The 72089-nt window shown below is 45.4% G+C and overlaps 3 protein-coding genes and 2 gene segments (V, D, J or C); 2 read left to right on the forward strand and 3 right to left on the reverse strand.

Annotated features, from left to right (window-relative positions):
- The window catches only part of LOC129693364 (probable G-protein coupled receptor 139), an 8089-nt gene extending 1194 nt beyond the window's left edge, over nt 1-6895 (reverse strand). The window contains exons 1-3 of the mRNA XM_055630207.1: nt 6826-6895; nt 4147-5047; nt 417-639 (exon numbers count right to left, since the gene is read on the reverse strand). Of these exons, the coding sequence (XP_055486182.1) occupies nt 417-639; nt 4147-5047; nt 6826-6895 (1194 nt within the window). The remainder of the gene's footprint in view (nt 1-416; nt 640-4146; nt 5048-6825) is intronic.
- A 5191-nt stretch (nt 6896-12086) lies between these two features.
- LOC129693369 (T cell receptor alpha variable 38-1-like) lies at nt 12087-15487 on the forward strand. The segment is given in 2 exon segments: nt 12087-13386; nt 13522-15487. Coding segments are annotated over 2 exon segments (492 nt in total).
- A 1011-nt stretch (nt 15488-16498) lies between these two features.
- Nucleotides 16499-20312, reverse strand: LOC129693365 (probable G-protein coupled receptor 139). Its single transcript, XM_055630208.1, has 3 exons — nt 20231-20312; nt 18510-18611; nt 16499-17406 (listed from the first exon to the last, which is right to left on the reverse strand). The coding sequence occupies exons 1-3, from the start codon at nt 20310-20312 to the stop codon at nt 16499-16501; spliced, it is 1092 nt and encodes a 363-aa protein (XP_055486183.1).
- Nucleotides 20313-42720: 22408 nt separating this feature from the next.
- On the forward strand, nt 42721-46769 carry LOC129693366 (probable G-protein coupled receptor 139). Its single transcript, XM_055630209.1, has 3 exons — nt 42721-43518; nt 44586-44637; nt 46663-46769. The coding sequence occupies exons 1-3, from the start codon at nt 42721-42723 to the stop codon at nt 46767-46769; spliced, it is 957 nt and encodes a 318-aa protein (XP_055486184.1).
- A 1902-nt stretch (nt 46770-48671) lies between these two features.
- LOC129693367 (T cell receptor alpha variable 38-1-like) lies at nt 48672-49164 on the reverse strand. The segment is given in 2 exon segments: nt 48672-49000; nt 49119-49164. Coding segments are annotated over 2 exon segments (375 nt in total).
- Nucleotides 49165-72089: the final 22925 nt, after the last annotated feature.

Raw genomic sequence — 72089 nt, forward strand, 5'->3', positions numbered from 1 at the left:
GCACGCAATACCCCAACATAGACACAACAAGCGGCACAAGCAGCAACTCTGGAGAGAAGGAATGGGTGACGTTTCAAGACCCTTCTTCAGACATGACTTGCAATTTTTTATACTCAATGCCCAGACCGTTGAAGGAATTCATGCTCTGCTTGTAACAGTCATAAATTAACCTGCTGGTTATATCTGATTTTCTGTTTGATTTTGTTATTTTCTGAATCTGTGGTTATTCGCTTTATAACGCGAAAAATGATTGTGTAGAGAGCGTGAGCAATATGTATTGTGTGAGACATTACCCAGTGTAATATGCACTCTGTCAACGTCTACTACTGCAGAAAGTGAGATCGACCCGTCCGCATTTACCTCAGCATTCAAACCTGATAAATTTCCTCCAAGTCATAATTTAATGTGCAACTTACACTGGAAGTGTACAACATAACATACGTCGAGACGTAGCCCACAGGGCTGGGCCTGGGACTGGGGACATGTAACCACACGTTTGACATAACATTGTAAGTGATGAAATCGTTCATTTTAATAATAATCTGACCTGCTCCGCCTGGGTCGACGGAACCCGCGGCTGGGGCCTGGGCCGGTGGCAACAGTCGAGAGGTCGGTGCGACGTTCGATGAGGGCGCCGGCCTGTGCACGAGGATGGACCACGTGGGAATGTGGACGATGCTGCTTGGGGGATGACGAAGGAGGACCCGGCGTGGCAGGACCGCCGTGAAGCGGGGGGGGGGGGGGGGCGGAGAAGAATGGAGGACCCGGCGTGTGTGTGTGTGTGTGTGTGTGTGTGTGTGTGTGGGGGGGGGGGGTTGTAAGAGAACAAAGGGGGACCTGGCGTGGATGTAACTTTGGCGGCGTCTCTTTATGTGGCGACTATTGCATACCTTTTCACAGTGACTTGTCACATGACAACAAAGTATTCATTGATTGATCGATCGTCGATTGATGGATTGATTGATTGGTCCATTGATCGATTGATGATTCAATCATTCAAATAAAAGGAACGGAAATGTAAATAGCATGATCTACGATCCCAGGAGAAACGTCAGAGAGCTTTGTTGAATATCTATCCGCGCATCGTTTGGAAAACATTGCAAACATCCGTAAAATTCAGGCTGCATTTAAAATGATTTGATGTGTAGGAAAGAACTGCAGATGCTGGTTTAAATCGAAGGTAGAAACAAAATGCCGGAGTACCTCACCAGGACATGCAGCATCTCTGCAGAGAAAAAAATATATTTTTGATTTGAGAATATTACCAGTGTAGTACAGGGGAAAGAGCAGCTTGAATGTGTCCCAATGGAAAGAGAGTGGAATAGATTTACGAGGATGTTGCAAGGACTCGAGGGCATGAGCTACATGGAGAGATTGGGGAGACTGCGACTTTACACGATGCAGTGCAGGCGGCTGAGTGTTGATCCAAACGTGATGTACAAAATCACGAGTGGAAGGGACAGGGCGAATCGACAAAGCTTTACGGGGTAGGGGAATCGAAACAAGGAGGGATAGTTTTAGGGTGAGATTTAATAGGAAGTTGGGCGGCATTTTTGCTCCCAGATTGTGGTGGGCTTATGGACCGACCTGCCAGGGGAGGAGGTCGTGGAGGCAACGACTACAACATTTCAAACGGATTTGGACAATGGGGTGCACAGGAAAGGATATGGGGGAAAACAGGCAAATGCGACTATCTTATAAGGGGTATCTTTGTCGACTTGGGCTAACTGGGCCGAAGGGATTATACCGGCTGGTGTGGCTCTGATGCATTTGCGCCTACAACATGGTTTAACCATGCTACTCGCGGGATATTATTGTGCAAGGGTAAACACATGAGATCGACAATAATGCACATAATGGCAGTTTTACGACATTCTCAAACATCGATAGCCATTACTCCTCGGCAATGGTTGGGAGGTATACTTTACGCACTCACGACACATTTAAGATAGTAAAAACGAATCTTCCAAACGTTGTTTCTTGATTAATTAGACTTTCATTGAAGTAGTGCATAACAAATAAACAATCCGTCACTTCCCGTTCTTAATCGCTGTTCCATTCATGTCACATAAATCATATGAAATGTCTTCCTATAAAAATATGTAGTCTCATCCACTTGTACGTGTCGTGAGCATGTCATGTGTGTGTGGTAAAACAACTGTATTCTCACCATCCTTCCGAGACCCAACTGACACCTAATCAATGAGTCTGCTCTAGTGTCTTCTAGAAATAGACACACCCCTACAACGTATCAAATCCCACCTACAAAAGTACAGCCAAATAAAAACTGAAATATTAAAATTGTTAGACATCGCTATAATATCCTGACTTAGGCGTAATTACACCTACAATGTAGTTATGTGCAGAGGGGAAACAAAGAGAAACAAAGAGGAGGATTACGACTATTTTACTGAGTGATGGCGAATGACTATTTGTAGGATGTTACAACATTTTCAGTTCTCAAACACCAAGCCTATAATTTATCCCATCAGATAAAGCTTAAAAATAACTTTAATTTGATACCCAATCCACTTTCATATCTCCAGTATTAAAAAAGTCGAGGTCACTTTCATACTAGGAAATTAGCATCTTGTTCCCTATTGCTTTTCCATTGACTTAACACAGAATCTGTGATCGAGGACAGTCAATTGACATAAAAGCCAATGACTTTCTTAAAAATTAAGAGAACTGATTGAAATTTTCAGTTATTATAGACTGAAGCTTTCGAAAACAAATATGATACATCTTACTTGGATGGCCTGAAATTAAAGTATATAATTAGTTATTTACCTAATTTCGCAGCTAAATACAAAATTAACCGTTGTGCCGGGAATTAATTGTCTTATTACCCATTTCGCCTCGAGGTTGTTTAGGTATTTAAAATCCCGCGGACCAAATCAGTTTCCTGTCCTGTTTGTCATGCCTACGGGGATTGAGGGGCAGGGGATGTTAGGACACCTGCATTGGTACCGCTACCTGCCCAGGATTCGAGTCTCGGTCGCGTTTATCATTGAGTTTCAGTCTGAGTTCAGTTTATTTTTGGATATACGATTCTATCAACGTCCTGACAGTGTACCGTATTTACAAATATTTTCGGTATTAACACCATACACTTGTCAACAGGGCGACGTGATGAAAATTAGTTACTTTGATGTTCATTATTTCACAACACCGTTGGACATTATTTTATAAAGAGGCTGTTAAACATTTTAGTGTCGCCGAGCATAAATCTGCATAACCCAGTCACGCTGGTGAAGAGGATATGGAATGCATCCAGCCCGTTCTACAAACCAAATTGTCAATGCCTTATATTTAATGCTGGGTTTCTGCCTGAAGCGAGCCTTTGCGGTGGCGCGGATGTCAATGTTCAGCGCTGGCTCTATGCTGTTCATCGGATCAACGCCAGCATAGCTTGGACGAATAAAGTTCCCAACGGGGAAATCTACTGGCTTGCTACGTTTATCTTAATACGCAACTCAAGCGCGAGCAATTCGGCGGAACTTTAGTTTCCCCCTGAGTCAGTGAACCTGTCAATTCAGGGAACTTATCAATGGACAACAGATGGTTTCTTACGAATAATACTCAAATAACACACAGACAAATCTGAAATCGAGGACGACTCTATTTTGGAATTGTGTACTGTCAGCGTCTAACGCTTATTTCGTACCCGGCATTATTGCCACAAGGCTATATCATCATTAGGCTTACTGCAGATAGCACACATTAACCTAAAGCGGACAATCATATATGAAGTCCAGAACAAGGGGTCACAGTTTAAGGATAAGGGGGAAATCTTTTAGGACCGAGATGAGAAAAATATTTTTCACACAGAGAGTGTTGAATCTCTGGAATTCTCTGCCACAGTAGGTAGTTGAGGTTCATTGGCTATATTTAAGAGGGAGTTGTGGCTAAAGGGATCAGGGGGTATGGGGAGAAGGCAGGTAGAGGATACTGAGTTGGATGATCAGCCATGGTCATATTGAATGGTGGTGCAGACTGGAAGGGCTGAATGGCCGACTGCACGTATTTTCTATGTTTCTATGAATGAACAGCCTGCATACGGTTACAAGGAAGTAAACTCTTTATTTTTTATGTTTACAATTACCATGTAATGTAGGGGCGGGCATTGATTTTCTTGCCACTTACTTGATTTTCTTAATCAAGTTGAAAGGGTATGTGACCGCATTTTTCAACTGCTCTCTGAATTTGGTCTGCGTCCCCGCATAAATGCACGAATTGGTGCAGGAACTGAGAAGCTCTAGCATATATCCGCTTTCTTGAAGAATAAACCTCGGGTCAGTGGAATTGGAACTGTTGGCATAGTTGTTGCTCGAAAACTGCACAAACAGAAAGTTGACAACGAACGTCAGGCGCAGCAACAGGAAACTACCCGAGATGGCGAAGAGTAAAATGATGGACTTCCTCCTGCTCTCCATCTCTGGATCTCTCTGGTTGTCTCCATTGCTCTGGGCCCGGAGCCTCTTGCGGGCTCCACTGGCCGCCAAGATGTGTCTCACTGTCAGAGCGTTAAGTAACAAAATCAGAAGGAAAGGGAGACATGGGTTTAATATACGATGCAGCCAGTCATAAACTCGCCAGGAAGTTGAAGTATAATAGATTTCTTTTATGCTGCAATACCAGGGCACCTTATCGATAATATACACGGGCTCATAAACAAAGTAGAGCGGTATGTTTTTGAAACAGACAAGGGCGCAGATTACTCCAATAACTGCAGCCGCCGTTTTCTCCGTACAATAACCGTGTTTCAGTCGCTGGCAGCAAATGGCGATGAACCGATCGAAGGTGAACGCGACAGTTAGCCAGACGGACGTGTCTTTGCAAGCCCAGCTGACTGCAATAACGACACTGCAGGCGGGATTTGTTGCCAAGAAACTAAGCGGGAAATAAATTGGTCGCAGCCGGGTCAATATCACGGCTGCGAGAATGACCAGGAGATCCGTCACCGCCATGAACACCAGGTAGCGAGTAATGCATTTGGAAAGGCCGCATCTTCCCTGGGAGAGAATCACGATCGTCACCATATTGGCTGTGAAACAAACAAAAATACGATGGAGTTATTCATCATAATTCCGGCCGCGTCCCCAGTTTTTATCGGAACGTAGAAACGAAATGCGATCCTGGTGAAATTTGCTGTGGTTGAAAAATAATACTCGCGAGGCTTTTTGCGCCGCCCCCCCCCCCCCCACATCTCTTTTTCAGCTTCCTCTTCCCCCGACAATCAGATGAAAGAAGAGTCCTGACACGAGACTTTCGCCCCTCCACGTCCTTCATAGACGCTGCCTGACCCGTTTATCAGTTAAAATGACCACACCGAATGGAAACGTTGCCACATAGCTTAACTTAGTAGTATTTGGTTTTAAATGTTTATGGTTTAGAACGGAAGAAATGGAGAAAACATGTAATTAATATTAAATTAGGAAAATGCATACATTCCAAAGCAAACAGTGGAACCTGACTCAGGTAACCAATGACAAACATGAATAACATTCTCTGGTGATAATAGACCAACCTAATAGTTGCCTACATTTGCCATGACCTATCGAGGCACAAGATAAAAACCTATGCCCCTGTCCCACTTAGGAAACATCTGGAGACTTTGCGCCCCACCCAATGTTTCCGTGCGGTTCCCGGAGGTTTCCGGAGGTTTTTTGTCAGTCTACCTGCTTCCACTACTTGCAACCTCCGGCAACCACCTGCAACCTCCGGGATCTTGCAAACAGCCCCGAACATTGAAGCGTTCTCCATTGTCATCCTGACACTTTTCTATTTGCACTTTCTCTGTCTATGCAACACTATATTCTGCACTCTGCTATTTTGTTTTCCTGAGCACTAACTATTTATTGTACACTTGAACGATATGAGTTGCCTGCATATCATTGCATCACAAATTATTCCACTGTATCTCCATACACGGCAATAATATACATATACCTATAATATATCAATACCAGTAAATGTTTCCCTGCATCTCGGTAAACGCGACAATGCACTAAACTCAAATACTGATACCGATTAAGTTACTTTCCTTTCGATGTGGGGAGAGGTTGGCTTTGCCGGAGAGAATTATCCCGTTTGGTTTGTAATGACCTCATCGGATTCTGGACGTAAATAAGTGGACCGGCTTCAGTTTAACGTCATACAGGAAAAGGAACATATGGAAGCTGCTTTGTCAAAAACAAATACAAACTGTTATTTTAAAAATGAGAAGAAGGGTCTCGACCGGAAAAGTCACATATTCCCTTTCTCCAGAGATGTTGCCTGACCGGCTAACTTACTCCAGCCTTTTGTACCAGTCTTTGGTTTAAACTAGCATCTGCAGTTCCTCCCTTCATGGACATGCGAAGTCTGATACAGAAAATTCGTTTAAAGCACGAAGACCGCATACGATGGCGGTACACAAAAAGGCTGGAGAAACTCAGCGGGTGCAGCAGCATCTCTGAAGCGAAGGGAATAGGCAATGTTTTGCCACTCAAATAAGTGCATATTCCAATGCCTGCATTTGTTACCTGCAGAAATATTCGAACGAATGTCAATCTGAAAACGGAATAGTATAAGTGAATGCATTCTCCGTGTTGAGGCACTAGATTGTACCCATTAAAATGTTAACGCGAGCAAAGATTGGGGAATCTGGGCGTCGATTACAAAATAAGGCAGGTGAAAGGAAAATACAATTTCAAATTAACAAAGCTTTTCACTGTACGTGACAATATATAAACGTATCTAACCGTTCTAACGAGGGACCTGCAACTGGATGTAACACTGTTTAACTTCGGTTTCCGCTATGCGTTTACTGGGAAGATTTACCTGGCAAGCCAAACGCCGCAAGAGTCGTGTAATACACGGCAAAGATTGGTGCATTTCCAGGCGCGTGCATTTTCTTTGGAAAGACCTGCTGATAACGTGCCAATAGCTACTGAAAATACTTATGATGTACTATTTATACCCGGCACCAATCTCAACGTCTGTAGGTAACTTGCATCATCAGAATTGTTAATTGACATTTTCTGAATAAACAAGTTAAGTCGTTTCACGCACGTGTGACTTAATCCAGCAGCATGATTAAACACGTGACACGGCTCTCATTTGCGATGGAAATCTCTTTTCGGACAAGGTAGAAATATTGTCCCTTGTGAGATAATAGATTAAGGTTCGTGTCTCTTAACTGATTACGAAATAGAACATCGTCGAAGGAGATTGACAAATATATATTTCATGAGGAGCAAAACTGAAGAAATTGAGATTCGGAATTGAGATTTGGAAACCGGGTTGTATGACATTTTGGCAAAGGGACATAATAGTTGTTGTGTTCAAGAAGGAACCGCAGATGCTGGAAGATCGAAGGTACACACAAATTCTGGAGAAACTCAGCGGGTGCAGCAGCATCTATGGAGCGAAGGAAATAGGTGACGTTTCGGGCCGAAACCCTTCTTCAGACTGCGGATATACGGACATCCATGCAGAAATGACCGGTTTTGTTAGACTTAGGGGACGGAAACACAATTTATAGACTTACAGAAAACGTGGCGGATGTGTGGTTTTGCCAAGGATAGACGTAGGCCTGATAAAATGATTGACAACATGTTGGAGTGGTTAGGCAGAACGCGGTTGAAAAGGGATTTTCAGGGATTGGTTATTTTGCATTATGTTATGTGGAAAGAAAACATTGATAAATAACCCAGAGGGCTGCGCCGCTGAAAGCATCTTATCGAGGTGTATCGCAGCCTGGTTTGCGAGCAGCTCTAACCAAGCAGGCCATCATTTAAATCAGCCTCTCTTCCATTGACCCCATCTACACTTCGGGATGCGCCGGCAAGGACCAAGGACACAATCAAGGACCAATCTCACCCCTTTCTCCCCAATTTGATCACGCACGAAGTACAGCAGTTTGAAAACGCATACCTCCAGATTCAGGGACAGATTCATCCCAGCTGTTATTAGGCAACTGAACAATTCTATCAGCTCGACTACGGTTATGACCTCCCACCTGCTTAGTAGGAGACCATTGCACTTTAATCGGAATTTATCGGGGCGTGTTGACTAGGCTGGAACTATTTCCTTGGGGTGCAGCAGGACGAGGGTGATCTTTTAGAGGTGCATCAAACCATGAGACGAATAGATCGGGTAGATGCATAGAGTCTCTTTCCCAGATTAGGTGAATCTAGGAACAGAGTTATGTTTAAAGACTCGCGCGCTAAGCTGACAGCGCTCTGTTTAAAACGTTGCACGCCAAGTCTGTAGCGCAGTGTGTATTACCTTGGCGCGCCAAGTCTGCGGCTGATAGCGATTTGTTTCCAAAGGGGGAGCTTGCTCGGATGTAGTCCCCTGTCATTGGTTGTAATTTAAATTTTAGAGCAGCGCTATCGGCCAGGACCTACCGGCGGTTACGTCAACGTCTGGTTCGCTCTGGAATTCTCTGCCACAGAAGGTAGTTGAAGCCAGTTCATTGTATATATTTAAGAGAGGGTTAGATGTGGCCCTTGTGGCTAAAGGGATCAGGGGGTATGGAGAGAAGGCAGGTACAGGATACTGAGTTGGATGATCAGCCGTGATCATATTGAATGGCGGTGCAGGCTCGAAGGGCCGAATGGCCTACTCCTGCACCTATTTTCTATATTTCTATGTGTCTATGATCTCGGCCTGTATAAAGTCAGGCGCCGGTAAGCTATAAGGTAGTTCTTGACGAAAAGGGTTCACCGACGGGCTTGGTTGCAACCAGCGCCGCAGACGGAAGCAGATAGAGAGAGAGGTGCGCTGCTGTGCTGTTAGACGGTTTTTGTTCTCTCTTGCGAATAAAACGGATTTATAACTTAACGGACGAATTTGCCTTTTTTCAGTTCTACTACACAGATCCTTGAAAATTCCAATGTCACAGGAGGTAGTTGAGGTTGGGACAATGCGAATGTTTAAGAAACAGTTAGACTGGTATACGGACAGGACAGATTTGGATTGGAATATAAACCAAATGCGGGCAGGTGGCACTCGTGTAGCTGGGACATGTTGGGACATGCTGGTCTTTGTGGGCAAGAAGGCCCGAAGGGCCTCTTTCCTCGCTGTTTCATTCTGTGACTCAATAACTCTACCGCAATACTTGTTTTGCTTCCGCGCTTGTTTTGTGGCCCGCTGAGTTCTTCGCACGCCCTGATTGTGAGCTATTATAGAAAGTTAGGCATTATCGTGACTTGCAGGATCGTATAACGGACGTATTCTCACCCCGAATGTTTAAAAAAATGCCATTTACGCGTTATAATGGATCCTGTTTGAGTGACTGTTGAACAATATCCCTGATCTATTCACCTGATCTTAGCCCTAATCAACGCACATTTTATTGCTGATCATTACCATTTACGACAACACTCCGCGTACCAGTTAACAATAACTTATATATCATCAATTGATATTGCCACGTTCGCTCTTCGGTATCATTAAGCGTATGTCTATAAATTATCGAATCAGACTGAGGATTCAGTGCGATTGATTGATTGGAAGATACAGCAAGGAAACGGGCACTTCGGTCCACCGAGTCCATGCCGATCCCCGAACGCACGTTCACACTGGTTCCATGCCCCTCTACTTTGGTGTCCACTCTAGCGCACATTGAGCAATTTACAGATGCCAATTAACGTACAAACCGGTACGTCTTTGGGATGTGGGAAGAAACCGGAGAACCCGAAGGAAACCCACGTGGTTACAGGTATAATGTACAAACTCCACACAGCCAGCGCCTGATATCAGGCTGGAACATGGGTCTCTCGTGTTGCGAGACAGCAAATCTCATTCCTTCTCTCCAGAGATGCTGCCTGTCCCGCTGAGCTATTCCATTATGTGTCTACCTTCGATTTAAACTAGTATCTGCAGTTTTTTTCCGACACAACTCAATGGCCATGTCATTATTACGAGTCATAGGCCCACGCAGCTGAGTAGCGTGGCCCTTCTCCAACCCGTTTCATGTTGTGACCGCCCCGCCCACTTCGCGTTTGGTTCATTCGCATTGGCAGCATTGCTTCCATTCATCTTTGCGAGCTGGCTGCAGCCGGTCGGAGCTGGTTAAGTTAGCTGGTTCTACAGTTAGCATATTTGGTCCGACCGTGCGTTTCAAAGATTGTTTACTTACAGAATCGTGCCCATAATGTGCGAGCACCGCCTCCCGATCTTTGTTCTCATGTCTCTTCTCAGTAAGGATTTTCACCCAGTAAAAATCCTGTCTTCCCACGAATGCTGTCGCCTGATTTCTGCCGATGTAAAGATAATGCTGATGCCTTGTCAATCATGGTGATTCTGACAATTTCTATTTTCACTCAGACTGGAGCCATCAAAATGCGGTGGAACAGACCGAAGCAGAAACCACGTTTGCAGAGGGAACGGATGTAACACTCAAGTGCCTGCTGAAAACCAGCGATTCCCTCCCATTTGTTTACTGGTACAAGCAGTGCCTTGGACATTCTCCGCAGTACCTGATTCAGGTTATAGGATATAACGTATACAGGGCGAAGGGCATCACAGATCGATACTCTGCTACATTCAATACAACTACAAAGACGGGCGAGTTCGTGATACGTGACGGCTTGTTCTCCGATTCCGCCCTGTACATATGTGCTATGCGATACACACTGGTGCAAATGTGCCGCGGGCTCGAACAAAATCCCACCTTCGGTGTTTGTCATAATCGATCGCTAGAGGGCGCACTTAGTCATAAAACAGAAAGGGCTGCCTCAATAAAAGATAGCTTTAGACATTAGATTTTAGACCTTAGAGATACTACGCGGAAATGGATCCTTAAGAACACCGATTACCCGCGGATCATCCCACACAGTAGCACTATTCTACACACCAGGGACAATTACAACTACTGGGACTGAACAATGGCGCTGCTTGTACGACTGGTTTACACTTGGACTATATCTGAGATGGTTCTCTGATATGTATCTAAGTGCTCATGTATATTGATACGTGTATTGAACGGCATATGAACATGAATTTCAGTTTACCTCGGCACAGAACAGGGGGTCATAGTTTAAGGATAAGGGGGAAATCTTTTAGGACCGAGATGAGGAAAACATTTTTTCACACAGAGAGTGGTGAATCTCTGGAATTCTCTGCCGCAGAAGGTAGTTGAGGCCAGTTCATTGGCTATATTTAAGAGGGAGTTAGATGTGGCCCTTGTGGCTAAAGGGATCAGAGGGTATGGAGAGAAGGCAGGAACAGGATACTGAGTTGGATGATCAGCCATGATCATATTGAATGGCGGTGCAGGCTCGAAGGGCCGAATGGCCTACTCCTGCACCTATTTTCTATGTTTCTATGTTTCTAAGTAAATACCATACCATACCAATTTACAATGTTTAACGAAGCCAATTAATCTCCAACCCGGTGGTACACAAAAATGCCGGAGAAACTCAGCGGATGCAGCAGCATCTATGGAGCGAAGTAAATAGGCAACGTTATGGGCCGAAACGTTGCCTATTTCCTTCGCTCCATAGATGCTGCTGCACCCGCTAAGTTTCTCCAGCATTTTTGTGTACCTTTGATTTTCCAGCATCTGCAGTTCCTTCTTAAACAATCTACCTTGAGTGTGGGAGGTAAGCAGAGCACCCGGTGAAAACCCACGCAATCACAGGCATATAGTACAAACCCCGTGCAGACGGTACCCGTGGTCAGGATCGAACCTGGAGCTCCAAGGCATCAGCTCTACCGCTGCGCTATTGTGCTGCCCCTTTATTCGCCTGGAGGTAAACTGCAACAAACAATCGGGAAAGTCGGGTTGTTTTCGGATGTGAATAAGTCCGAACAGTTTAGTCTGTTGACCAACACAGAGATATTCAGATTTTTTCAAAAATCTAACCGTCTCATTATTCCCTTCGCATCGACCTGGTATCGCTTAGTCATATTTATTAAATTTATTTACTGAAAAGCACGGACTCCTGTATTTAAAAACCCCGTCTGCCTGAAGCACTGAAAGGATATCTATAGAGGGATATTGTACTGTGTGCTCCACGAATAAATTTGGAAGATACGATCAATTGTGACCACACAAAAACTGTGATTGACAGTCGTTGGGCGCGTGCCTGCGCAGCGGTTGAGTTGCTGCTATACACCCGGGTTCTATCCTGGCCATGTACAAGCTGTTGCACGACGTTTGTACGTTCTCCGTGACCTGTGTGTGTTTTCTCTGGGAGCTATAGTTTCCTCCCACACCCTAAAGATGTATAGATTTGTAGTTTAATTGCTTTGGCATGATTGTAAAATTGTCCCTAATATGTGTGGATATCTGCCCCCTGCTGGATCGAAGGGCCTGTATCTCCAAGTTAAAGTATCTCTAAACGCTGTATCTCTAAACTAAACTACACTAAACTAAACTAAACTAAATTAAACTAAACATATAACCATATAACCATATAACAATTACAGCACGGAAACAGGCCATCTCGGCCCTACAAGTCCGTGCCGAACAACTTTTGTTTCCCTTAGTCCTACCTGCCTGCACTCATACCATAACCCTCCATTCCCTTCTCATCCATATGCCTATCCAATTTATTTTTAAATGATACAAATGAACCTGCCTCCACCACTTCCACTGCAAGCTCATTCCACACCGCTACCACTCTCTGAGTAAAGAAGCCCCCCTCATATTACCCCTAAACTTCTGTCCCTTAATTCTGAAGTCATGTCCTCTTGTTTGAATCTTCCCTATTCTCAAAGGGAAAAGCTTGTCCACATCAACTCTGTCTATCCCTCTCATCATTTTAAAGACCTCTAGCAAGTCCTCCTTTAACCCTCTGCGCTCCAGAGAATAAAGACCTAACTTATTCAACCTATCTCTGTAACTCTGTAACATGGTTCTCCCTCGATCATAGGAACTGACGCTGTTTGCCGGCGCATTCGAGAGTATCAGTATGACCACAAATCAAATTGGTGAAATTACCGATTATAAATTCGGTATGGTAACGAATTTCAGATGTCTTTTCTCAGAAATCCCCATTGAAACGACTTACATCGGGTCATTTCCTTCAGCTGTGTGCGGATGAAAGGCAAGTGTGGATTATAAGGCATGCTCGCCCTCTGTTGGCCCGCCATGGGAATTTCGCTCCACCCATCTCCGCCCTGCAACCGCACGTTCCGCCTCTCACGCAGTATCCAATCGATGTCATCTTATGATGCCCCGCCCATTTCTCGCCTTTGGTTCTGTCGCTCTGTGAACATGTCGTGCCTTTGTCTTTGGGAGCCAGCTGCAGCCGGTCGCTGGTTGGTCTTGGTTGGTTTTACAGAGTGTTAGTTTGGACAGAGTGTGTCAAATGATGAGCAGTTACAGATTTATACCTAGTATTGTCGGACACCTCCTCCCGCTGTTCATTACCATGTCACTTCTCAGTAAGATATGTCTTGCCCGTAAAAAATGCTATATTGCAATGAATGTCGTAACCTAACTGTTGACAGTGGAAGGTTAATACCTATGCTGCTTCACGCAAAGACGCTAATTGTGCCATTGTCACTATTTTCTCTTAGATTCGACACATCAAAATACAGTGGAACAATCCGAAGCAGAAATTACGTTCGAAGAGGGAAGGAATGTCACACTAAGCTGTGCTCTGAAAACCAGTGATACAACGCCTTATGTTTACTGGTACAAACAGCGCCCAGCTCACTCTCCACACTACCTGCTTCAGGTTCTGGGAAATATTGTATTAAGGAACCAGGGCGTGACCGATCGCTTCTCTGCTACGTTCAATAAAACTGCGAAGATGACCGAGTTCATGATACGCGACCCCGTGATGTCTGATTCCGCCCTGTACATCTGCGCCATGAGACGCACACTGTTGCAGAAATGCTGCAGGCTCGAACAAAAACCAACCCTCTGTGATCCCCATGAGCGTTCGCCAGCGAGCGCTCTTAAACAAAACGGAGACATTTTGGAGAAATAGGAAGGAAAATGTAGATTGGTTATTTCCTACTAGCCAGTTACAATTCTTCTTAGTAGTTACTCCGCGTATTGTGTACTTTCGGTGTCAAAATTGCAACTATTTCCATTCTACGGGTCGTCAGTTCTGTGTTGCTTATGACAACGCCTGCAAATTCTGCAAGAAGTTAAACCACTTTGCTCGGTGCTGTCGTTCCCGTGTGAATCCAGCAGCTTCAAGGACGAGCCTGCACCTGCTACAACATTGTTGATAATGACTTCCAAGAGCACCACATCGCACCACGCCCAGATCGAAAAAGAATTGTTCGCAGTGGTTTTCGCCTGCACGAAATTCGATGACTTTAGGTGATTAGTGGGGAAAATGAGGGCACATGGTATTGGGGTAGAGTGTTGACATGGATAGAGATTTGGTCGGCAGACAGGTAACACAGAGTAGGGATTAACGGGTCCCTTTCAAAATGGCAGGCAGTGACTAGTGGGATAGCGCAAGGCTCGGTGCTGGGACCGCAACTATTTACAACATACATCAATGATTTGGATGAATGGATTCAAAGTAGCATTAGCAAGTTTGCAGATGACAAGATCGCTGGGTGGCAGTGAGAACTGTGAGGAGGATGCTATGAGAATGCAGGGTGACTTGGACAGGTTGGAGGAGTGGGCAGATGCATGGCAGATGAAGTATAATGCGGATAAAGGTGAGGTTATCCACTTTGGCAACAAAAACAGGAAGGCAGATTACTATCTAAATGGCGTCAAGTTGGGAAAAGGGGAAGTACAACCGGATGTGTTATTAATAGTCCACCTATATTGCTTAGCCACTGGTGCTTCTTTTGTTTCTAAAGGAAAGATGTAGATTGGTTATTTCCTACTAGCCATTTATAGTGCTTGTTAGTAGCGACTCCGCCTAGTATGTGCTTGATATTATCAAGTGCTTGCCTAGGCTAGTTGGTATGAGTAGTTCCTTGGAAATGTAATGTCCGACAGATCTATGCTGTAAGTAGATTTAATAAACACGTGTGGTATCTTGATATGTGTTCGACTCGGCTCATTATAGAAAGGGTACGTATTCGCTTGGAATAAAGTGTGCCAAAAAGCAGGAAGACTGGGATTGTTTTCAATATGTGAATTCGTGCGAACGCTGTTGTTCCCAATGTTCAACATCTTGATATTTTGATGGGGAACTATACCTTGTACGACTCGGAAATGTTTTTGCATTGACACGGACTCCGTTGCTGATCTATGTAAATATCTCTACAGTCTCCCACGGACTCTTGTATATTTCGAAACCCGCCTGCATGGAGAGTGGAAGTAAGTACGACAGTAAGCAGGGAGATCGTGAGATGGATAATGTATTTTGATCAACACATTGTGTCAGGAATAAAGTTGAAGGACAAGACCAAACGCGATCTCAGGACGGCAGCAAACGCACTTGACTAGAGTTCTATCTCAATTACACGGCTGACGGCTTCTGCTGACGTCAGCAAGACAATCCAGAAAATAACATCATCAACGGGACCACTGGGCACCGCGGGGGGTAGAATGTTGGGGATATGGCTATTTAATATTTAGGAATATTTGTTTACTTTGTATTATAGTTGTGGGTTTATTTGTATTTTTGTATGTATTTTTTGTAAATAGATGATTACAATTATTTTTGGTTAATAAATAAAGAGACGACGATCGCGGGCAAAGTACGGTTTTGTCGATTTTCACACACAAACACACACACAGACGCGCACTCACACACTCACACACACACACACACACACACACACACACACACACACACACACACCCACACACACACACACATACACACACACTCACTCTCATATACACACACACACACGCACACCTCACTCTCTCACACACACACACACACACACACTACACATACACACACACACACATACATACATACACACACACGCACACACACACACACGCACACATATACACACAGCCAAACACACACACTCACATACACATTCGCACACACACATACACACTCTCAAATACTCACACACACACTCAAACACTCAAACACTCAAACACACACACACACACACACACACACACACACACACACACACACACACACACACACACACACACACACACACACACACACACACACACACACACACACACACACACACACACACACACACACACACACACACACACACACACACACACACACACACACACACACGCTCACACACCAGTTTTCACTCTGCCTTATACTTTGAAATGTATCAGAAACTCGTTGCGTCAAAGCCAAATAAAGGTGTTGAGTAAATGCTCCTCTGACCAACCACGCTCATATTTGTCAAAACTATAAACATAGAAAGTCGAGTTGACGGAATTTTATTTTGCAATTTCCTTCCGCTAAGATATACACTTTTATCTGTGTCCACAAAGTTTCAACAATTACTTCCAATAATGTGACAATAATATTACAAACCCTGAAGCGCAATTGACCCGACCATTTTTAATTCTAATGTAGACTGAAAATATTATTTCCTTTATGAACCCTTCGTACAATTTTATTTGGCTTGACTATTATTTGAACCGTTGTCTAATTATGTTGAAAGGGTATTGGATAGTTGTCTTCAGCTGCTGTCTGAATTTAGTCTGAGTCCCCGCATAGATAAATGTGTTGGCGCAGGAACTGAGAAACTGCAACATATATCCGCCTTCTTGAAAGATGAACTTCGGGTCATTGGAATTAGAGGCGCTGACATAGTTATTCGCTGAGATTTGCACAAATAGAAAATTTGCAACGTCCGTGGCCCAGAGCAGAATAAAACAGCCCGAGATGGCGAATAGCAAAATGATGGACTTTCTCCTGCTCTGCATCTCTGGGTCCCTCTGTTTCTCTCCGTTGTTCTGGGCCCGAAGTCTACCGCGTGCTCTGTTGGCGGCCAGGATATATCTGACCGTCAGCACATTGAGCATCAAAATCAGTAGGAAAGGAACGCATGGGTTTAACATCCGGTGCGACCATTCATACACTCTCCAAGCGACGGAAATATAAAATATTTCTTTTATGCTGCAGAACCAGGGCACTGTATCGATAATGTACATCGGTTCAAATTCAAAATAAAACGGGACGTTTCTCAAACAGGCGAGGAAGCAAACGGTTCCAATAACAACGGCCGCGGTTTTCTCGGTGCAATACCTCAGTTTCAGTTGTTGGCAGCAGATCGCCACACACCGATCGAAGGTGAAAGCCACCGTTAACCAAACGGAAGCATCTTTAGCAGCGGAGCTGAGCGCAATGATTAGACTGCAACCCGGCGTGGTGGACAAGATACTAACTGGAAAATAAATCGCCCGAAGGCGGCTGAATATCACAGCCGTGACGATGACCAGGAAATCCGTCACCGCCATGAATACCAGGTACCGAGTGATGCATTTCGAGAGGCCGCACTTTCCCTGGGACAGAATGGCAATCGTCAGGACGTTAGCTGCAAGGAAAAGAGTGGGATTATGTAAATAATATCTATCGGTGATCTCTTCATAACTGGCTTTTGGGAGCAGACGTGCAATCCCATATCGTTGCAATGAATGCAGAGCGTGAAGCGGTTATTGGTTTGATGGTTACTTGTTTCTGATATCAAATGGCCACGCGAAACCGAGCTCTACGGCCTATCGCGTGCACTACGATGGACATAATCGCGCAGTCTTATGAATTTCACTGCCTGGTATAATTTACGTGGTATGTATATTTGTGCGTGTTGCCTGTCATGCTGTTGCAAGCACGATTTTTATGGTAACCATATAAACCATATAACAATTACAGCACGGAAACAGGCCATCTCGGCACTACAAGACCGTGCCGAACAACTTTTTTCCCCTTAGTCCCACCTGCCTGCACTCATACCATAACCCTCCATTCCCTTCTCATCCATATGCCTATCCAATTTATTTTTAAATGATACCAAGGAACCTGCCTCCACCACTTCCACTGGAAGCTCATTCCACACCGCTATCACTCTCTGAGGAAAGAAGTTCCCCCTCATATTACCCCCAAACTTCTGTCCCTTAATTCTGAAGTCATGTCCTCTCGTTTGAATCTTCCCTATTCTCAAAGGGAAAAGCGTGTCCACATATGCTTGGTACATGTGCCTCGTCACACTTGACTTGTCTATCTTCAAACAGGACAAGGTTAATTAATAACTGAAATGACTTACAGATTAACACGGACAGGACAATTTTAAGCAAGGCATGGTAGACATATTGGAACAGGATATGTGGAGTTTTATGGACGAATCTGAAAGCGCCAGTAAAGTATATTTGCAACAAAACTAAGACATAAGGGGAACTTCGAATCAACTATGAAAATAGGTTATGCCATAAAATAAATTATTGTAATAATGTAAAGACTGGATATAATAAGTAACGCCCTTACCAAAGCTGCCCCGTGTAAAATTCGCAGTTTTAAGAGCAACGATAAGGGACAAATTGTGGAAAATTGTGGTGTAGAACCAAAGAGTAAGGCGGCCCGAGCGGAACATATCAGCTCATCATGGACACGGTTACGTATTTATCAACTCTGGCGAAGCTTCACCTGGAACACCGACGACTGCAAGGATTGTGTAATAAGTGGCGAAGATTGGTCCGTTTCCAGGCGCGTGCATCTTCCCTGATTTCGATTGCGGAGCTGCATCAGCTAAAATAAACACGAGCACACGAATATTTATGTCTTATATCATCCTCTGGGGAGCAATTAGATTGCAACATCGTCATTACTTCTTTTGATATTCCGGTTGAAGACGAAACAATCGTGTTTACAGACTTCTTCGTATCGAGTCCACATCACAAGATTAGAAAGTGTAAGCCAGGGCTGCACACGCTTCTCGGAATCTGCACACAATGGTGTCTGTCTTGCGTTTCTTGCGCGTCTTGTGCGTGGTGGTGGAAAGGTTGGTGGAAACAGGGGCGCGACGTGAACGCCCTTTCATTGACTCCATTTTTACGATAATGAATGCAATTAAATGCACCTAATTCGACGAGCATTCTAGCCCCGGGTTGAATGGACGTCGCCGCTTCGATGCAATGTAAATAAAATGTAAGGTATATAAGGTATAAATAGTAATTAAGGCGAGTTACACGGAAACGGGACCGCCGGCGCAACGCATCAATTCCGATCAAGTCACAGTCAGACCGTCATAAAGTGATACAGCGTGGAAACAGGCCCTTCGTCACAGCTTGCCCACACAGAGCAAGAAATCCCCAGCTAAACTAGTCCCACTTGCCACCGCTTGGTCCGTATCCCTTCAAACCTGTCCTAGGCATGTAACTGTCCGACTATTTCTTAAACGACGGGGTAGTCCAAGCCTCAACTGTCTCCTCTGGCAGCTTGTTGCATACATCCAACACCCACTGCTTGAAAAAGTTACCGCTCGGATTCCTACTAAATCTTTTCCCGTTCACCTTGGTCCAATGTCCTCTAGTCCTCGATTCCCCCAGTCTGGACAAGGGACTCTGTACATCTACCCGATCTATTCATCTCATGATTTTGTACACCTCAATAAGATCATCCTCACCCTCCTACTCTCCATGGAATAGGGACCTAGTCTACTCAACCTCTCTCTATAACTCGCACCCTCGCATCTTGGCAACATCCTCGTAAATCTTTTCTGAACCGTTTCAAGCTTGAAAATATCTTTGCTATAACATGGTGCCCAGAACTGAACACAATATTCTAAATGCGGTTTCATCAACGTCTTATAGAACTGCAACATGACCGCCCAACTTCCATATTCATTACTCTGACTGATGTAGGCTAAAGTGCCACAAATCTTCTTGCCCACCTTATCAACCTGCCACTTGACCTTCAAGGAACCATGCACCTGTACTCCTTGATCCCACTGCTGTAACACACTACCCAGAGGCCTACCATTTACTGTATAGGCCCTGTCCCTGTTGGACGTCCCAAAACACTTCACACTTATCTGTATTAAATTCCATCAACCTTTCCTCCGCCCACCTTGCCAATCGATCCAGATCCTGCTACAATACTTCACAGTCATCTTCACCATCTGCAAAACCACTCACTTTTGTATCATCAGCAAACTTGCTAATATTTCCCCGTATGGTCTCATCCAAATCATTGATGTTGATGACAAACAGTAACGGGCCCAGCACCGAACCCTGAGGCACACACTAGTCACAGGCCTCCAGTCTGAGAAGCAATCTTCCACCTTCACCCTCTGCTTCTGTCCATTGAGCCAATTCATTGTCCATTCAGCTAGCTCTCCGTGGATCTAACCTTTCAGAGCAGCTGACCATGCGGACCCTGGTTCAATTCTTTACTGAAATCCATGTACACAACCTCGACAGCACTACCCTCGTCGACCTTTTTGGTCATGTCTTCAAAACATCACTCAGATTTGTGAGACACGATCTCCCACGTACAAACCATGTTGACTATCCCTACTCAACCCTTGCCCATCCAAATGTTTTTATAACATATCCATCAGAATACTCTCTCGTAACATTCCAACTACAGATGTTCAGCTCACTGGTCTAGAGTTCGCAGCATTTCCCCTGCAGCCCTTCTTGAAAAGAGCCACAACATTTGCCACCCTCCAGTCCTCCGGCACCTCTCTTGCATTTAAAGATGACTCATCAATTTCAACCAGGGCTCCCGAAAAGGAGGATGCTCACCGTCGGGGTTCGGCGTCGGCGTTCCACCAGCCCGGCCTGAGGGCCTGAACATCGGGCCAACCGGGGCGGCGACTGCGGGTGCTCGGAAGGCCCCGACCACGGATGAACACGGAGGGGAGGCTGGCTGGACTATGGTGCCATCCTCACCTTGGTGCCATTTATGTTATGTTGTGTCGTGGACTTTCCGTGTTTGTGCTTTTTATAAATTCAATTTCAATTTTATTTTTAATATGTTTTATTATTTTTTTTTTATTTTTTTATTTTTTGTTATGATACTGCCTGTAAGGGAAATTCATTTCGTTGTCTCAAATTGAGACAATGACAATAAATTTGAATACAATACAATACAATTTGCTCTCTAGTTTCCTGCAATTTCCACGGATATATCTGATAAGGCCCTGGATGGTTGGCTACCTTCATACACAACAGTGTATTCAATACTGCTTCCACGGTGACACTGACTGCTCTCTAGACCCTCCCATTGACTGCCCCCAAGTACCTCGGCCTATTGTATTTCTCCTCGGTCAATACAGAGGAGAAATATTCATTGAGGACTTTGTCCATCTCATATGGCTCCACACAGAGGTGACCGCTTTGATTTCTGAGAGGTCCCAGTCTCTCTCTAGTTACCCTTTCCCCCGTATACGTTTATAACATATTTTGGGAATGTCCTTCATGCTTCCCGCCAGAGCTATCTCCTGGCCCATTTCTGCCCTTCTGATCTCCTTTTTTCAGTTTACTCCTTAGTTCCCGAAAGTCCTCCAAGGTTCCACTTGATCCCTGCTGTCTATACATGTGCCATGCATCCTCCTTGTTCTTGAACAACGCCTAAATTTCCATCGTCAGCCAAGCTTCCTTACATTTTCCTGATTTTCCCTTCACTCTAACGGGGACGTACAGATCCTGAGCTTTTAAATCCGCACAGATCCGCACACTTTTAAAAACATCCCACTTGGCCGATGTTCCTTTCCCTCAAATAACATGCTCCAGTCAACTACAAGTATTCTTTGTTCAAGTTTTTTTAAAGGCTGTAGTTGCTCTAGTTCGCCCAGCAACACGTGTGAGCTGGTTCCATGAACCAATAGCCCGCTGTTTGCAACGGTTGCCCTCCGATGCATTTTACATATTTCCCTTCCCACCGTTATCTCTCACCTCTTGTCTTCGGCACTCGACTCTTGTACAAATTATATCATCATCCGCCTTAACTGAGTTTGGAAATGGCCATCTATTCAAGAGGGATCAGCAATCGTGTAGCAAAGATGACAGCCCAAGGAGGCTGTTCGCAAATATATATAATTTGTTCTCCATAGCTCTGTTTAAATAAAAACATACAAACTTCATTATGAATGAATGAATGTATAAATAGGTTTATTGGCCAAGTATTCACATACAAGGAATTTGTCTTGGTGCTCCGCCCGCAAGTGACAACGACATACAATGACAGTTAGGAATGACACATAAAACATTAAACATTAATAAAAACAACACATTATTGATTAAATATGTTAATTAAATAAAACACCAGAGCAAAAGGAGGCTACAGGTTTTTGATTATTGAGTAGAGCTACTACTCGTGGAAAAAAAAGTTGTTTTTATGTCTGGCTGTGGCAGCTTTGACAGTCCGGAGTCGCCTTCCAGAGAGAAGTGATTCGCAGAGGTTGTGGTAAGGGTGAGAGGGGTCAGAAATGATCTTACCCGCTCGCTCCCCTGCCCTTGCAGTGTACAGTTCATCAATGGAGGGAAGGTTGCTGCCAATAGCCTTCTCAGCTGATCGGACGATTCGCTGCGGCCTCCAGATGTCGCGCCAAACCAGACCATGATGGTTAAGGTGGGAACATACACTACGATGGTCGTATAGAATTGGACCATCATTACCGGTGGCAGAGTGTGCTTCATCAGTGCCGCAGGAAGTACATACTGTGTTGTGCATTTTTGACCGTGGAGTCGATGGTAGCCCCCCATTTAGAGTCCTTGGAGATGATGGTTCACAGGAACTTAAAATACTCCACATATGTGACTGTGCTGTTGTTGATGGTGAGTGGGGTGAGGGGAGGGGGACCTCTCCAAAAGTCTAAATAGGCGTGAGGTATTTCGAAAGCTGCGCCGCTCTGTTGAATCAACAACTGCGTACAACGTTGCTTTTTGCTATTAAGTCGTGAACTTTCGTGGTACACATGTTAAAGTTTGCTGTTAGTGCAATATTTTGACGGAATGGAGATATCATGTGGAGCGAGTGGCGTTTCCGCTTACAGCAAATGATTTCCGGCGCCACTGCCTGCGCCACAATAAGCTACATAGCTGAACATCTGCAGCTGATGTGCCTCAGAAACCTGCAGCAGTTATTGTACGAGTCTGCACGCCGTTCCCAACACTGTGCGACTGCACAGTAATACATCGCCGTGTCAGACAGCCGTAGTACCGAAATAGTCATCTGATATGTTTTCGTTGACTGCTGAATTTCGTCAGAAAACCGCTCACGAGCGAAATCCGCCTTCTGGTCATACCGTCCGTCAGTGTATCTCCGGAGCAGAAACTCCGGGTGACCGTTGGGGTACTGGCGGTACCAGAACAAGTTGTAACCATCCTTGGCAAAGGTGCATGTTAAAATGGCGTTTTCCCCCTCTGTATGTGTCAGAGAAGTCTTCTCTTGGGTCACGGAATCAGCATCACCCCGACCTGCAACGCGTTAAACGGAGCGATTATTTGACTTAAATCATCAATAACTGACCTCAAAAGACCGTGAACGAATATGTGACAACAACAATTGTATTTACGGCAGATAGTCAGTCCTTGCATATCTCACAGACGGGCAAGTTTATCCCGACGCACACTTCCTCTTTCGTCCCAGTGCACCGCCATCGATCACACACCACTCTCCCCTCGAGTTCTATTCTGGAATCTGTTTGATTTATTTCTAATATTTAGCTCTATAATCCCGTGGTGTGGAGCCGTTACATATTTCCTTGAGAAAGAACATTCTGTCCGTTCCTGCATGATTTACCGGCGTCCATAGAATCAAATAGACATAAAAGAGACCATGAAAGAGGTTGCCATTAAAGAGACCTTTCGACCCAACTCGTCCTTGACAACTATGGTGCCCCATCTACGTTGGCCCCAGTTACCGCGATAGGCGGACGTCTCTTTATATCTTCCCCCCTCGATGTACCTGTCCAAGTGTTTTTCAGATGCCCATTATATAACCATATAACCATATAATAATCACAGCACGGAAACAGGCCATCTCGGCGCTACAAGACCGTGCCGAACAATTATTGTCCTGCCAATTCCTGCAATTATAGAACCTGCCTCAACTACCCGGCAGCTCAAGTTCAATCTAGTGACCACCCTTTGAATAATAAAATGCCCCTCAGATTACTCTAAAATGACTCCGCTTAGATCTGTATCTAGATCTAAATCATATTGAACCTCTTTCTCTTGGTGAAGGAAAACGGTGCATTCATCCTATCTATTTTCCTTATAATTTAATGCACCTCCATAAGTTCAGCTCTGCGCTTCAAGGAATAAAGTCTCACACTGTCCAACCGCTCCATATATCTCAAGCGATCAAATTCGGGCAATGTCGTTGTAATCCATCTATACACGCTTTCAGGGAATGGGTAAACCATCTATAGACGCAGTCCAGCAGAATGACACTCTTCCCGTAGCATTCTTCCCAAACAGAACACAATGCACGGAATGCGGCTTAGTCACCCATGATACATTTTGAACACGGAATTTCAATGCCACGGAGCTGCAACTCTCCCAATGTCGATTGCATTGCTCGTTCAACCATTAAACTCTTAAACATATTTTTCTTACTGGAGACGCAGAATACGTGTTGGATTGTAGGTCTGGTCCAACAAATGAGCCACAGCAGTTGACCGAAGCCATCTTTCTGCAAAAACGCCGCTGTTTAATACAATGAATATTCTTACTGATAATGAATGTCGCCCACATAACAGTTTGTACCATGAGGCGCATCTTTGATCCCCGTGGCGGCACCAACATTGCTGTCTCTCCTGAATACCTTCAGTGCGTCCTTCAGGCAGAATTGAGAGCGCTGGTGGGAGCTAGCCTCACGTCACTTTGTGCAGGCCACCCATAAAACGGTGGTTATATTGTCATCCCCATCTCACGCAAACGAAATGTGTGCGGAAGTGCTCTGATAAAGGAAAATCTACAAGAAGGCATCAGCAGCAGGAGAGCACCTGACACAATCAAAGCTCTCGTCAAACGTTAGATCTTTTCTCCCCTCCCTCCTCCTCTCCGACAGAAGAGGCAAATGATTAAAACTACTAGATTCAAGGACAGCTTCTTCCCTGCAATTGTAAGACTCTTGAGTGGACCTCGCGTAAGCCAAGGATTTATTTCCGATTTCCCAGTCTACCTTGCTGCGACTCTTGCACTTTTAGTTAACCTGCACTTTCTCTGCAGGCGTCATATTTATTTAAGAGATCGTTTGTGCCCATAATGTAGGGCCCGTGCGAACCAGGTGTTGGACGTTCCACTGCATTTGAAGGATGTTAGTGGACAGTTATTTATTCTGTGGGCAAATGTGCATTCATAGCAAAAGGATTTGAGTATAGGAGCAGGAAGGTTCTACTGCAGTTGTACAGGGTCTTGGTGAGACCACACCTGGAGTATTGCGTACAGTTTTGGTCTCCTAATCTGAGGAAATACATTCTTGCCATAGAGGGCGTACAGAGAAGGTTCACTAGACTGATTCCTGGGATGTCAAGACTTTCATATGAAGAAAGACTGGATACACTCGGTTTGTACTCGCTAGAATTTAGAAGATTGTGGGCGGATCTTATAGAAACTTACAAAATTCTTAATGGATTGGGCAGGCTAGATGCAGAAAGGTTGTTCCCGATGTTGGGGAAGTCCAGAACAAGGGGTCACAGTTTAAGGATAAGATGGAAATATTTTAGGACCGAGACGAGGAAAGCTTTTTTCACACAGGGAGTGGTGAATGTCTGGAATTCTCTGCCGCAGAAGGTAGGTGAGTCCAGTTCATTGGCTACATTTAAGAGGGAGTTAGATATGGCCCTTGTGGCTAAAGGGATCAATGGGTATGGAGAGAAGGCAGGTACAGGATACTGAGTTGGATGATCAGCCATGATCATATTGAATGGCGGTGCAGGCTCGAAGGGCCGAATGGCCTTCTCCTGCACCTATTTTCTCTGTTTCTATGTGTGAGTCGCCATCGTCAGTTGGACTCTATTATGCCATGAAGTCGGAACATGATAGAAACATAGGGAATAGGTGCAGGAGGAGGCCATTCGGCCCTTCGAGCCAGTACCGCTATTCATTGTGGTCATGGGTGATCGTCCCCTATCAATAACCCGTACCTGCCTTCTCCCCATATCCCTTGACCCCACTAGCCCCTAGAGCTATATCTAACTCTCTCTTAAATTCATCCAGTGACTTGGACACCATCTGTGGCAGGGAATTCCATAAATTCACAACTCTCTGGATGAAAAGTCTATTCCCACCTCAGTCTTAAATGGCCTCCCTTTGATTCTAAAACCGTGGCCCCTGGTTCTAGACTCGCCCCACATTTGGGAATATTTTTCCTGCATCTAGCTTGATAAGATATCCCCTCATCCTTCTAAACTCCAGTGAATACAAGCCTAGTATTTTCAATCGTTCCTCATATGACCGTCCCGCCATCCCAGGGATCAATCTCGTGAACCTGGGCTGCATTGCCTGAATCACAAGGATGTCCTTCCTCAAATTAGGAGACCAAAACTGTACACAATACTCCAGATGTGGTCTCGCTCGATCCCTATACAACTGCAGTTTCTCTACCAAAACACTGCGTTGCTGGCCGAGCAGTAACACAGACAACGTCTGTCTGCGTTGTATGTAATCGTGTGGATATACATTTCATGTAGAGAGGAGCGACACCTGGCGCTATTCCTGCTATTGGGCCGAATGGCCTGCTCCTGCATCTATTTTCTATGTTTTCTATGTTTATTAGCTGAGGATAGTTTTTAGTTTGCAGATACACCGCGGAAAAGTGATGTTTTGTCCCACCCTGTCCGCGGCGACCTTGAACCCCTGCATACTAACATTATCCTACACATACTAGGGACACATTTAAATTTATACCAAGCCTATTATCATACAAACCAATACGTCCTATATATGGAGTGTGGAAGGAAGCCGACGATCTTGGAGAAGACCCACGCTGTCACGGGGACGACGTACAAACTCCCCACAGACAACACCCGTCGTCGGAATCGAACCCGGGTCTCTGGAGGATTGAGCGCTCGCGGGCAGAAACTCGACCGCCGCCCCAATGTGCTGCAGGTTATTTAACTTTCCCCTCCCCCGTCTCCTATTTGTCAGTCGCCCGGTGGCAACAATTGGGTCACAACCACTCTTGCAAATCAACAACTTCCGTCTCCAACCCCCCGCGCACAATCACCAGCTGCAGCTAACAGTTTCTGACAGTTGGCACCAGCGCCAATCCGCCCCGCCCTCACTTCCTTCCTCTGCTTTGGCTGTGAACCGCCTTACCTACTGCAGCAGTTTGCTGCCACGGATACGTGTTGGAACTGTAGGCAAGGGGTTTTGTGAAATTTGTGTTTCTAACCGGCCAGCAGTTGTTTTGGACTGCAGAGTGACCAATGCAGCAAACGGCAAGGGGACTCTCTGATCCAACCGTTAAACATATCTTGAATTAAAGATCAGCGGGTTCAAGTTGAGACGAGTCTGATAGCGCCTGAATAACGGACGCCAGGAGACTGTCGATAATCAACTCCACAACAGTCGATCGCTTAACATGTCCCCATCAACGTCTGGAATTACTCAATATCTGTGTGCACGTATACACAATCATTTGTCCATGCACGGATGATAGCAGAAAGCCACTTGGCCTCCGCAAGCCATTGCCATCCGTGGAATGAATCATAATTTAATCTTACTTTAATGAACTTATGTTTTCCCCATCTCTACGGTACCCTATTCACGAATGGCAATGGCCTGTGGAGGCAAAGTGGCTTTCTGCTATCACCCGTGCATGGACAGGCTAAATGCAGGAAGATGATTCCCGATTGGGGAAGTCCCAACTAGGGGTCACAGTTTCAGGATACGTGGGAAGTATTTTAGGACCGGGATGAGAAAATCATTGTTTACACAGAGAGTGGTGAATCTGTGGAATTCTCTGCCACAGAAGGTAGTTGAGGCCAGTTCATTGGCTATATTTAAGAGGGATTTGGATGTGGCCCTGGTGGCTAAAGGGATCAGGGGATATGGAGAGAAGGCAGGGAAGGGATGCTGAGTTGGATGATCATCCACTATCATATTGAATGGCGGTACAGGCTCGAATGGCCAACTCCTGCACCTAATTTCTATGTTTCATAATAAAACAGAAAACGATGGAAATACTTAGCAGGTCAGGCCGCATCCGTGTGCTGATAGACACATTTAAACTTTTACGTCAAACCGGAAAGGAGAGAAGGCACGCGCCTTGAGCTGCGTACTCCGCTGGGAGGTGGCTGATTTGGAGGCCGGGCCGCTGAGGTTGTTCTTCGTCGGGGTTCGACATCGGGGTTCCATCATTCCCGGCGAGATGGCCTAAGCATCGGGCCGCCCGAGGCGGCGACTACGGGGTGCGCGGGAGGCCCCGACCACGGGTGAACATCTGGGAAGATCAGCCAGGAGGCTGACTGGAGTTTTGTTCCTCCCTAACGTTGGTGCCGCTGTGGGAATGGTGTGTCGTGGACTTCTGTGTTTATGCTTAAAAAAAAAAATTATGACTGTAAGGAAAATCCATTTCGTTGTCTCTAATGAGACAATGACAATAAATTGAATCCAATCCAAAGATGGCCAGAAGAGTAAATACACAAGAAACTGCAGATTCTGGAATCTTGAGCAAAACTGAATGTGCTGGAGGAACTCAGCAGACTAAACATCATCTGGGGTGCGAAACGATAGGGTCTGAAGAACGGTCCTGGGCAGGAAAGTAGTCTGTCCATGGCTTCCACAGATGCTGCCTGACCAACGAAGTCCCTCTTTGTGATTTAGTTCAAAGAAAGTTCTACGGGCGGTGATGACGGCAGCCTTCGCCAATAACCACACCGACACTTGCAGTAGAGTGAAATTACGTGATATGTTTTACTTACATAATTATCAACCGCATGGGGGCACTGTCCCTCGCCATCAAGGCGCATGTGCGACGACGCTGGGATTAATACGGAGAATTGGTTCAAGTGATTGAAATGATTCAAGTGCTCAACGAATATCAACTAATTGGACCCAGCTGTGATCAATCTCAGATCGATCAGTCAGTGACAGGGATCAAGCAGCAGATAAGGCAGGGGGCGCCGTTACAAACGGCGTGTCACTTATTGGGTAATACCCAAGGCACAGCCACCATCCCTCTCCTCCAAAGTTTCCTCCAACCGTCCCCCCCCTCCACCCCCACGCCCCATCCACGCACCCCCCCCCCCCCACATAAAACAGGCTAAAGAACACTAAAAACGTACATTTAACACATACTATCAAACACAAAGGAAAGAAAGGACAAACAGACTGTAGGCGAGGCAGCCATTGCTGGCGCCACCCGGTGGAGCAATAAAGCAATCCATCGAACCAAGGTGCATGTATGATTATTTTCCAATAGTTTACAGCGGAAGTTGTATTCCCACCTTTCCTTCCCCACCATATCTATTTTTCGACACCATCGTTTTTAGCTGTTTGCAATCTACCGATGTACTGATTCCGCTGTCTTGTGCAGAAATAACACAGCCAGTCATTTCATTTTCAGCAGCCGCTTTCCTTATCCGGCATTTGGCCGCCATTAAATGCGGATAATACAAATCCACATGTCCATGCTGGAAGCCTTCTTAATAGCGACAAATACGCTATTTGGCCGTTTCCGTTATTCCACTTATCAAGTACAATATTGTAATGTTCCTGCGTGAGTGTCTCGGCCTCTGTTGTAAGCAGCGCACATGCTGCATGTATTGGAAATCTCCGGCAGTTATTGTACGAGGCCCCAGCCCACTCCCATCATTGTGAGCCTCAGTGCACAAAGATATACCGCCGTGTCAGACAGCTGCAAATCCGAGATTGCCAAATAATACGTTTTGCTTGAACGCTGAACGTAATCAGAAATGCGGGTCCGAGCGAATTCTGCCCTGAAATCTAAATTGCCTTCGATGAAACGCCCGACCGCAACTTCCGGTCGCTTGCTTGGGTGCTGGCGGTACCAGAATAAGGAAGAAATATCGCTGGTGTATGTGCAGACTAAAGTTGCAGTTTCTCCTTCTGCCCTTGTCAGCGTGGGATCCCTCTGAGACACAACGTTTCCATTGCTCTGACCTGGAACACAGTTGAAAAACGCGTGACATGGATCATTAGATTGGATTTAAATAATGCTTGCAGGATTTGGGTGTGTCAGATTGCAACCTTCACGTGGTCCGCCCTGTTTCAACGAGTGCAATGAACCTGGCGTGCCACAATCAAATAAGATCAAATAGAACACGTTGGCCTACAACTTTAGGCTGTGCACGCCATACGCAAGAATAAGAAGTAGCAGGATTCGGAGCGGGCAACAGCTGTGGAATAAATATAGGGCGGCACAGTGGTGCAGCGGAAGAGTTGCTGCCTTACAGCACTTACCTGGGTTCGATCCTGGCTACGGGTGCTTGTCTGTACGGAGTTGGTACGATTTTTTCCCGTGACCTGGGTGGGGTCTCTCCGAGCACTTCCGTTTCCACCCACAGTCTAAGACGTACAGGTTTGTAGGTTAATTGGCTTGGTATAAACGAAAATTAAATGGCCCTCGTGCAGGATGGTATTAATGTGCGGGGATGGTTAGTCTGTGAGACCTCGGTGGGCCGAATGGCCTGTATCTGCGCTGTGTCTATAAACTAAATTAAACTAAACTTACGGAGGAGAATTGTGATTCATGGGTAAATAGGAATGCGCGAGCATCAATCCCAGGACATACCTCCACAACTCCCTTTGGCATACTCAACTTACATCCCCACATTTCACTCGCAGTGACCACCTATTTATACTGTGCCTGATACACTATTTGCATGAGTTTGTAACACTACAAAAAGCCACCCAAGCATTCCACATAATATTGTTCTCCTCTATATCCCGCTGGGTTTATCAGTTATGAGATATATAAGACCATAAGTTGAAATTACAACACAGAACAGAGAATAGTGTAGCACATGAATAGATCCTTCAGCGCACAATATCCGTTTCGAGGATGACGTAGATAAACGGATCTAATTTGCCGCTTGTACCGTTCCCTGCCTAGCCACGTGCCGCTCCGTAAATCCTTAAATGCCACTATCTTACACGGCTCGACCACCGTACCTGTTTCATGTACACAGCACACTCTGTGTAAAAACAATACCTACACTACACCACTGCTTGAAATTTCGTCCCTCTCACCTTAACGCAACCCCCTCTTATTCTCGGGATTTCCACCCTGGGAAAAAAAATGTTCCCACAGGCTATGTGCCTCGTAATTTGATGTACTCCTATAAGGTCTCCAGCTTTCGACATTCCCGAGAAAACATTGCAAAGTTGTTTTTAAGTTCTCCTTATTGCTAATCCATGCAGCATGTTGGTAAATTTATACTGAGCTGGACCCTTTTCCTCTATGCAACACCTTGGTTAGCTGTTTGCTTACTGGACAATAATACCCCATTCATTCTGGTGGTAATAATCTAATGACGATTATAGAGACGTAGAGTGATACAGTGTGGAAACAACCCTTCGGCCCAATTTGCCCACATCGGCCTACAAGTCCCAGCTACATTCGTTCCACTTTTAAGTTGCAGAAATGGTGGTGGAAGGCGGTGGAAGGACGAACAGTTCTATAAATGTTTAACGGGGCATCTGATTTTTTTTAATGTCTTCTTTTTGACGATAAACCAAACTTCATAAAAAAAGATTTAATTTTCTTACCGATAATCAGTGCAACCAATGTAACGGGTGCAAATAGTTGCATTTTAACTGCTCGCGGATACTATGATCGTTTGAGCGTCAAATTCGCATAGATAATCTCGCAACTGTTATAGCAATAAGAAGTACAAATAGCTGAGTACATTGGCTGAAGCTGGACTGATGTCATTTCCGTGCAGAACACCAATCAAAAGGATTCCACTGCGGTGAACAATTAATCCAATACATTTATATTTATTTAGAACAACTCCCACAGTTATTAATGACAGAGAATAGTTAAACCTGCGTCATTAAACACATGGCTTCCACTGTGTTCTTTTCCACCAGATACAGTTAGGTAAAAACGTGAGACACAATTCGCAAGTTGACAAAGCCAACTGGACGCAAGTAGTTTGCGGGGCGAAGAACGCTGCAGTATAGGAGAGTCAGAGGGGACATTCGGTATGTGATGGCGCTCTCCAAATAACAACTCATGAGAGTATATTTCGTTGATTGTTTCAGTTGTATATCATGGCAGAATGGTAGGAATGCTTCAAAAAAAGACAGAGTAATCTCGAAACAAGGTTGTAATGAGATGACGGTTGTATTAATGTAGTGAGAGAGAATGGGGGAGTGAACCATTATTTATGAAAAAGGTGTGGCTCGTTTTAAAGATTTTGGCTAGCTCCATCTGCTGGCGACTTAGTATCAATTATACTGCGCTGCATCGCGGAGTTCGTGGCACGGCAGTGCACGGCGGAGTCGGATGTTGGTCTTTTACCTGTTGTTCCCTTGGTTGGCTTGTTAGTTTCGTGCAGCGAACGGGCGAATCGTTTAAATCGTTTGACTACAGATAATACAGCTACCAAAGAAGCTCACGTCGCCTGTTCCCGTCGCCCTTTCCTCACCTGTTTCCTAAAATACATCTCCCTCAAGAAAACAAATATACAGCTATTTCTGGAATTGAGTTTTCGATAGTAAACTACTTGGACATCATTTACTCCCTGCCCTCGATTCGATCACTCTTTATATTTGTGATTTCTCGGACACTGGTATTTATGTCAGTGGTGATTAGTAGTAAATAATCCCATCAGAATCTATGATCCTAGGTGATGTTTGCCGCAGTGACGGCAAAAATACTTCGCGGGCTATTCGCATCCGTGAAACGCTTCATAATTCCTACCGTTCACGGTATGTCGTTCGACACATAGGCGGGAGTCTGCGACATTTTAAATAATTGACTTAGGGGAAGGACAACGGGGATCAGGGTGGTCCTTGTACATCGATCTATAAAAGTAAGCATGCCGTTACAGCAGGCAGTGAAGAAAGCGAATGGCATGTTGGCCTTTATAACAAGAGGAATCGATGTAGGAGCAAATAGGCCGTTCTGCACTATTACGGAGCCCTAGTGAGACCACACCTAGAGTATTGTGTGTAGTTTTGGTCCCCTAATTTGAGGAAGGACCTTCTTGGTATTGAGGGAGCCCAGCGCAGGTTTACAAGGTTAATTCCCGGGATGGCGGGACTGTCATATGCTGAGAGAATGGAGCAGCTGGGTTTGTACACTCTGGAGTTTGGAAGGATGAGAGGGTATCTCTTTGAAACATATACGATTGTTAAGGGTTTAGACACGCTGGAGGCAGGAAACATGGGAGAGTCCAGAACCAGGTGCCACAGTTTAAGAATGAGGAATAAACCATTTAGAACGGAGACGACAAAACACTTTTTCGCATTGAGAGTGGTGAGTCTGTGGAACTTTCTGCCTCAGAGGGTGGTGGAGACCGGTGCTCTGGATGCTTTTAAGAGAGAACTAGATAGGGCTCTTAAAAATAACGGAGTCAGGGGATATGGGGAGAAAGCAGGAACGGGGTAGTGATTGGGGGTGATCAGCCATGATCACATTGAAAGGCGGTGCTGGCACGAAGGGCCGAATGGACTACTCCTGCACCTAGTGTATTGGCTATTGTCTATTGTCTATTGACTTTGTTTGCGTTCCATGAAAATACCGTCGACGATATCCAACCGGGAAGGTATGTATGAGAAGCGCTACTATCTTGCTCAAGATTTGCACGTGGATTATCAAGTGAAATTGGCTTTTGAGTCGATTTCGTGGAAAAGAAAACTGACGCTCCGCTTCTGAAATAGAAACTACGCTCTCGCGGTGACCAAAATTGCAATGCCACTTACAGGTAAGTATAGGCATCGACATAAATCTATTCATTTGGGGAAAAACGAGTGTTGGCAAAGTAGTAGCCAAAACTAATCCTTGATAGACACAAAAAGCTGGAACAAATCAGCGGGACAGGCAGCATCTCTGGAGAGAAGAATGCGTGACGTTTCGGGCCGAAATCTTTCTTCAGACGTCTCGACACGAAACCTCATCCATTCCTTCTCTCCAGGGATGCTGCCTGTCCCATTGTGTTTCTCCAGCTTTTTCTGTCTACCTTCGGTTTGAACCAGCATCTGCAGTTCCTTTCGACACAAATTTAATCCTCGTCGTGTGAGATCATGATGGGGCGGCCCCCTTTGGACTGTAAGTGGAAAAATGCAACGGACAGACCCAGGGACACATTTTTCTGCAATATCGATTCCTTTTGCACTCGCGTAGCTGCAGGAGTTTCAGCTATATGCACTAGTTGCATCTACTTTGTCGGGATAGGTTCGATTATGTGCTAGTTTCGAACCCCCTAGAGCAAATGTATTTGAAAATTCCTTTGAAAACCGTTGAAACAATTAGCGATCGATAAGGATCATGTAGCGGACTGCACAGTGTACCCATGGGAACAAAGAATGCCGTCCTTTTCTCTATATCGTGTCTTCTTGTTCCTTTGGGCCACCTCGCCCCCTGGCGAGTGCTCACGAGATTGGAAATGGTAAGTTTTTGTTCGGGTCCGTTATACGTCGGTGGCAGTGTGGGGTTCATGACACAGAAGTACACGGCAGATTCGGAGATCACGGACTTGCGGATCGTCAGCTCGGTATTCTTGGCAGTTTTATTGAACGTAGAAGAGATTCGGTCTGTGAGGTATCTCGTTCCAGTGTGTGTCCCCCTTGTAATCTGAAGCAGGTAATACGGAGGCTGGCCAGGGCGCTGGATGTACCAGTAGACATATGGGTATGGATCGGTTGTTTTCAAGGTGCAGGTTAGGTTGATGTTACATCCCTCTTCGGACATAATTTCTCCCACCAGTTGTTCCACTGAGTCTTGCAGGCTCCAATCGAATAAAGGCAATACAACTGTCATCAAGATTACCTTTCTCAAACAAGCTATTTTTATTCCAGCGAGATAAACATCCGTATTAATGAGGTCAAATGAACCCTGCAATTTTAATGGGAAGTAAATCCTCACTAAGAAGTAACGCAATGATAAGGAGCGGCGCTAATTGTGTCTTCATGATGCTTGCTGTGTTTGTAAATTTGTGGTCATCCGTGACGGTCTGTTTCAGCTAAAAGACTACATGCCCCACCCGCGTTGATCAGCTGCGCAAACCAATCGCAAGCAGCTACACCCAGAAACGCCACTTCAGTAACACTGGCAAGGAAATGCACGGAACCCGAGCAGCATTCTTAAGATGTAGACCGGTCCGCGACAAGAGTGGGGGACTGGATAAAGCCTGTAGGGGGCAGAAGGTCACAAGAATCCCTCAGTGGCAACAGGAGCTGCTGGAGCTGGAGGTAGTTGAAGGGAAGATTGTGACGCAAGTGGCTTGCCGAGCCATCGACTGCGTATGGAGGTAGTGAAGCGAAACGGTATGAATGGACATTATTTCCTTCGCAGTCTAAGGAAGGGTTTCGGCCCGAAACGTTGCCTATTTCCTTCGCTCAATAGATGCTGCTGCACCCGCTGAGTTTCTCCAGCATTTTTGTGTACATTAGCAGAGATATTGTGACCTGGGCATGTGACAAACACGAGATATCTTTATGTCGTCAGCCCAGATTTCCCGTTTACGAGGCTCGTAAGATAAAACATATTCTACTCTGTCATCGAACATTTTAGTCAGAATATATAGCGGTGAACAGTAACCTCCAGATTTTGAATCATAGGGAGCTTCCAGGAATGATTTAGATCTGATTAACAAACATAGATGGCCTATTATTCCTATAGGGCGGGCTGGGCGCATGACAGAGAAACACACAGACAAATAAATATTAAGAGAAGATAATAGGTGAGGAAATGTTAAATTGCACAGCACGTGACCGGAGACGTTGAACAGAGTAACGTTAAGTGCGGTGTTTGCATTCACAATTATGATCATTTATTGGCATACTTTCTTCAGGTTGACATGTAATAGATCAGCCAGTTTGGAAGCACTTGGCAACAGTGCGACAAAGACATGAACAAAGCAACACAATGACTATCTTCTAACTGTGGAAAGTATGCGCCATCTTCATTGGTAATTGTAATTTATCTGGAGAGGAATACACTTAAATACACTGAAATTGATCATTCCAATGGAATTGTGATCTTTTCTTTCTTATTCCAGCGAAGAACAAGAAACTCAGTAAATGAAATGGGCAATAACCTCGATATTTACTTTTAGCTGTAGAATCTGCGAATGCTGACCAGATGTAATTTGCTTCCATGTCGACTTATGCTTGAAGGTATCTAGCACTCATGGTATGACATATAGACAATAGACAATAGACCATAGCCAATAGGTGCATGTTTCCTGCCTCTAGCATGTCCACGCCCTTAAAAATCGTACATGTTTCAATGATATCTCCTCTCGTCCTTCTAAGCTCCAGAGTGTACAAGCCCAGCTGCTCCATTCTCTCAGCATTCGGCTCTTCGAGCCATCACCACCGTTCAATATGATCCTGGCTGATCGTCCAGAATCAGTACCCTGTCCCTGCTTTCTCCTCATATCCCTTGATTCTGTTGTCCGAAGAGCAAAGTCTAACTCTCGCTTGAATACATCGAGTGAATTGGCCTCCACTGCCTTCTGTGCCGGATAATTCCATAGATTCAAAGCTCTCTTGTTGAAAACGATTTTCCTCATCCCAGTCCCAAATAGCCTACCCCTTATTCTTAAATTGTGACCCCTGGTTCTCGACTCCCAACATCGGAAACATTTGTCCTCTATAATTCCTTAAGAATCTTATATGTTTCTATAAGATCCCCTTTCACCCTTCTAAATTCCAGTGGATATAAACCCAGTCGATCCATCCTTTCACCATATTTCAGTCCCGCAAGAATGCCCTTCCTCAAATAAGGAGACCAAAACTGCGGTCTCGCCAGGATCGCTTTGCTCCTTTACACACATCCTCTCGCTATGAAAGCCAACATGCCATTAGCTTTCTTCATTGCCTGTTATACCTGCATGCTTACTTTCAGTGTTTAATGTACAAGGACACCAGTGTCCTGTTGACACTCCCCTTTTCCAAATCTGACACAATTTAGATAATAATCTGCCTTCTTGTTCTTGCCACCAATGTGCATAAACTCACATGTATCCACATTATACTGCATCTGACTTGCATCTGCCCACGCACCGAACCAAGTCACCAGGCAGTCTCATCGCATTCTCCTCGCAGCTCACACTGCCACCCAGCTTTGTGTCATCCGCAAACATGGAGATGTTGCATTTAATTCCTTCGTCTAAATCGTTAATATATATTGTAAATAACTGGGGTCCCACCACTTAGCCTTACGGCACCCCACGGGTCACTGCATGCCATTCTGAAAAGGCCCGTCATTTCCTGCTCCTTACATCCTGCCTGCCAACCAGTTCTTTATCCGTGTCAATAGCCCACCCCCAATACAATGTGCTGCAATTTTGCACACTAATCTCCTGTGGTGGACCTTGTCAAAGCTTTTTTGAAAGTCCAGATACACCACATCCACTGGCACTCCCTTATCCATCCTACTTGTTACGTCCTCAAAAAAATCCCGAAGATTTGTCAAGCATGATTTCCCCTTCAGAAATCAATGATAAGTCTGACCTATCCTGTCACTGCTATCCAAATGCGGTTCTATTAATCTATTAATAATCGATTCAAGCATCCTCCTCTCTACCAATGTCAACCTAACTGGTCTATAGTTCCCCGTTTTCTCTCTTCCTCCTTTCATTATAAAAAGTGGTACATTAGCTATCCTCCAGTCCGCAGGAACTAATTCACAGTAAAAAAAACTGATCACCAATGCAAGCACGATTTCTCGACCCACCTCCGTGGCTACTCTGAGATGCAGACCATCAGGTCCTGGTGATTTATCTGTCTTCAGTCCCAACATTTTACCCAACAATATTTCATGACTAATGTGAATTTCCTTCAGTTCCTCAATCACGATAGAACCTCGATTCTCTAATATTTCTGGGAGATTGTTTCTGTCTTCCGTAAGTAAGTACTTGTTAAACTGGTCTGTAATTCCTTGCTTTCCATTGTAAATTTACCTGTAATTCTGTCTGTAAGGGACTTTTGACTACATTTATTGCATCAGCTGACATTATATAAAGAAACATAGAAACATTGAAAATAGGTGCAGGAGTAGGTCATTCGGCCCTTCGAGCCTGTACCGCCATTCAATATGATCATGGCTGATCATCCAACTCAGTATCCTGTAACTGCCTTCTCTCCATACCCCCTGATTCCTTTAGCCACAAGGACCACATCTAACTCCCGCTTAAATAAAGCCAATGAACTGGCCTCAACTACATTATGTGGCAGAGAATTCCAGAGATTCACCACTCTCTGTGTAAAAAATGTTTTGCTCATATTTACACTATCCACTAATATTTACATCTCAAGCCATGAATTTGTCATCTAACATCTAACTTCAAGCCAAGAATTTGTCCGTAGGTTTACTCTGTCCGCCTGTCCACTATTCGCATGTGGTGGAATGACCATGCGTGGACAGAGGATCGGCCAGCTGATGCGATATGTCTACGCAGAGAGAATAATTCAATTTGATACATCGTCAGAGAGATATACGGGAACAGCGCTTTGGGCCCAACTTGTCCATGCCGACCAAGATGCCCCTAGTGTAATTTTCCCGCGTTTGCACCATACCCCCCTACGCCTTCCGTATCCATATACCTGTCCACATGTGTTTCCAATACAGTACCTGTCATACTACTCCCTCTGGCAGCACGTTCCATATACCGGGCACGCCATGTGTGAAACAGTGTGAATGCAGTGCAAAGGGCCTGTCCCTCGAGCATGCGACTCCATGCGGCAAGCGCGACCTAACGTGGTCGCTAGAGCCGTTCAGGCTCGCGTGGCCGGTCCCACTTCGATCGCCGGAGGCGTATGGAGTTGTGCCGAGCTGGTCCCGACATCGCGCGGGGCTCCGAAAAACTGACTGTGTTCAAAAATTCCGCGCGGCAACGGTCTGCCTGACCGCAGCCGCCTCGCCGCCTCGCCGCCTCGCCGCCTCGCCGCCTCGCCGCCGTGTCACTCACTCGACCTCCGCGCGGCTTCTGCTTCTGGTTTGGTCGCGCTCGCAGGATGACACCAGGACTTTATTGCAAGATCGAAGAACAACACATCATCTTCCCCCGAGGCAAGGCGCAAATTTCTGAACATAACATATGAGTCTCTAACTCTACTAAATCTCTCTTCCTCGTCATTTGGAACACAATTGGGCATTTCGACGACTGTCTTGATTATATTGTCTCTCGTGAAAACGTTCCAAACTTGAAATGTCAAATCACAACATCGTTCGGTCCAGAGAAATAAAATATCCTGACCTATACAGTCTCTCTCGGAATTCAACCTCTCCATTCCTGGCAAAAACGTTGTCATTAATACTCTGCCACTCCCCAGATTAATGGTATCATCGCTAACATATTGCGATCTGAACAACATTGCACGCGCGGTCACGCCAACGTCCCAGAACAGATGGTTAAACTCCACTTATGCCCAACTGCGTGTGACTCCTGCAGTGAAATAAGCCGACACCTCAAGCTGGCTGAGGGGAAACAAATCTTAACATCCACATTCAAATTTACTCGCATTGGTTGCAAGCAAATTGTTCATGAACAAGATGGAGAAAAGGCCATGTCTCTGTGCTGTGTAACATGCAACTACCACTTACAGTGAGAGTTGGTTCAATATACCTGCCTCTCCCGTGAAGGAGAGTTGGCGCGGCGTCCCCTTTAAATATTTACCGCCTCATTTTAGACTTTTGCCCTCTTTTAGAGACCTACATCCGAGGAACACAGTAAAATACCACAACTGATCTTCTTGTCATATGTTAACCCTCCACAACTCCTCCAGGTTTTGTTCGCAGCAGAGGGATAAGGCTTCTGCATTAGCCAGTCCATCTCACAATTCACACTCTCCAATATTAGTACCATTCTTATGAATAGAGTTGCATACTTAAATGAATCCTAAATGCACTATTTCGAAAAATAATATCCCTCCCCCTGTGGTGTACTGCTCTGAAGTTTTTGTCAGTGAATTGCTTAGGTCGAGTGCAGCAAACAACACTTCTTTCTTGGGTCAAGACTTTCTTCAGGACGATCTATCCCCAAACATTTACAGCCGGTGAGATTCTCCTTAACCGATTCAATCACCTTGTACATCAACATACTTGACATCTCCAACGGATCATTGAATTGAGAAGATTTCGCTCTAATATCTGGAATAACGTCAAAACTGTTCACCTCTGTGTTTTATGAATTAACACATTTCTTTAAAGATAATCTGTTGATCAAGAACATTTCTAGCCGCTGCATATTTCCAGTCAGTTGTCACATTACACATTATATTCGCCTATTCTTTACTTCATGAAGTGGCAACAGTTGAAATACATTAATGCTGCTGTTGTAGCTGAATTGTATACGATGTCGTCTAGAAGGTTCCCTGTGGTTTACATCATTTAGACCCTGCCCAAAAATGATTATCTTTCCTTTTGAAAGGCAGCTCCACGGATAATGCAAGATGAAATCATTAATGGGTGCATGTTAAATGAAGGGAACGGTGTCTGGAAAATGCATTGCAAATGCGACAAGTAATATATTGTATTACATCGTAGTATGTGTGGATAAATGCTACATTACACGTGTTTTGCTGCATCTGTGTGCCACCCGTTAAAATTTAAAAATAGAATGTTCACTCGTATTTTACAGTTCCTTAGTTCTGTTGGTGCTCAGCTGGTGCCTGAGCAGCGGGCGGTCGCATAATGAGTTTGATCGCTTTGCATCACCTGGGAGCAAACTATTTGTTCAACGGTCCACAATAAATGTCCGCGGGGAGGTGAACGCACGCAGTCCTTCAGTTTTTTCTAAGAATATAAATATAGCGCTGTTTGCCATCTCACTTTGACTCCTATAAGTTTTGCACTGCATAACTGCGGACGGCTTGAAGGAAAAATGGGTTGGAAGCGGCACTTGGAAGTTGAATATTATTATTATCCAATTCTGGCAGCAATCGGAGTACCCGGTAGGTGAATGGAACGCAGTAAGTGGGACTGAGACGTGGGATGATGTGTTGGTAAAAGCATTGTTAAAGGTAAAGTGAAAATAGTGTGCGAAACACGGGGATGCTAGACTGCATTCTTCAGGTTAGGGCTGTATTAACTAGAAAATGTTTGTTTAAGAAATGACTGCAGTTGCTGGAGAAATCGAAGCTAGACAAAAATGCTGGAGAATTAGACAGCGGGTGAAGCGGCATCTATGAAGCGAAGGAATAAGTGACGTTTCGGGTCGAGACTGATCAGTCTGAAGAAGGGTCTCGACCCGAAACGTCACCTATTCCTTTGTTAATCTACTGGATCGTTCGTCGTTCATTGGATCTGGCACAGGTTAATTCTCTTCAGATTCAGGTTTAGGTGCATTGTTGTCATGTCTCTCCGGGAGCTGCAAAAAGCATTGGTTTGCAAGAAATCCAAATTAGATCAAATAATATTAAATATCAGTACAAACAATTCAATCTCAGTAACAGGTAGTGTAAGAGGGGAAATCGGAGTGCAGAGCGTAGTTCAAGTTTGGGAGCGCACTGCAGCGTATCACATCCACAAAGCCCAATGTCCGCAAGGGGATAGAGGTGAAACGGCAATACCCTGGCATATGGAAGAGCGGCTCAGAAGCCTGACAACAGAGGGGAAGAATCTGTTCTGGAGTCTGGTGGTGCGAGCTTTAAGCCTTCTGTATCTTCTGCCCGACGGGTGCAGGGAGTAGAAGGAATGAGCGGGGTGAGACATGTCTCCGTTTCCAAGGGATTGTGAAGTGCAAACGCAGTCAACAGTGCGGAGTCTATTTCGTAATAACGACCCGGCATCTTCCAGAACCCTGCGCAATTTACTCTTTATAGGGCATATATCCCCACAACAAGCTGTGATACACCCAACAGTATGCGTTCTATGCTAATCTGTCGCAGCATGTTTGAGTAATCAGAGGCAGGTCAAAGTTCCTCAGACTTCTCAGTAAAGGTGTTGGTCTGCCGCTGGCTGTCCCTTCGATGTGGTCGTCCAACAAACATCGTTGGTAATACGAGGAACTTGACGCCCTCAATCACTTCCACTTCAGCACCGTTGTTGCTGACCGGTGATCCACCGCATTTCCTGATATCGATAACTTGCTCCTTGGCCTCGTTGATACTGACATAGAGATTGTCATCATCTGGGAGCTTGTGGGAGCAGTCACAGCCGCATTTGGCCGCGGGGTCGTGAGTGCATGGGAGGAAGAACCCGGAACCGGATGAGACGTCTTTATGCGGCACCGTTGTAGAGAATTATTGTGGAAGGGGTGTTATAACTACTACTCACTGATTAAGGTACGTTCATTAGAACATTAGAAGCTGGTGTGCTGATCGCTAGGCTCGGGAGCTTATCAATGGGTTGGATGGGAGTAGTGTTGGGAATGGGAATCTGACTTTCGACTCCTTGCTGCCCGGCTGTTCCCGGGAAGGGTTTAGGTCCAGGACGATGGCGTCTGATGCGGACATGTTGCTGCAATATGCAGTCTGCGGTGCAACAAGTGTGGCTGGGAGACAGCTTACGCTGCCTTCGTAGACCGCTGCTACGTAATCCGCACAGCTCCTTAGCACGCACCCATGTTTGTATGTGGGACAGTTTTTTTAGAACAAATAAGCAAAGCGTACCCAAGTTTGACCCCCGCCTCCAAATGAGCATCGCGTTTCCCTTACATGTAACGACAGTTTTCTCTTTTCCAGTGAACTTGCTGGCGATTGTGATCCTGTCCTGCAGAAATTGTGGTCTCTCCAAATGCACCACTCGGTACCTGGTGGCCATGGCGACGGCGGACCTCTTGGTGATCGTCTGCGAAGTGATATTACATCGGATTGCCGACCTTTCCTGGATGTACTCTTTCCTCTTCCACTATACTGTGTGCAGGTCCATTATATTCCTCGCTCCCGCGGCCGTTGCCTGTTCTGTTTGGCTTACGGTCGCTTTCACATTTGATCGCTTTGTGGCCATTTCCACTCAGAATCTGAGAACCAGATACTGCACCGAGAGAACCGCGCTGGTGGTTATAGTGACCCTAACTGCGTTCTTCTGTTTACTGAACGTCCCCTGGCCCTTTGCGTACAATTATTATTTCAGGGATCAGCAGGGTACACAGTGGGGCTGCCTAATAAGATATCAGTTTTATGGCCAATCCTCGTGGATAGCATTTTCCTGGACTCAACAGCTGCTAGTCCCAGTCATTCCATTTTGTTTAATTATGCTGATGAACGTGCTCACAGTCAGACGCATTTTAGTGGCCAGTCGTGTCCGCAGAAAACTCCGCGATCTCAGTAATGAGGACCCCGAGATCGCAAACCGCAGACGGTCTGTAATTTTACTCCTTGCAATCTCCAGCAGTTTTATGGTGCTATGGGGCACAAATGTAGTATATTTCGTTTTCTATCGAATTACGAATGCATTTCGTGCCAGGGTGTTGATGAACCGATTTCCAACATTTGAACAAACTGGAATTCTGCTACAACTGTTGAGCACCTGCACAAACACGGTAATTTACACCGTGGCCCAGAGGAGGTTCAGAGAGCATCTGCTCCAGGTACTCATGTACCCCTTCACCCTAACTGTAAGCTTAATAAAATCGAGAAAACCTGGTGTAAAATAACATTACAAATCCCTTTGTGAGTGAGTGCAAAAACTAGGTAATGAAGGAGTTTTGTCTGAAAGCTTTCCGCATAAATTTTCAAAAACATAGCTGAGAAATACAATCTGAACCTGCGTCCCCTGCACTGGAATGCATATTTGGCCATCTATTTAACATGCGACACGGGCGCGTTGTTCAAAGTGCCTAGTGGGAAGGGCGGCCATGTGGAACGAGTGCTATGTAGTACTGTAGCAGACCTCCAATGACTCCGGAATTGAGCCTCGCCGTTAACTGTTTCCACCTTCCTTTGAATCCAGGGGCAACGTCTCCAGCACGCAATGAAAACAGACAGAGAGTTATGGTCCTAAACATTGCATGCTCCATTACTCTACAATTCTTTGAGACGTTCCATGTTTACGCATGTAAATGCCCAGTGCACCAATGTGTTTAATACAATTCTTCCTGCAACATTTTAATTCAATTCAATACAATTCAATTCAATTCAATTCAATTCAACTTTATTGTCATTGCACAGATACAAGTATGGGTACAACGAAATGCAGTTTAGCTCCAGTCCGTAGTAATAGTGCAATATAGAAATAAAACATACAGAATAAGCAAACAATGCGGACGGAGAGACTGGAGAAATCTATCGGCGGGACTCCGAGTTCAGCAATGTGATAGTGTTCTTGTAGAAGCTGTTCCTCGTCCTACTAGTACGAGACCCGAGGCTCCTGTACCGCCTCCCTCATGGGAGGTGGGCAAACAGTCCATGGTTAGGGTGGGAGGGGTCTTTGATGAACTTCCCGGCCCGTCTCAGACACCGTTTTCGGTGCAGGGCATCCATGGCAGGGAGCGGGGCACCGATGATATACTGAGCGGTTTTCACCACCCGTTGTAGTGCCTTCCTGTCCGCTACGGTGCAACTGCTGTACCATACCGTGAAGCAGGTTGTCAGGATGCTTTCGATGGTACAGCGGTACGTTAATGAGAGTTCCATTTTATATTTGTTTCTCGCACTGAATGTAATGCCCCGTTGCTTCTTACAGATGCGTTCGGTTTTCAGTACAATTAGTAATTCAGTGCCAGATGCAGCCAAAGGTAGTGAGTGGGTGTTATTCATACAAGTTGGCATTACTAATTATATTTTTAATGCAAGCAATGAGTAACAAGCGAGTGTCCAGTAGAGGGCGGTAAAGTGAGTAAGTTCACCTGAGTGGTAAAGAGATGCTGAATCGATTTGCATTAATGTCCCACCTCCATTGATGCAGCGCCGACGTTGGAGCTCTGCCTATTGGAGATTCGAGTGAGTGCTCACAGTCGGATTTATTTCCTCCAGCAGGGCAAGGAAATGTGAGAAATTCATTAATTTATTTTCTTCACCGATGGCGGCTGAGAATTGTATAGCTCCAAATTTGAGTTGAGTACTCTCTCTCCAAATCCTCCGCTCCCGACGCGGTAACGATTACATTTTTACATATTCTGATTGACATTTTCCCTCTCGAGGCCGAAAATACCTTCGCTGAACATGTTATGCTTTATTTCTCGACATTACTGATTGAAGTTAAAAAAAAAAGCAAAAGACTGAATTGAAAACGACTAGCTTCAACTGATGATGTCACAATGGCTCGGCTAGCAGTGATCAGCTTCACTTACGTTCGGGAACGGCTTGAGTTGGGGGACCACGCCTCCTTATCAGCTACTTTCCAACTGTATCATATCTGCAGGACCTTCTCTATCTGCTTCCAGACCCATACACTAATTTATTGCACAAACACATGTGTTACTTTTTAAGCTAGGGTGCTCAACATTTGCAAGTAAATTAACAGGCACAACCCTCGGTAACGTGCAGGAATGTTTCGCGGAACACCTCCGCTAAATTCGCATAAAACTGCATGATCTCCCCTTGCTAAATAGCCTACAACTTATTCTTAAACTGTGGTCCCTAGGCCTGGACCCTCTCATATCGGGAACATGGTTCCTGCCTCCAACGTGCCCAATCCCTTAATAATATTTTACGTTTCAAAAGAGCTAATCTCAGCATACCAAATTCCAGTGTATACAAGCCCAGCCGCTCCGTTATATCCACATATGACAGTCCCGCCATCCCGGGAATTAACCTCGTGAACCTACGGTGCACTCCTTCAATAGCAAGAATGTCGTTCCTCAAATCTGGAGACAAAAACTGCGCACAATACTCCTGGTGTGGCCTCACTAGGGCCCTGTACAACTGCAGAATGGCCTCTTTACTACAATACCCAATTCCTCTTGTTATGAAGGCCAACGTGCAATTAGCTTTCTTCACTGCCTGCTGTACCCGCATGCTTATTTTCAGTGAGTGATCAACAAGGACACCAAGTGATACCCATCACCTTCTCAAGTGCAAAAGTTTCCCTCCCGTTCCTGTTAAACATTTCCCCTCTCACCTTTAACCTAATTCCTCTGGTTCTTGATTCTCCAACTCTGGGTAAAGGACAAGATACAATATACATTTACTTGTCACATGTACCAGTTGCTACAGTGAAATGTGTGGTCACCATATAACCATACAATAAAATAAAGAACACAACACACGATAGAGTCGAACATAAAACATCCCCACACAGCAGAATACAGTTTCCCACTGTGATTCACGTGTGATTCACGTTGTCCAATCCGCTAATGACTTCATACACTCTGCCTCGTGCGCCCAAGGAACATAGGCTCAAGATATCAGAGATCCGCTGTGGACACAGGCCCTTCGTCCCACACAATCTGCGCTTACCATCGATCACCCCATACAGTAGCACTCTACTACAAGCTGGAAACAATTTACTATTTATAGACATTAAAAATAAACTATATTTCTGTACGTGCTTCGAGTCTGGAGGAAACCGGAGCACGTGGAGAAAACCCAGGTAGTCATCAGAATCAGAATCGGAATCAGAATTATGTGTATTGTCATTTTAAAGTAGGTTCAAACGAAATTACGTTCCTGCAGACAGACCAACAACAACAAAAAACACACAATTAGCACAATTCCACACAAACATCCATTACATTGAATCTCCAAACACCTCCTCATTGTGATGGAAGGCAAAGGTCTTATCTCTTCCCTGTTCTCTGTTCTTTATTCTTGTCCCGCAGTCAAGCAGTCAAACTGCTTCATCAAGCTGATCGAAGCTTTTGATGTTCGAGACCCCGGCGGACGATGGTACGTCCCGCGTTCGTTCACGCGGTGCCGGGCGATATAAGGCCCTGCTACCGGTCGATTTAAAGCCCTTGATTCGGGCGGGAGAAGTTGCCGTTGCGGGAGCTCCGAAAAGTTGTCCCCCACAAGGGACCCGCGAGCTCCCGATGTTACCTTCCACGGGGCCTGCAGCCGGAGCCTCCGAAGCGCCGTAGTCGGGTCGCAGCCGCGCGCCACCACAGCGCTCCGCGCGCCGATGTCGGCAGCTCCGCGATAGTGAGTCCGCAGGCTGTGCGACTGAAGCCCCAGGCCGATTCCGGTTGGAGGCCGCCTGCTGCACGATGTTAGGCCCCAACAACCACGGAGACTCGAGAGGGAAAAGGTCGAGTCCCAGAACGGGGAAGATATTTAAAAATCCCCCCTGCACCCCCCTCCCGCCCACATATACACAGCTAAAAATAACATAAAACTAAACCAAAACATACATCTAACAAGACAAAAAGAAAGAAAGGAGAGACAGACGGCGGAGGCCATTGCCGCGAGGCGCCGCCTTCTTGTCCAACCGTGAGAACTTGCAAAATCGTTACCGACAGCTACGACACTACGCCGCCTAATTTATTCCTAGCCTGTTCAACCTATCCTTTCAGCGATGTCACTGGAGGTAGTATAGTAGAGCTATGATCTGGAACATAGAAACATAGAAACATAGAAAATAGGTGCTGGAGTAGGCCATTCGGCCCTTCGAGCCTGCACCGCCAGTCGATATGATCATGGCTGATCATCCAACTCAGTATCCTGTACCTGTCTCCTCTCTATACCCCCTGATCCTTTTAGCCACACGGGCCACATCTAACTGCATCTTAAATATAGCCAATGAACTGGCCTCAACTACCTTCTCTGGCAGAGAATTCCACAGATTCACCACTCTTTGTGTAAAAAATGATTTTCTCATCTCGGTCCTAAAAGACTTCCCTCTTATCCTTAAACTGTGACCCCTTGTTCAGGACTTCCCCAACATCGGGAATAATCTTCCTGCATCTAGCCTGTCCAACCCCTTAAGAATTTTGTAAGTTTCCATAAGATGCCCCCTCAATCTACTAAATTCTAGCGAAGGAACAACCTTCTAGTGAAGGTGTTGTCATGTTCCTGTTGTGGAGGAATTCCCAGACTATAGCGATGTCGAGAAGTAATTCAGTACCGGATCATTGAGCAAAAACAGTAATTACGGCATTAAGGTATTTGCACATTTGTGCAGTGGCCCATTGGGAAAGGCGCCAGCCGTATTTAAAGTGTTTAATTTTACTGCCATCACGTGAATATCCACCAGGGGATTTATTTCAGCAGTTGCTGTAGCTATGTATCTGGTGTCCAGTGATGTATCCTGCGACACAGATGTGGATTACTCAGTATGGCCCAATGGTGAACTATCCATCTGCATTACAGCTAATCCGCCATTTGCGGTAAATAGTTTGTTTTATTGACTTCCTATTCTTCCTGCGTCCCGGACGATTTTGCTGCTATTAGTGAAGGCCAATCACCACCTGAAATTGGAAAGTCTGTCAGGGTGTCGGTGAAGTGGAATTGGGTAACGCAATCGTGACAATTCAGGGCCAGCCAATCCTCCATCCAGAGACACCCTCGTTTTAATAACTAAAATTGTAAAATCTGCAGTTATTAACCAGGTTATCCAGGACTGAGAGAGAATGAAACAGAACACACGTTTCAGATATCTGGTCACATGTTCTATCCCCCTGTCATAAGAGCTCTTGTAATTCTCTGCAGCTAGCGGCTAATGTTATGGAAACGGATTCCGGAGAAGCAGCTCGCAGTTGGAAACAATAAAACCACCAGGACACCTGCACACAATGAAAGCAAACCGACAACTGAGAGAGAACAGGAAATCAGGCACATCCAACCGCATCAGCGGAGCAGAGAGCAAGACAAAGGCGATGTTTTTGTAAGGGGCTTAACTTGTTTCCATCACTGTGCGCCACAGTGCGCAGTAATATACTGCAGAGTCGCTGAGATCCAGCCCTGAGATACTCAAGCTGGTGAACTTAGTCGCGGTATTGAGCTCACTAGAGAAACGAGTATCAGCGTATTGGGCCTTATCTTCATTGTTGTAGGTGTCTCTCGACATAGTAAACTCGGGCTGCATGCCTGGATATTGTCGGTACCAGAATAAAGTGTATGCTGTCCACGTGGTATCATAGTTACAGGTTAAAGTCACCGCTTCTCCTTTTGTCTTCGTCGCCGAGGGTAGTGGCTGTGTGACAGATTCTCCGTGAATAGTGACTGTAAAATAAATATATTGAGGTAGTAACAGACACCGGAGTGCCATGAGATTGCACTTATCAAGCCAAAATCTCACTGAGGAGGGCGAGGGGAACTGAAAATATTGATCCAGAATTACCTGTCAGAAACGCTCCCCACACAACACAGATGCCGATGAAACGCATTTTACCCGTTCACTCTGTACTAGCTGAGTTCCAAACTTGAAGAGACACAAACTGGAGCGTTTTCTCAGTCAAAGAGCGTCAGCTGGTCTCCGGATGTTCGCTGTCACTGCGCTGTGCCCCCAGTGATGGAGTCAGAGATGTGGGTGGGCAGCGGGGTCTCAGCCAATTGAAATACACGTAGCCGGAATCCAGCTTTCCCCCCGAGAGTAGTCGCATCCGCTTGAACAAACCGTGGTTGAGGAAGGCATATTTGTTCTGGTAACCGGTAGTGAAGGTGCAAAGCCTGAGATTGTTAAGCGAAACAATAATAAGGTGTATATTCACAAATGGAATAGATCGGGTAAACTCACAGCGTCTCTTGGCCAGATTGGGGGATCGAGAAACAGAGAACATAGATTGAAGTTGAGTGGGGAGGAAGATTTAATAGAGACCAGAAGGGTAACTTTTTCATACAAAGGGGGCTTGGCGCATGGAACGCGCTGGCGGAGGTAGTAGTTAAGGCAGGTACAATAGCAACGTTTAAGAAGAACATTGAAATGTACATGAATAGAACTGATGTTGAGGGATATGGGCGAAACGCTTGCGGGTAGGACTGGTGTGGATGGAACATGTTGGCCGGTGTGGGCATGCTGGGCCGAAGGGTATGTTTCCACGCTGTAAGACTCTATGATGCCTTGATTCTAAAAAGAAAACACCACAGTATTATCGGCATCCGTCCAAAGGCGACAGGCAGTGGTCAGATGTGCAGTCGCTTCGGCCGTGTCGAGAAAAGGGAGTTATTACGATGTTTTGATGTTTGCATTGAGAAATGCACGTGGTTTCTAGATGAAGTAAATTAAACGCAAAGCCGGAAGAATGTGCAAGGAACCATTTTCCATTAGTTTTCAGTTCCACTACCCTCCATCTGCCATGTTTTGACCAATGAAATTAATTCCTGAGGACCTCATCCCACCGATTCCACGCCAACCATCGATGACCCGATCACTTTCGTTCCATGTTATTCCACGCTTCCATCTATTCGTTACACACATGGTGCATGTTTACACAGGCCAATTCACCTAAAATAACCACACGTATTTTGGATACGGGAGGAAATCAGAGCACCTGGACGATACCGACACGGTTGCAGCGAGACGGGAAAGCTCCACTCAGACATTACCCGAGGACAGGATTGATCCCGGATCTCTGAAGCTTTGAGGCAGCAGCTGCGCCACTGAATCGACAAAATGTGTGATTTGTTTTTATAAAGATTGCAGCTGGGTGATTGTTGAACTTTAACCACTGCTAGCCGGCAAAATAGGTTTGTAATTTCCATGAGTTTCAGCATTATATCGAGTGGTCTAGTGATCTGCATTCTGCCCACCGACCGCTGCTGCCTGGATTCGGTTCGTGGTCAGGGAGTAGGGCGGTTTATATCTGCCTCCAGTGGAAACATTATTAGACCGCGCATCGTTCACTCTGTATAGTTTCAGCGTCGCCTCCACCACGCGAACAGTCAGCAGCTGATTAAAATTAAAATAATGCACTTATGCAAAAAACACAAACATTATTGCTGCCAACGGCTAACAATACCATAATCCCGACAGGATCAGGCGGCCAGGGCTTTCAGATACAAATTCATATTGAGATTCACATTCAAAATATATCTCCAAAATCGAAGAAAATATATGCCAACAATGGCCCACAAATCATATTTTCGAATATGCTAACTATACAACGTGTTGTACGTCATGTAAACTACATGTAACATTTGCTCGAGGAATGGCGTGGATATCAGGGTAGTTGGGGAGGAGCAGCCACACATTGAGAAATCGTAACATTTGGCTGGGTCTTTACATGGAAATGGTTCCGCCTTCACAAACATCGACTATGGGAAAAACAACTGCGATTATTGTGAATTGGGGAATTATAGTACGTCATGTTTTTGAATTTCAAAATATACTGTATTCGAGAAATTAATATGTCCAATACATGATCCTTACAAAACCCCATCCGACATTCACGGAGGCTAAGCATACATCCAATACTGTTTACACAAATTACACAATTTTACCTCCCACCTAAGTGGTCACAAGTAACATTAGCAAATTTGCAGATGACACAAAGCTGGGTGACAGTGTGAACAGTGAGGAGGATGCGGTGAGAATGACTTCGACAGGTTGGGTGAGTGGGCAGATGCATGGCAGCAATTTAATGTGGGTAAATGTGAGGTTAGCCACTTAATTAATGTGAGGTTAGCCAAGTAATTCCACATCAATGCATTATCAACACATTCCGATGCTTTCGCCCTAATAACTGGAATAACGGCACATGCGTTCCCCCTGTCTGTTTTATTGATAAAAACATCGCTCAAAATATAACTCTTTGATCAAGGACATTCCTTCCTGATATTTATTCCTGGTCATTTGGCACGTTATGCGTTATATTTTCATATCGTTTTCATCATGAAGTGCCAACAGGTGAAATATATTAATGCCGCTGCTGTATCCAATTGTATTCACTACCAACTGGAAAGGTCCATGTGATTTACATCATTTAGACCGCTGCACAGGAACCATTCTCGTTTGTTTTGAAGAGGAGCTCCAAGCGAAATCCAGGAAAATATTATTACTGGGTAAATGTCAAGTGAATTCAACAGTGTCTGGGAAGAGCAGTAGAAAGGTTGCAAATACAATATTACATCGCAGCATGTGTTGATAAGTGATCACAAGGTCATAAGTGATGCGTGCAGAATTAGGCCACTAGGCCCATCAAGTCTACTCTGCCATTTAATCATGGGTGGTCCATCTCCGCCTCCCCCCAACCCCATTCTACTGCCTTCTCCCTATAACCCCAGACGCTCGTACTAATCCAGAATCTATCTATCTCTGCCATAAATATATAAATTAACGGCTTCCACAGCTTAGTGTGGCAAAGAACTCTGCAGATTCACCACCCATAAATTACAGAAATTCGTCCTCCTTATTGCCAAAGTAACGCCATTCTATTCTGAGGCTATGGCCTATGGTCGTAGATTCTCCCTCTAGTGGAATCATCCTCTCCACGTACATTCTATGCAAACCTTTCACGATTCGGTAAGTTTCAATGTGGTCCCTCCCTGATGCTTCCAGTCTCCAGCGAGTACAGGTTCAGTGTCTTCAAACGACCAACATATTTTAACCGCCTCATTCCTGAAATGGTTGTTCTAAACGTCATCTGGACCCTCTCCGCAGCTGGCTCATCCTTCCTCAGATATGGTACCCACAATTGCTCACAATACTCCAAAGGCGACCTGACCAGCGCCTTTGTAAAGCCTCAGTATTACATACCTGTTGTTGTATTCCTTCCCGATTGAAGTAAATGCTAGCATTGCGATTGCCTTCTTTACTACCAATTCGATTTGCAAATTACCTGGTTTGGAAATCCTGCACTAGCACTCTCAAGTCCCTTTGCACCTTCGATTTCTTGATTCTCTCCCCATTTTTTGAAATATTCTACGCCTTCTACCAAAATGCTGACTCCACACTTTGTTACTCAATATTCCATCTGCCACTTCTCTGCCCACTCTCCCAACCTATCCAAGTCCTTATGTAAAGACCCAGCTTTCGCTCCACCACCTGTGTATGGAGCATGTTGCCGGTGAAGGTAGTTGAGGCAGGTACTGTCGCAACGTTTAAGAAATATTGCGACAGGGACATGGATAAGATATGTTAACAGGAATATGGGCCAATCGTAGGCAGGTCGGGGTCTGCAGATGGGGTACATTTTTGATCGTGGGCAGGTTGGGCCGGGGGACTGTTTTTCCCGCTGTATGACACTAGAACTCTATGCCAAGATCGAAGAACAACAAGTTATGTTGTGCGTGGCCCCTTGGACAAGAGTGACCACAATATGGTTGAGCTCTTCATTAGGATGGAGAGTGACATTTTTGATTGAGAAACAAGGATTCTGAACTTAAAGAAAGGTAACTTTGAGGGTATGAGACTTGAATTGGCCAAGGTTGATTGGCAATTGATTCTCAAAGGGTTGACGGTGGATATGCAATGGAAGGCATTCATAGGCTGCATGGATGAACTACAACAATTGTTCATCCCAGTTTGGCAAAAGGATAAATCAGGGAAGGTAGTGCATCCGTGGATAACAAGGGAAATCTGGGATAGTATCAAAACAAAAGATGAAGCGTACAAATTAGCAAGAAAAGGCAGCCTACCAGAGGACTGGGAGAAATTCGGAGTCCAGCAGAGGAGGACAAAGGGCTTAATTAGTAAAGGGAACATAGATTACTGGCAGGGAACATAATAAACGGATTGCAAATGTTTATATAGATATGTGAAGAGAAAAAGATTAGTTAAAACAAATGTAGGTCCCTTGCAGTCAGAAACAGGTGAATTGATCATAGGGAACAAGGACATGGCTGACCAATTGAATAACTACTTTGGTTCTGTCTTCACTAAGGAAGACATAAATAATCTGCTGGAAATACTAGGGGACCGCGGGTTAATTGAGATGGGGGAACTGAGTGAAATCCAGGTTAGCCGGGAAGTGGTGTGAGGTAAATTGAATTGAATAAAGGCCGATAAACCCCGAGGGTCAGATAGGCTGCATCCCAGAGTACTTAAGGAAGTAGCCCCATAAATAGTGGATGCATTAGTGATAATTTTTCAAAACTCCTTAGATTCTGGAGTAGTTCCTGAGGACTGGAGGGTAGCTAATTTAACCCCACTTTAAAAAAAAAAAACAGTAGGGAGAGAGAAAACGGGGAATTACAGACCAGTTAATCTAGCATCGGTAGTTGGGAAACTGCTAGAGTCTGTTATTAAAGATGGGATAGCAGCACATTTGGAAAGTGGTGAAATCATTGGAGAAAGTCAGCATGGATTTACGAAAGGTTAATCATGTCTGACGAATCTTATGGAATTTAACGAGGCTGTAACTAATGGAGTGGATAAGGGAGAACCAGTGGATGTGTTATATCTGGACTTTCAGAAGGTTTTCGACAAGGTCCCACATAAGAGATTAGTATACAAACTTAAAGCACACGGTATTGGGGATTCAGTATTGATGTGAATAGAAAACTGGCTTGCAAACAGGAAGCAAATAGTAGGAGTAAACTGTTCATTTTCAGAATGGCAGGCAGTGATTAGTGGGGTACAGCAAGGCTCAGTGCTGGGACCCCAGCTATTCACAATATATATTAATGATTTGGACGAGGGAATTGAATGCAACATCTCCAAGTTTGCAATGACACCAAGCTGGGGGGCAATGTTAGCTGTGAGGAGGATGCTAGGAGGCTGCAGGGTGACTTGGATGGGCTGGGTCAGTGGGCAAATGCTTGTCAGATGCAATATAATGTGTATACATGTGAGGTTATTCACTTTGGTGGCAAAACCAAGGAAGTAGACTATTATCTGAATGGTGGCCGATTAGCAAAAGTGGAGATGCAACGTGACCTGGGTGTCATGGTACACCAGTCATTGAAAGTAGACAGAAGGTACACAAAAATGCTGGAGAACCCTTCTTCAGACTGATGGGTGGGGGGGGGGGGGGGGGGGGGGGGGGGGGGGGGGGAGAATGAAAAAGGGAGGAGGAGGAGCCCGAGGGTGGGGGGATGGGAGGGGTAGACATGCAGGTGCAGCAGGCAGTGAAGAAAGCGAATGGTATGATAGCATTCATAGAAAAAGGATTTGAGTATAGGAGCAGAGGGGTTCTACTTCAGTTGTACAGGGTCTTGGTGAGACAACACATGGAGTATTGCGTACGGTTTGTTCTCCAAATCTGAGGAAAGACATTCTTACCATGGTGGGAGTACAGATAAGGTTCACCAGACTGAATCCTGGGATGCCAGGACTTTCATATGAAGAAAGACTTGATAGGCTCGGCCTGTACTCGCTAGACTTTAAAATATTGAGGGGGGATCTTTTAGAAACTTGCACATTTCTTAAGGGGTTGGGCAGGCTAGATGCAGGAAGGTTGTTCCGGTTGTTGAGGAAGTCCAGGACAAGGGGTCCCAGTTTAAGGATCAAGGGGAATTATTTTAGGACCCAGATGAGAACTCCCTGCCACAGAAGGTAGTTGAGGCCAGTTCATTGGCTATATTTAAGAGGGGGTTAGATGTGGCCCTTGTGGCTAAAGGGATCAGGGGGTACGGAGAGAAGGCAGGTACAGTATACTGAGTTAGATGATCAGCCATGATCATATTGAGTGGCGGTGCAGGCTCGAAGGGCCGAATGGCCTACTCCTGCACCTATTTTCTATGTTTCTATGTTTCTGTGTTAATTGGCTTGATATAAAATGTTAAATTATCCAAGTTGGCGATATGCAGAGTACTGCCCTGCCTACTTCAAAATTCAGAAGGTTCAGTAGGTAATAACTGAACTGATCACCTTGTCATATTTTAACCCTCCATAACTCATCATGGTTTTGTTCGCTGCAGAGGGAAAACAATTCTGCATTATTCAGACCCTCACACAATTCACACTGTCCAATACTAGTATCATTCGTGTGAGGAGAGTTGCATACTCCCTAGTTTAAATTGATCCTTAATTCATTATTTCGAAAAATAATATCCCTGTTCCTGTGCTGTACTGCATTGTGACGTTTTTTTTCTGTGAATTCCTTAGGTCGAGTGCAGCAAACATGACACTTCTTTCTTAGGTCAAATCTTTCTTCAGAATGATCTATCCCCAAATATTTACAGCCGATCAGACCCATTCAATTCGTTCTATCATCTTGCACATCAACATTCGTGATATGATATCTCAAACGGATTAATGCATTGAGAAGATTTCGCCCTAATATCTGGAATAACACCAAAAGCTGTTCACCTCTGAGTTTTATGAATTAACAGGTGTCTTTAAACATAACCTGTTGATCAAGAATATTTCTAGCCGCTGTTTATTTCCAGTCAGTTGTCACGTTACACATTATATTCGCCTATTATTTACTTCATGAAGTGGCAACAGTTGAAATACATTAATGCTGCTGTTGTAGCTGAATTGTATACGATGTCGTCTAGAAGGTTCCCTGTGGTTTACACAGTTTAGACCCTGCCAAAAAATGATTATCTTTCCTTTTGAAAGGCAGCTCCACGGATAATGCAAGATGAAATTATTAATGTGTGCATGTTAAATGAAGGGAACGGTGTCTGGAAAATGCATTGCAAATGCGACAAGTAATATACTGTATTACATCGTAGCATGTGTGGATAAATGATACATGACACGAATTTTGCTGCATCTGTGTGCCACGCGTTAAAATTTAAAAATAGAATGTTCACTCGTATTTTACAGTTCCTTAATTCTGTTGGTGCTCAGCTGGTGCCTGAGTAGTGAGCGGTCGCATAATGAATTTGATCGCTTTGCATCACATGGGAGCAAACTATTTGTTCAACGGTCCACAATAAATGTCCGCGGGGAGGTGAACGCACGCAGTCCTTAAGTTTTTTCTAAGAATATAAATATAGCGCTGTTTGACTTCTCACTTTGACTCCTATAAGTTTTGCACTGCATAACTGCGGACGGCTTGAAGGAAAAATGAGTTGGAAGTGGCACTTGGAAGTGGAATATTATTATTATCCAATTCTGGCAGCAATCGGAGTACCCGGTAGGTCACGGGAACGCAGTAAGTGCGACTGAGATGTGGGATGATGTGTTGATAAAAACAATGTTAAAGGTAAAGTGTAAATAGTGTGCGAAACACGGGAATGCTAGACTGCATTCTTCAGGTTAGGGCGGTATTAACTAGAAAATGTTTGATTAAGAAATTACTGCAGTTGCTGGAGAAATCGAATCTAGACACAAATGCTGGAGAATTAGACAGCGGGTGAAAGCGGCATCTATGAAGCGAAGGAATAGGTGACGTTTCGGGTCGAGACTGATCAGTCTGAAGAAGGGTCTCGACCCGAAACGTCACCTATTCATTTGTTAAGCTACTTGAACGTTGGTCGTTCATTGGATCTGGCACAGGTTAATTCTCTTCAGGTTTAGGTGCATTGTTGTCATGTATCTCTGGGAGCTGCAAAAAGCTTCGGTTTGCAAGAAATCCAAATTAGATCAAATAATATTAAATATCAGTACAAACAATTCATTCTCAGTAACAGGTAGAATAAGAGGGGAACTCGGAGTGCAGAGCGTAGTTCAAGTTTTGGAGCGCACTGCAGCGTATCACATCCACAAAGCCCAATGTCCGCAAGTGGATAGAGGTGAAACGGCAATGCCCTGGCATATCGAAGAACGGCTCAAAAGCCTGACAACAGAGGGGAAAGAGCTGTTCTGGAGTCTGGTGGAGCGAGCTTTAAGCCTTCTCCATTTTTTGCCCGACGAGAGCAGGAAGTAGAAGGAATGAGCGGGGTGAGACATGTCTCCGTTTCCAAGGGATTGTGAAGTGCGAACGCAGTCAACAGTGCGGAGTCTATTTCGTGATATGGACCCGGCGTCTTCCAGAACCCTGTGCAATTTATTCTTTATAGGGCATAGATGGCCCCACAACAAGCTTTGTGCGGCACCGTTGTTGAGAATTATTGTGGAAGGGTGTTACCACTAATTCTCTCGGTTTATTCTTTAGGAAGTTGAGTATCCATTCGCAAGCTGGTGTGTTGATCGCTGGGCTCTGGAGTTTATCAATGGGTTTGGATGGCAGAAGTGTTGAAGGCAAGTTCTCCAGCGGAGAAATGGGAATCCTACTTTCGACTCGTTTGTTGCCCGGCTGTTCCCGGGAAGGGTTTAGGTCCAGGACGATGTCGTCTGATGCGGACATGTTGCTGCAATATAGAGTCTGCGGTGCAACAAGTGTGGCTGGGAGACAGCTCACGCTACCTGCGTAGACCGCTGCTAACTAATCCGCACAGCTCCTTGGCAAGCACCCAGGTTTGCATGTGGGCCAGTTGTTTTCGAACAAATAAGCAAAGCGTGCCTTAAATTGATCCCCGCCTCCAAATTAGCATCGCGTTTCCCTTACATGTAACTACAGTTTCCTCTTTTCTACACCCGCAGTGAACTTGCTGGCGATTGTGATCCTGTCGCGCAGAAATTGTGGTCTCTCCAAATGCACCACTCTGTACCTGGTGGCCATGGCGACTGTGGACCTCTCGGTGATCGTCTGCGAAGTGATATTACATCGGATTGCCGACCTTTACTGGATGTACTCTTTCCTCTTACACAATACTGTGTGCAGGTCCATTATGTTCCTCGCTCCCGCGGCCGTTGCCTGTTCTGTTTGGCTCACGGTTGCTTTCACATTTGATCGCTTTGTGGCCATTTCCACTCAGAATCTGAGAACCAGATACTGCACCGAGAGAACCGCGCTGGTGGTTATAGTGACCCTAACTGCGTTCTTCTGTTTACAGAACGTCCCCTGGCCTTTTGCGTACAATTATTATTTCAGGGATCGGCAGGGTACACTGTGGGGTTGTCGAATACGACGTCATTTTTATAGCCTATCCTCGTGGATAGCATTTTCCTGGACTCAACAGCTGCTAGTCCCAGTCATTCCATTTTGTTTGATTATGCTGATGAACGTGCTCACAGTCAGACGCATTTTAGTGGCCAGTCGTGTCCGCAGGAAACTCCGCGATCTCATTAGTGAGGACCCCGAAATCGCAAACCGCAGACGGTCCGTAATGTTACTCCTTGCAATCTCCAGCAGTTTTATGCTGCTCTGGGGCACAACTGTGTTATATTTCGTTTTATATCGAATTACGAATGCATTTATGTCCAGGGGGTTGAAAAACCCATTTGCAACATTTGAACAAACTGGAATTCTGCTACAACTGTTGAACACCTGCACAAACACGCTCATTTACACCGTGACCCAGAGGAAGTTCAGAGAGCATCTGCTCCAGGTACTCATGTACCCCTTCACCCTAACTGTAAGCTTAATAAAATCGAGAACACCAGGTGTAAATTGACATTACAATACTAATCCCTCCGTGAGTGAGTGAAAAAATTAGGTAATGAAGGTGTGTTCTCTGAAAAGTGTCCGCCTCAATTTTCAAAAAATATAGTTTAGAAATACAATGTGAACGCGTCCCCTGCACTGGTATGCACATCTCGCCATCTATTTAACATGCGACACGGGCGAATTGTTCAAAGAGCCCAGTGGGGAGGGCGGCCATGTGGAACCGTGTGCTATGTTGTACTGGAGCAGACCTCCAATGATTCCGGAATTGAGCCTCGCCGTTAACTGTTTCCACCTTCCTTTGAATCCAGCGGCAACGTCTCCAGCACGCAATGAAAACAGACATAGAGTTATGGTCCTAAACATTGCATGCTCCATTACTCTACAATTCTTTGAGACGTTCCGTGGTTACGTATGTAAATGCCCAGTGCACCAATGTGTTTAATAAAATTCTTGCTGCAACAGTTACGTTAATGAGAGTTCCATTTTATATTTGTTTCTCGCACTGAATGTGATGCCTCGTTGCATCTTACAGAGCCTTTCGCTTTTCAATACAATTAGTAACTCTGCACCAGATGCAACCAAAGGTAGTGGGTGTTATTGATACAAGTTGGCATTACACATTATATTTTTAATGCAAGCAGTGTGTAACAGCGAGTGTCCAGTAGAGGGCGGTAAAGTGAGTAAGTTCGCCTGTGTGGTAAAGATATGCTGAAAATCGATTTGCATTAATGTCCCACCTCCTTTGATGCAGCGCCGACGCTGGAGCTCTGCCTATTTGAGATTCGAGGGAGTGGGCAGAGAGTCGGATTTATCTCCTCTTGCAGGGCAAGATAATGTGAGAAATCCATTAATTTATTTTCACCACCGATGGCGGCTGAGATTTGTATAGCTCCAAATTTGAGTTGAGTACTCTCTCCCCAAATCCTCCGCTCCCGACGCGATAACGATTACATTTTTACATATTCTGATTGACGTTTATCCCCTCGAGGCCGTGAATACACACCTTCACTGGATATTTTATGCTTTATTTCTTGACAAATTTCTGATTCAAAGTAAGTAAGAAGTTTAAAAACATCAAAATACTTTGAATTTAAATCGACCAGCTGCAACTGATGACGTCGCAATGGCTCGGCTAGCAGTGATCAGCTTCCCTGAATATTTCATCCTATATTTAACGTTATTCGCGATTAAAGCATTAAAAAGGCCAACTTTCATAAGATTTTACATATCCTGATCCACACTTATCTCCTACATATAGAGAGCACCTTCGCTGACCATTTTATGCTTTATTTCTCGACATTACTGATTAAAGTTTTAATAAAAATCAAAAGATTGAATATAAAACTACTAGCTTCAACTGATGACGTCACGATGGCTCGGCTAGCAGTGATCAGCTTCACTTACGTTCAGGAACGGCTTGAGTTGGAGGACCACGCCTCCTGTGGTGGCTACGGGTAGGGAACGGGTGCGTTGGGGGAGCGACCCTTTCGACCCTCTCAAAACTTTACATACCTCAACCAGAGCTTCCTGCATTCTCCGACATTCCCGAGGGAAAGAATCCAGATATGACCAATCTCTCTTCCTGCACCGCTAATCCAGCCACCATTCCGGTAAATGAGCAACTGCGACTCTAAAAACGCTGTACTTAGTAAATGTGTCCGTCTTGCCGAATTGGCAAATGCTGCTGGTGGTCACTTTGCTGCTGGTCACCAATTTGTACAGCGTGCAAGTTTAGTTAGTTTACGTTAGTTAGTTTACGGCAGGTGTCCATAGAGTAGCATGTCAGAACTTTAATTTTCCCAACGGTCGGTTCTAACCGGTATGGCTGGACTGACATATGTTGAAATAATGGAGCGACTGGGCTTGTATATACTGGAAATTAGAAGGATGAGAGGGCATTTTATTGAAACATATAATGTCATTGAGGGTTTGGACACGCTCGAGGCAGGAAACATGTTCCCGATGTTGGGGGAGTCCAGAACCAGGGCCACTGTTTAAGAATAAGGGGTAAGCCATTTAGATGGAGATGCGACCACAAATCTTCACACAGAGAGTAATGAGTCTGTGGTATTCTCTGCCTCAGACGGTGGTGGAGACCGGTTCTCTGGATAATGTCAAGAGCGAGCTAGATAGGGCTCTTAAAGATAGCGGAGTCAGGGGATATAAGGAGAAGGCAGGAACGGGGTAGTGATTGGGGATGATCACATTGAATGACTGTGTTGGCTAGGAGGGCCGAATGGCCTACTCCTGCACCTATTGTCTATTGAAAATAAGCTAATCAGCTAATTTCCATCTGTGTCCTATCACAGGACCTTCTCTCTCCGCTTCCAGCCCCATAAACTAATTTATTGCACAAACACATGTGTTACTTTTTAAGCTAGGGGGCTCGACTGTGGCAAGTAAATTAACAGGCACGATCCTCGGCAACGTGCAGGATCGTTTCGTTGAACATCTCCGCTCAATTCGCCTAAAACAGCATGATCTCCCGCTTGCTAAATAACCTACAACCTATTCTTAAACTGCGGTCCCTAGGTCTTGACTCTCTCAACATCGGGGACATGGTTCCTGCCTCCGACGTGTCCAATCCCTTGATAATATTTTATGTTTCAAATAGATTCCCTCTCGTCCTACTAAATTCCATTGTATACAAGCCCCGCCGCTCCATTGTATCCAGATATGATAGTCCCGCCATCCCGGGAATTAACCTGGTGAACCCACGGTGCACTCCCAACCCACGGTACACTCCTTCAATAGCAAGAATGTCGTTCCTCAAATCTGGAGATCAAAACTGCACACACTACTCCTGGTGTTGTCTCACTAGGGCCCTGTACAACTGCAGAAGGACCTCTTTGCTCCTATACTCAACTGCGCTTGTTATGAAGGCCAACGTGCAATTAGCTTTCTTCACTGCCTGCTGTACCTGCATGCTTACTTTCCGTGAGTGATGTACAATGACCCCAGGTGATACCCATCACCTTCTCAAGTGCAAAAGTTTCCCTCCCGTTCCTGTTAAATATTTCCCCTCTCACCATTAACCTAATTCCTCTGGTTCCCGATTCTCCAACTCTGGGCAAAGGACACGATACGAGATACATTTATTTGTCACATGTACCAGCTGCTACAGTGAAATGTGTGGTCAACATACAGCCATACAATAAAATAAAGAACACAACACACGATAGAGTCCAACATAAAATATCCCTACACAGCAGAATCAAAGTTTCCCACTGTGATTCTCGCGTGATTCACGTTGTCCGATCCGCTAATGATCTCGTACACTGCGCCTCCTGCGCCCAATGAAAATAGGCTCAAGAAATCAGAGATCCGCTGTGGACACAGGCCCTTCGTCCCATACAATCAGCGCTTACCAACGATCACCCCAGACAGCAGCATTCTACTACAAGCTGGAGAATAGGTACAATTTACAGACATTAAAAATAAACTATATTTCTGTACGTATTTCGAGTCTGGGAGGAAACCGGAGCACCCGGAGAAAACCCAGGCGGTCATCGGAATCAGAGTCAGAATCAGCATGCCGTTTATTGTCATTGAAACACAGGCTCAAACGAAATTACGGTCCTGCAGTCATACCAACAATAAAAAAACAATACACTAAATTAACACAATTCCACACAAAGATCCATCACAGTGATTCTCCAAACACCCCCTCACTGTGATGGAAGGAAAAAGTATTTTATCTTCGCTGTTCTCGGTTCTTTATTCTTCTCCCACAGTCAAGCAGTCAAACTGCTGCATCGATCTGATCGAGGCTTTTTATGTTAGAGCCCTCAGCGGTTGACGGTAAGTCCAACGTCCGTTGAAACCGCGCCGGGCGATATAAGGACCTGCTACGGGTCGATTTAATCCTCTCGATTCGGTCGGGAGAAGTTACCGTTGCGGGAGCTCCAAAAAGAGGTCTCCTACCAGGGACCTGCGAGCTCCCGCTGTTACCGTCCACAGAGCCTGCAGACGGAGACTCCGAAGCTCCGAAGTCCTAGTCCGCAGGCTCCGCGACTGGAGACCCAGGTCGATTCCGGTTGGAGGCCGTCGGCTGCACAATGTTGGGCCCCAACGACAACGGAGACTTGACAGGGAAAAGGTCGAATATTCGTACAGGGAAGAGATTTAAAAGCCCCCCCCCCCCCCCCCCCCACCTCCACCCCCCCCCCCCCCCCCCCCCCCACACACCCACATATACACAGCTAAAAAGTATATAAAACGGAACCAAAACAAACACCAAACGAGACAAGAAGAAGGAAAAGACAGACGTACAGCAGAGGCCGCTGCCGCGAGGCGCCGCCATCTTGTCCAATCGTCAGAACTTGCAACATCGATACTGACAACACGGTACTCAGGTTCTAACCCGGGTCTCCGACAGTGTAATGCCTCTGTCCCACTTAGGACACTTGAACGGAAAACTCTGGTGACCTTGCCCGCAACCCAAGGTTTCCATGAGGTCGCCAGATGTTTTGGTTACTCGCCTGGAAAGCCTCGAGCTCGATCGACCGAAGCGTGAGCTGCGTCTACCGACCAAAGATCATACACGACGACCCACCACACACACACACACACACACACACACACACACACACACACACACACACACACACACTGTTCACACAGCTACCCAGCTTTGTGTCATCTGCACATTTGCTAATGTTATTTGTGACCCCTTAGGTGGGAGGTAAAATTGTGTAATTTGTGTAAACATTATTGAATGTATGTTTAGCTTCCGAGAATGTCGGATGGGGGTTTTGTAAGGATCATGTATTGTACATATTTATTTCTCGAATAAACTATATATTTCGAAATCCAAAGAATTGACGCACTATGACTGTTCCCACAATTCACAATAATCCCAGTTGTTTTTCCCATAGTCGAGGTCAGTGAAGGCGGAACTGTTTCCATGTAAAGACCCAGTCAAATGTTGCGATTTCACACCTTATGGCTGCTCCTCCCCAATTGCCCTGATATCCACGCCACTCCGCGAGCAGGTGAGCGAGAGTGCATTTCAATTATCGTCCAATCTCCAGTGGTTTGTTTCCATGATGGACAACATGTTGTATGGTTAGCATATTCGAAAATATTATTTATGGGCCATTGTTGGCATATATTTTCTTCGATTTTGGAGATATATTTTCAATGTGAATATCAATATTAATTTGAATCTGAGACCCCTGGCCGCATGAACCAGTCGGGGTTATGGCAATGTTAGCCGTTGGTAGCAATAATGTTTATGTATTTTGCATAAGTATATTATTTTAAATGTTTGTGAGCTGCTGACTGTTCACGTGGTTGAGGCGACGCTGAAACTACACAGAGTGAACGATGCGCGGTCTAATAATGTTGCCGCTGGAGACAGAAAGATGCCGCCATACTGCCTGACCACGAACCGAATTCAGGCAGCAACGGTCGGTGCGCAGAATGCAGATCACTAGGCCACTCGATACACTGCTGCAACTCATGGAAATTACAAACCTATTTTTCCGGCTAGCTGTGGTTATATTTCAACAATCACCCAGCTGCACGCTTTTAAAAACAAATCACACGTTTTGTCGGCACAGTGGCGCAGCTGCTGCTGCCTCAAAGCTTCAGACACCCGGGATCAATCCTGTACTCGGGTAATGTCTGAGTGTAGTTTTCCCGTCTCGCTGTGACCGTGTAGGTATCGTCCAGGTGCTCTGATTTCCTCCCGTATGCCCAATACGTGTGTTTGTTTTAGGTTAATTGGCCTCTGTAAACATGCACCAAGTGTGTAAGGAATAGATGGAAAGGTGGAATAACACGGAACGAAAGTGATCGGGTCATCGATGGTCGGCGTGGGCTCGGCGGGGTGAGGTCCTCAGGAATTAATTTCATATGCCAAAACATGGCAGATGTAGGGGAGTGGAACTGAACACATTCATTGAAAATGGCTCCTTGCACATCCTTCTGGCTTTGCTTGTAATTTACTTCACTTATTTACTTATTTTCCTCGGTAATCATGAAATGCTTCGAGAGGCTGGTGAAGAAACACATCTGCGCCTTCCTCCCTCGCAACATAGACCTGTTACAGTTCGCATACCGTCCGAACAGATCCACGGACGATGCGGTCTCCCAGGTTTTGCACACCGCTCTCTCCCATCTGGACAGCCAGAAGGGGGGCTACGTGAGGATGTTGTTCATACACTTCAGTTCAGCCTTAAACACGATAGTCCCCACCAGACTGGACGAGAAGCTACTGGAATTAGGGCTCAACACCCCACTGTGTGCCTGGGCCCTGGACTTTCTCGCCGCCAGGCCCCAGGTAGTCAAGATGGGAGGAAATACATCGAAGTCCCTCACCCTGAGCAAAGGATCGCCCCAGGGTTGCGTCCTCAGCCCCCTATTTTACTCCCTGTACACACATGACTGTGTGGCTAGGTTCAGCTCCAACTCAATAATCAAGTTTGCTGATGACACTGTGGTAGTGGGCCGGATCTCAGACAACGATGAGAAGGCCGACCGATAGGAGGTGGCTGATCTAGCACTCTGGGGTCAGGACAACAGCCTCCGATTGAACATCAAAAAACTAAGGAGCTGATCATGGACTTTAGGAGGGCACATCATCCTATGACGTACACACCATTGAGCATAAATGGGGATACTGTGGATAGGGTGAACTCTTTTAAATATCTGGGAGTCCACATCTCTGAGGATATGACATGGACATCACACGCCGCAGCACTTTTCATTTCACTCACATCTCGTACGTGTATGTGACGAATAAACTTGACTTGACTTGACTTGACTCGTGTAGAAATCACATGCATTTCTCAATGTATACATCAAAACATCGTAATAATTCCCATTTTCTCCACACGGCCGAAGCGACTGCACATCTGCCCGTAGCCTTTGGACGGATGACGTTAATACTGTGTTGTTTCTTTTTAGAATCGTGGCATCATAGAGTCTTATTGCGTGGAAACACACCCTTAGAAACATAGAAACATAAAAATAGGTGCAGAAGTAGGCTATTCGGCCCTTCGAGCCTGCACCGCCATTCAATATGATCATGGCTGATCATCCAACTCAGTATCCTGTACCTGCCACCTCTAACTCCCTCTTGAATATAGCCAATGAACTGGCCTCAACTGCCTTCTGTGGCAGAGAATTCCAGAGATTCACCACTCTCTGTGTGAAAAATGTTTTCCTCATCTCGGTCCTAAAAGATTTCCCCCTTATCCTTAAACTGTAACCCCTTGTTCTGGACTTCCCCAACATCGGGAACAAGGTTCCTGCATCTAATCTGTCGAACCCCTTAAGAATTTTGTAAGTTTCAATAAGATCTCCCCTCAATCTTCTAAATTCTAGCGCGTACAAGTCGAGTCTATCCAGTCTTTCTTCATATCAAAGTCCTGACATCCCAGGAATCAGTCTGGTGAACCTTCTCTGTACAAAAATGTCTGTCTTCAGATTAGGAGACCAAAACTGTGCACAATACTCCAGGTGTGGTCTCACCAGGACCCTATACACCCTTCGGCCCAAATTGCCCACACCAGCCAACATGGTCCATCTTCACTAGTCCTACCTGCATGCATTTCGTCCATATCCTCAACATCCGTTCTATCCATGTATATGTCAACGCTCTTCATAAACTCTGCGACTGTGCCTGCCTTAACTACTACCTCCGGCAGCTCGTTCCAAGCGCCGCCCCCTTTGTATGAAAAAGTTACCCTTCAGGTCTCTATTAAATCTACTCCCCACTCACTTTGAATCTATGTTCTCTGTTTCTCGATCCACCTAATCTGGCCAAGAGACTCTGTGAGTTTACCCAATCTATTCCATTTGTGAATATGCACCTTATTATTGTTTCGCGTAACAATCTCAGGCTTCGCACCATCACTGCCGGTTACAAGAACAAATATGCCTTCCTCAATCACGGTTTATTCAAGCGGATGCGAATACTCTCGGGGGGAAGCTGGATTCTGGCTACGTGTATTTTAATTGGCTGAGACCCAGCTGCCCACGCACATCTCTGACTCCAATCACTGGGGGCACACCGCAGTGACAGCGAACATCCGGAGACCAGCAGACACGATCCAGTTTTTGTCTCTTCAAGTTTCGAACTGAGCTAGTACATAGTGAACGGGTAAAATGCGTTTCATCGGCATCTGTGTTGTGTGGGGAGCGTTTCTCACAGGTAATTCTGGATCAATATTTTCAGTTCCCCTCGCCCTTCTCAGTGAGATTTTGGCTTGAGAAGTGCAATCTCATGGCACTCCGGTGTCTGTTACTATCTCAATATATTTATTTTACAGTCACCATTCACGGAGAATCTGTCACACAGCCACTGCCCTCTGCGACGAAGACAAAAGGAGAAGCGGTGACTTTAACCTGTAACTATGATACCACATGGACAACATATGCTTTATTGTGGTACCGACAATATCCAGGCATGCAGCCCGAGTTTACTATGTCGAGAGACACCAGCAACAATGAAGATAAGGCCCAATACGCTGATACTCGTTTCTCTATTGAGCTCAATACCGCGACTAAGTTCACCAGCTTGAGTATCTCAGGGCTGGATCTCAGCGACTCTGCAGTCTATTACTGCGCACTGGGGCGCACAGTGATGGAAACAAGTTAAGCCCCTTACAAAAACATCGCCTTTGTCTTGCTCTCTGCTCCGCTCATGCGGTAGGATGTGCCTGCTTCCCTGTTCTCTCTCAGTTGTCGGTTTGCTTTCATTGTGTGCAGGTGTCCTGGTGGTTTTATTGTTTCCAACTGTGAGCTGCTTCTCCGGAATCCGTTTCCATAACATTAGCCGCGAGCTCAAGAGAATTACAAAAGCTCTTATGACAGCGAGATAGAACATGTGACCAGAGATCTGAAACGTGTGTTCTGTTTCATTCTCTCTCAGTCCTGGATAACCTGGTTAATAACTGCAGAATTTTCTGTTTTAATCAGACTAACTAGGGTGTCACTGGATGGAGGATTGGCTGGCCCGTAATTGTCGCAATTACGTTAACCAATTCCACTTCACCAACACCCTGGCAGACTTTCTAATTTCAGCTGGTCATTGGCCTTCACTTATTGCAGAAAAATCGTCCGGGACGCGGGAAGAATAGGAAGTCAATAAACCAAACTATTTAACGCAAATGGCGGATGCAGTAATGCAGATGGGTAGTTCACCATTGGGCCTTGCTGAGTAATCCAGATCTGTGTCGCTGGATATATCACTAGACACCAGATGCATAGCTACAGTAACTGCTAAAATAAATACCCTGATGGATATGCCCGTGAGGTAAGTAAAATTAAACCCTTTGAATACACCTGGCGCCTTTCCAAATGGGTGACTGCACAAATGTGCAAATACCTTAATGCAGTAATTACTGTTTTTGCTCCATGAGCCGGTACTGAATTACTTCTCTGCATCGCTATAGTCTGGGAATTCCTCCACAACATCAACATGACAACACCTTCACTAGATCATAGCTCTACTATACTCCCTCGAGGGACTTCGCAAAAAGGATAGTTTGAGCAGTGTATGAATATATTTGGCGGCATAGTGTCGTAGCTGGAGAGTTGCTCCCTTACACTGAAGACCCACCGGAAGGTAAACTAATTCCCAAGTGGGACAGGGGCATTACACTGTCAGAGACCCCTTTAGATCCTGAGTACGGTGCTGACAGTAACGATTTAGTAAATTCTCCCGTTTGGACAAAATGGCGGCGCCTCGCAGCAGCGGCCCCTACGGTCTGTCTTTTATTTATGTTTGTCTTGTTAGGTGTATGATTTAGTTTATTAGCTGTGTTTGTGTGTGTGGAGGGAGGACGTTTGCGGGGGGAGGTGTGTGTGTGTGTGTGGGGGGGGGGGGGGGGGGGGGTGTTGGGGGGGGGGGTTAAATCTCTTCCCTGTACGGGGACTCGTACGCGACATTTTCACTGTCGAGCCGTCGTTGTCGTAGGGGCCTAACATCGTGCAGCCGGAGCGGGCCGACGTCGGAGCGCGGAGCGTTGTGGCGACGCGCGGCTGCGACCCGACTTCGGGGCTGCTGAGGCTCCGTCCGCAGACCCTGTGGGCGGTAACATCGGGAGCTCGCATGTCCCTGGTGGGAGACCGCTTTTCGGAGCTTGCGTAACGGTAACATCTCCCGCTCGAATCGAGGGGTTTAAATCAACCCGTAGCAGGACTCTCTATCGCCCGACGCGGCGCGGGACTTACCATCGCCCCCCGGGGGCTCCAACATCAAAAGCCTCGATCAGCTCGATGCAGCAATTTGACTTCCAGAATGCGGAAGAAGAATTAAGAACAGAGAAGGGAAGAGATAATATTTTTGCCTCCCATCACAGTGAGGAGTTGTTTGGAGATTCACTGTGATGGATGTTTGTGTGCAATTGAGATAATTGTGTTTTTTTGTTGTTGTTATGACTGCAGGAACGTAATTTCGTTTGAACCTATGTTTAAATGGCAGTCCAACCTCACGGTGTGCATGTGGTGAGCAGTAAACAATGCAACACATCATTGAAGCATGTCCTCAACAAAGACTCAAAGGAGGACTTGTCACCCTTCGTACAGCAGATCAAGAGGCAACTGCTTGGCTAAAGGACTTTGCATTCGCTAAATAAATAATGACAATAAACCGCATTCTGATTCCGATTCTGATTCTGATGACTGCCTGGGTTTTCTCCGGGTGTACCGGATTCTACCCTGTCTCGAAATGCGTATTTTTTAATATCTGCAAATTGTAACTTGTCAGCTTGTAGTACAGTGCTACTGTATGCGGTGATCGTTGGTAAGCGCAGTTTATGTAGGAAGAAGGGCCTGTGTCCACGACGGACCTTTGAAATCTTCAGCCTATATTCCTTGGGCGGAGGAGGCTGAGTCTATGAAATCATTATCGATTGGACAACGTGAATCACACGTGAATCTCAGTGGGAAACTTTGATTATGCTGTGTGGGGATGTTTTGTGTTGGGCTCTATCGTGTGTTGTGTTCTTTATTTTATTGTATGGTTATATGGTGACCACACATTTCACTGTACCAACTGGTACATGTGACAAATAAATGTATCTTGTATCTTGTACTTTACCCAGAGTTGGAGAATCAAGAACCAGAGGAATTAGGTTAAAGGCGAGAGGGGAAATATTTAACTGGAACGGGAAGGAAACGTTTGCTCTTGAGAAGGTAATCGGTATCAATTGGGGTCCTTGTACATCACTCACTGAACGTAAGCATGCAGGTACAGCAGGCAGTGAAGACAGCTAATTGCACGTTGGCCTTCATAACAAGTGGAATTGAGTATAGGAGCAAATATGTTAATTCTGATTCAGATTTCAGATTCAGATTCACCTAACGACTGCACACCTGTACATGGCACTAACACCATCATCAAGTATGCAGATGATACAACGGTGATTGTTCTCATCAGCAACAACGACGAATCGGCCTATAGGGAGGAGGTCCAGCTCCTAGCAGCATGGTGCGCTGACAACAATCTGGATACTTAACTCCAAGAAGACCAATGAGCTCATTGTAGATTTCAGGAAGTCTAGGGGCGGCGCGCACACTCCCATCCACATCAACGGGACGGAGATGGAACGTGTTTCCAGCTTCAGGTTCCTGGGGGTCAATCATCTCCGATGACCTCTCTTGGATCCACAATACCTCAACTCTGGTCAAAAAGGCTCACCAGCGTCTCTTATTCTTGAGGAGACTGAAGAAGGTCCACCTGTCTCCTCAGATTCTGGTGAACTTCTACCGCTGCACCATCGAGAGCATCCTTACCAACTGTATCACAGTATGGTATGGCAACTGCTCTGTCTCCGAACGGAAAGCACTGCAGAGGGTGGTGAAAATTGCCCAACGCATCACCGGTTCCTCACTCCCCTCCATTGAGTCTGTCCAAAGCAAGCGTTGTCTGCGAAGGGCGCTCAGCATAACCAAGGACTGCTCTCACCGCAACCATGGACTGTTTACCCACATACCATCCGGAATGCGCTACAGGTCTCTCCTTTGCCGGAAAAGCAGGTCCAGGAACAGCTTCTTCACTGCGGCTGCCACACTACTCAACAATGTACCTCGGTCACCCCCACCCCTTCCACCCGCCCGGACACTCCTCCCACAGGAAAAACACTATGACTATATGCATGTAAATAGATTTATTTATTGGAATCGTATTCTATGTTGCTCTTCCAGGGAGATGCTAACTGCATTTCGTTGTCTCTGTACTGTACACTGACAATGACAATTAAAGTTGAATCTGAATCTGAATTTGAATCTGAATCTGAATATGTGAATATAATGGAGCGGCTGGGCTTGTATACACTGGAATTTAGTAGGATGAGAGGAGATATTTTTGAAACATAAGAGATTATTAAGGGATTGGACACGTTGGAGGCGAATTGAGCGGAGGTGTTCAACGAAACGATCCTGCACGTTGCCGAGGATTGTGCCTATTAATTTACTTGCCACAGTCGAGCCCCCCTAGTTTAAAAAGTAACACATGTGTTTGTGCAATAAATTAGTTTATGGGTCTGGAAGCAGAGAGAGATGATACTGCAGACAGGACGGAGATGGAAAAAAGCTGATTAGCTTCCTTTGAATAGACAATATGTGCAGCAGTAGTGCATTCGGCCCTTCGAGCCAACACCGCCATTCAATGTGATCATGGCTGATCATCCCCAATCAGTACCCCGTTCCTGCATTCTCCTCATATCCCCTGACTCCGATATTTTTAAGAGCCATCTCCAGCTCTCTCTTGACAGTATACAGAGAACCGACACCCTGAGGCACAGAATACCACATACTCACCACACGGTGTGAATATTTGTTTCCGCATCTACATCTAAATAGGACGTACAAGGTAAATGGTAGGGAATTGAAGAATGCAGGTGAACAGAGGGATCAGGGAATAACTGTGCACAGTTTCCTGAAAGTGGAATCTCATGTAGATAGGGTGGTAAAGAAAGCTTTTGGTGTGCTGGCCTTTAGAAATCAGAGCATTGAGTATAGAAGTTGGGATGTAATGTTAAAATTCTACAAGGCATTGGTGAGGCCAATTCTGGAGTATGGGGTACAATTTTGGT

The sequence above is a fragment of the Leucoraja erinacea genome, unplaced genomic scaffold (assembly GCF_028641065.1).
Source record: "Leucoraja erinacea ecotype New England unplaced genomic scaffold, Leri_hhj_1 Leri_269S, whole genome shotgun sequence".
Lineage (NCBI taxonomy): Eukaryota > Metazoa > Chordata > Chondrichthyes > Rajiformes > Rajidae > Leucoraja > Leucoraja erinaceus.

What these genes read in the sequence shown, in the direction of transcription:
- LOC129693365 (XM_055630208.1), bottom strand. Translation starts at nt 20,312, where the DNA reads ATGACCAAAAAGGTCGACGAGGGTAGTGCTGTCGAGGTTGTGTACATG. An exon ending in ATTGAACCAGGGTCCGCATG is followed by an intron (nt 18,612 to 20,230) that starts GTCAGCTGCTCT and finishes TGTTTATTTTAG; the next exon opens with CTGATGCAGCTCCGCAATCG. An exon ending in TGCAGTCGTCGGTGTTCCAG is followed by an intron (nt 17,407 to 18,509) that starts GTGAAGCTTCGC and finishes TTTTCCTTGCAG; the next exon opens with CTAACGTCCTGACGATTGCC.
- LOC129693366 (XM_055630209.1), top strand. Translation starts at nt 42,721, where the DNA reads ATGGCGACGGCGGACCTCTTGGTGATCGTCTGCGAAGTGATATTACAT. An exon ending in TGTACCCCTTCACCCTAACT is followed by an intron (nt 43,519 to 44,585) that starts GTAAGCTTAATA and finishes TGCTTCTTACAG; the next exon opens with ATGCGTTCGGTTTTCAGTAC. An exon ending in AGTGCCAGATGCAGCCAAAG is followed by an intron (nt 44,638 to 46,662) that starts GTAGTGAGTGGG and finishes CTTGTCCCGCAG; the next exon opens with TCAAGCAGTCAAACTGCTTC.